Source organism: Hyperolius riggenbachi, chromosome 1 (genome assembly GCF_040937935.1).
Source record: "Hyperolius riggenbachi isolate aHypRig1 chromosome 1, aHypRig1.pri, whole genome shotgun sequence".
Classification (NCBI taxonomy): Eukaryota; Metazoa; Chordata; class Amphibia; order Anura; family Hyperoliidae; genus Hyperolius; species Hyperolius riggenbachi.
In genome coordinates, this window is record NC_090646.1 from 34,073,484 (window position 1) to 34,145,572 (window position 72,089).

Below are 72,089 nucleotides of genomic sequence, written 5' to 3' on the forward strand. Positions count from 1 at the left end.
CGCGCCGGCCGGAACAGGTAATGTACATTATACCCGCTGTATTGCGTCGGTTGTCGGGCATTCGAACGACGCACTCCTGACCCGCCGGCGACCGAGGAAAATCTTCCGCATGGATGGGTTGACGGGAATGATCGATTTCGGACAGAAATCGATCGGTCTGTTAGCGGTGTGCGCGGCGATTTCACAGCCGTTTCGATCACTGTATATCGGCTGTATATCGGCGGGAAAATCGTTAGGTGTATGGGCCCCTTAACAGGCATCAGGGATGCTCATCCAATATCCGGGTACCCAAAGTACCCAGATAATCCGAACTACTTTGATTCGGAGAGAGAAAGAGAGAGAGAGAGAGAGAGAGAGAGAGAGAGTGCGGAAGTGGCCTTTAAATTGCTTTAAAAGCTTTTTTTTAGGGTAAATAAGGCATGTAGCATCATTATTTTTTAAAGGGGAACACTAATTGATGATGTGGGGAGTTAAAATCCCCCCCCCCAAAAAAAATGGCTGTCAATTAACATTAGGCCTAGGTTCCAGACAGCGGTCGTGCAGCCCACATTGGGCTTGATTCACAAAAGAGTGCTAACTGGTAGCATGGCCGTTTTCGCACAAATTTTTGTGTTGTGCGCGATCGCGAATTTTCACGCAAAACAATAACGTTTTGCGTGCAAACGCAGATTTTTGCGTGCAAAATGATATCGATTTCGTGCACAAATTTGCGTTTGCACGCAAAAACATTATAGTTTCACGCAACAATTCGCGAAAATTCACATGAAAACGGCCGTGCTATCAGTTAGCCCTTTGTGTCCAAAGTCCAACCGCACAACTGAGACATGACAGTTTTCAGCCAAGACACCTCCCAAAAAGTATGCATCAATTGTGTTTTGGGTTAAATATAGGTGGTATCAGTGGCCTGTGGCACCCTGGTGGTGGGAGCTGCACAGGCAGCAGGAGCAGGGCAATGCAGCAGCAGCAGGTGTAACGTGTGCCAGAAGCATGCCAGACATGGCACGTGGCAATTGGCACTTAGCATGTGTCACATAGCACTTGGCACATGTCACTTGGCACATGTCACATGTCACTTGGCACATGGCACTTGCCAAGTGTCACGTGGCACTTGCCAAGTGTCACGTGGCAAGTGCCACATGTCACATGGCAAGTGCCACATGGCAAGTGACACGTGCCAAGAGCCACGTGCCATGTGCCATGTGACACGTGACACGTGCCGAGTGAAAGTCAGACAGCAGAGGAGAAGACACTAGTGCACACTAACTGTCACACTGGCACTGCTCACAGCACAGCAGTTCTGTAGAAAGCTAACACAGTAGTACTACTACTCTAACAACTACTAGCACACTGACTGCAGTACTACAGTACTAACTACACAATAACACAGTAATCCTATCCACTAATCCCTAACCTATACCTAAGGCTAATAGCTGGCGAGCAGACAAAAGCTGGCCTGGTCTGTGCACAGCACACACACAGACACATAGCAGCTGCCTGCAGCACACACTCTGACTGTCATACAATGACATCAATCAAGCTAATTAACAATTTACCAATAGTGTAGTGATAGTGAAGGGGTTAAACACTGAACTGCTTATCACTGTGTGCAGCCATTTCTACTAGGCCCAGCAGCACTGAAGCACACACTTTGACTGTCACACTATGACATCAATCAAGCTAATTAACGATTTAACAATAGTGTAGTGATAGTACTGAGGAGTTAATCACTGAACAGCTTTAAGTTTATAACTGTGTACAGCCCCCCTTGCTGGGCCACCAGCACTAGAGCATTCAGCAAGCTAAGACGATATGTCTCATCATGGCAGCCATCCGGATGAGCACCACTGGTTCGGATATCCAATTCTATTTGGATTCTGGAACGTTCGGATTCGGATATCCGATACAGATCCGGATATCTGGGTATCCGGATCCAAATCAATTCGGATTTTAAAAAGGGGTATCTGAGCATCCCTAATAGGGGTGCAGAGGATGCAATATCACTGTGGTCCATGGATTAGGGGGGGGGGGGGCACTAGGGACCCTCCTTCATCCATCGTATTCGTTTTTCATTGGTGCTATGCTGGTAATGAACACCTCTATATGTGCATTGAATAGTGGTAATCCTTAAAAGACAACCGAGGTGTCATGTGACATGATGAGATAGACATGTGTACGTACAGTGCCTAGCACACAAATAACTAGGCTGTGTTCCTTTTTTCTTTATCTGCCTGAAAGAGTTAAACATCAGGTATGCAAGTAACAGTTTCTATCCAGTCGGGGGATAAGTAATTACAGCCATAAAACACTTTCCTGTCAGTAAATGGATTTTGAGAGCAGGAAAGAGATAAAAAGGGTCAATAATTCATAACTTGAGCTCTGGCATACTTCAATGAAGGTGTCATTGAGCAGAGTTGCGTGTGGTCCGGTATTAGTCATGTAGAGAATCCGGAGACATAACAACAAAGTTGTTTAGGTGATACCTTTAATAACTAACTGTACAAGATTTCTTTGCAAGCTTTCAAAACTTTAAGTTTCTTCTTCAGGCATGTTTCAGAATTGGATCAGAACCATACCATATGCTGTTGATCCAGTTCTCAATCTACTAACTGTAATATTAAATACTTAACGCAGGAAGAAGTGAAGGCAAGACTAAATAAATTAAAAATAGACAAGGCACCTGGCCCGGATGGCATGCATCCTCGGGTCCTAAGGGAATTAAGTTCAGTTATAGATAAACCCCTTTATCTTATCTTTTGTGACTCTCTTGCAACTGGCAGAGTCCCAGTGGATTGGCGTACAGCCCACGTTTTCCCATTATTTAAGAAGGGCAAAAAATCAGATCCAGAAAATTATAGACCTGTAAGCTTAACATCAGTTGTATGCAAACTATTTGAGGGGTTACTAAGACTTCATAGTAGAAAATAATCTTATTTCTCAGCATCAAGGTGGGTTTACTAAAGACAGGTCCTGTTTGACTAACATGCTCAGCTTTTATGAGGTAGTGAATGCTAATATGGATATTGGGAATGCTGTAGATGTGATATACTTGGACTTTGCAAAGGCCTTCGACACTGTTCCCCACAAAAGTCTAGTGCAAAAGTTGAGGATGCAAGGACTGGGGAAGAGTCTGTGTTCATGGATAGGGAACTGGCTAATAGACAGAAAACAAAGAGTTGTGGTCAATGGATCATACTCAAAATGGGAGACTGTTAGCAGTGGGATCCCACAGGGGTCTGTTTTGGGTCCAGTGCTCTTCAATTTATTTATTAATGACCTAGTAGATGCAGTAGTGAGCAATGTTGCTATTTTTGCAGATGATACAAAATTGTGCAGAATCATCAACTCTCAGGAAGATAGTGTCATATTGCAACAGGATCTGGATAGGATGGCTATATGGGCACATACATGGCAGATGAAATTCAATGTTGACAAATGTAAAGTCATGCATTTTGGACGTACTAATGGTCTAGCACCATACAAAATAAATGGGATACAGTTGGGGACATCAAACTTGGAGAAGGGCTTAGGAGTACTCATTGACAACAAGTTAAATAATCGTAATCAATGCCAAGCAGCTGCAGCTAAAGCTAACAAAATTTTGGGATGCATTAAAAAGGAAATAAAAACTCGAGATGCTAGCATAATATTGCCCCTGTTTAACTCACTAGTAAGGCCACATCTGGAATATGGAATTCAGTTCTGGGCACCACATTACAAAAAAAGATATTGCAGTTTTAGAGCAGGTGCAGAGACGAGCAACAAAATTGATACGTGGGATGGAAGGTCTCACTTATCAAGAAAGGTTAGATAAACTGGGTTTATTTAGTCTAGAGAAAAGACGCCTGAGGGCCCGCTTCCACTCTCGCGGAAACGGCCGCGAATCCGCAGAGTTTCCCCGCAGGCAAATCGCGCGGGGAAACTCTGCCATAGGGGATAATGGCGCCGCCGGCCGAATCGCTTACAGTAGCGATTCGGCCGGAAACCCCCACAGAATTCGCGGCGGAGGCTGCGATTCCCATAGCAGTGCATGGCACGGCTGATGGGAATCACCTGCGATCCCGCCCACCCGCTCAGTGCCGGCGTGCGTCTACGAGACGCACGCCGCACTAGTGGAAACGAGCCCTCAGAGGGGATCTAATTAACATGTATAAATACATCAGAGGGCAATATAATAGCTTGGCAGATGAGCTTTTTGTCCCTAGGCCTTCTCAAAGGACTAGAGGACATGATCTGCGCATGGAGGAAAAACGTTTTAGCCATTTATTTAGGAAAGGGTTCTTTACAGTAAGAGTGATTAAGATGTGGAATGCATTGCCACAGGAAGTCGTTATGGCAAACTCTATACCTGCATTTAAAGGGGGCTTAGATGCTTTCCTTGCTTTGAAAGACATCCATGGCTACAATTACTAGGTAATGCCTAATGATGTTGATCCAGGGATTTTATCTGATTGCCATCTGGAGTCGGGAAGGAATTTTTCCCTTTAGGGGCTAATTGGACCATGCCTTGTAAGGGTTTTTTCGCCTTCCTCTGGATCAGCAGGGATCTGTGAGGGAGCAGGCTGGTGTTGTACTTTATACTGGTTGAACTCGATGGACATATGTCTTTTTTCAACCAAAATAACTATGTAACTATATAACTGAAACATGACTAAAGAAGAAACTTAATGTTCTGAAAGCTTGCAAAGAAATCATGTACAGTTAGTCATTTAAAGGTATCGCCTAAACAACTTTTGTTGTTATGTTTTCGGATTAATTGAGCAGAGACAATGAAGCAGTAAAAACATAAAAAACTAGATTTAACTATAAAATAAAACTGTGGGATATCAAAAAAAGTCATTTTTAGGAGAAGGAGGATTGATACGATTGATTTTCTCATTCGTTTATTTTCACCTCGGATGCCCTAAAGGACAACTATCGAAAATAATGTTTTTTTTTTTTTTAAAATTAAATACTCGGTATTATGGCTAACATTACCACTAGTGCTAAGGGCATTTACTTTATTTCCACAGTTCTCTCTGGCTGCTTTAAAATCATCCTTCACTCTTAAGGTGCGTACACAGGTACTACCAGTGGCAACGACGGGTCCGCCGGACCCTCCCACTGGGCGGTCTTTTAGCCAACAGTAGGGCGTGTGTAGGCGCTGTCGGCGGACTGATAAGGTTGCAAAATGATTGGCAAGAATACAAAAACAAAAGCGCATATAAAGGGCAAGTAGAACAAGCAAAAAGAAAAAAAACAAAGGGAAGGGGAAAATACACAAGAACAATAATCCATCCAAAATATGAAGGTTAATAAGATTGCAGGTATTAACAACAATGGTAACATCAATGGGAACACTAACATACAAAGGGAGGATGACCGGGGATACAGTGGAGGACCCCGTTGGAACCCTCAACCATTTCAATCCCAGAGAGGGAGAGGGATGGGACCACCCCGAAGGGCACAACAAAACTTTAGGTACGACCCCAGGTATGGGAGAGGTAGGAACCCCCCTCAACAATATAATGGTGAAGGACGCAGGCCCTATCGTCAAGAATATCATGAACCCAAACGGCAACATAAAGAATATGAGGGGACTTATGTACATGAAAATCTGCCAACCTTTAACAGGTTTGAGCCTTTGGAAAGACATACAGCAGAAACCATACATCACCTTTTTTTTTTTTTGGGGGGGGGGGGGGGGGGGTCACCCAGAGGAAACTGGGGAGAGTTGGAGTACAGGCAACGTCATGTAAGAAAAAGGGGAAAAGACGAGGTAGAAGGGGAGGGAGAGACACCAAAAAGAAGGAAGTGAGTATAGGAAAAGGAGTTTTTAACATTAGTGGGGTTCCACTCTCCGATGATGAACTCAACATTCTTGATAAGGGCCTTAAATATGCCCCCCAACAGGGGCTTAACAAACTCAATACATACATTGATGTCAACAAGTTCATTAGAACGTTAAACATCAAAAAGTACTTTTTATCCAAAGAAGGCCCGACTTTCAAAGCTAATAATGGAGAAAAGATGGGTGAACATATCCATACTTCTTTAAGCAATAAATCTACGTTCAACCCCCCGGACAATTCCCGGGATGGCACTATTCAAGTCTTCAAGAACATGGTACTGAAAGATATAGAGAAAATTCAAGTTAAAAATAACACAGTAGAACTAAAATCTATTAGAGAACTAAGCAAGAAAAAAAGATGTGCTTATTAGACCAGCGGACAAGGGAGACTGTGTAGTTGTCAGGCATGCAGACCAATATAGAGGTGAGATGGAGAAAATTTTAAGTGACACTAAAATGTATAAAAAGCTGAAGGGGGATCCAACGAGTGCATATATACAAGAACTGAGGGCACTATTGAGAGAAGGACTTGACAAGGAGATCTTAAATGAAATGGAGTTCTAATGATTGATGCACCCCGAATCCCGGTCATGTACCAAAACCCCAAAATCCATAAGGACCCCGAAAATCCACCAGGGAGGCCCATTGTGAGTGGAATCGGGTCGTTAAATCAACGAATAGGTGAATATATAGACACTTTTCTACAACCAATAGTAAGTAAACTCCCACTACTTCTAAGGGATACAAAGCAACTTTTACAATGTCTAAAAAACATTGAAGTAGCAGACACTGATATATTAGTGACTGCAGATGTGTCTGCACTATATACAATGATCCCACATGGGGAAGCAATGAGGACTGTGGGTCAAGCCCTCAGGGTATATACAGAGGTGAATGAAGAATAAACACAATTTATTTTGAAGCTACTTCAATTCTACCTCACCCATAACTATTTCTGGTATGGGGGGCTCCTTCTTTTTGCAAACACTAGGATGTGCCATGGGTGCGAAATATGCACCTAGTGTAGTGAATATCTTCATGGACGATTGGGAACTGAAGGTTTTAGCCCATCCATAAAGTGAGAAAGTAAATGTATGGAAAAGATACATCGATGATTTGGTGTGGATTTGGAGGGGTACAAATACTGAACTAGACACGTATATTACATGGTTAAACACCAATGATAAGGGGATCAAATTAACAGCAAAATGGGGATACCAGGAAATTGACTTCTTGGATGTTGTCATATACAAAGAGGAAAATACGCTTGAAACGAAAACCTACTTTAAGCAAACCGATAGGAATGCATACATTCCCATTAGAAGCTGCCATCACAAGAGCTGGCTGAAAAGTGTGCCCTGCAGTCAGTTCACTAGGATGAGGAGGAATTGTACGAAGATAAACAACTATGAGCAACAGTCACAGATGCTCATGGAGCGGTTTATAGAAAAGGGCTACCAGGAGGAGCCCTTGAGGCAAGAAATTGAAAGAATTAAACATATCAACCGAGATTTTCTTGTCAGGGACAACCAGAGAACCCAAGGGAACAGACAATATGAGTTTGCAGTCTGTTTAGACTATAATACACAACATAAGGATGTAGACAATATCATCAGAAGATACTGGGGACTTCTATGCAATGACCCTGTTAAGACCAAGATTCCCCTTCACCCCAAATTTATTTACAAAAAAGCTAATAACTTGCAAATGAGTTTGGTCAAGAAATGCATCAGCGAAGCCCCTGTAAGAAACAAGGCAGACATATGTGGCCAGAAAGGCTTTTTTTCCTTGTAAACAATGCAATTCCTGCCAGGTCACAAGAGCTGGAAAAAAACAAAGAAATGTCTCCACCACCACGGGGGAAAGTTACCCCATAAAATAATTTATCACGTGCAATAGCACACACATAGTTTATCTTATCTGGTGTACCTGCAGAATGCAATACATTGGGCGCACCAAACGAAAATTAAAAGAAAGAGTTAACGAGCACCTAAAAAACATTGAGTAAGGGGTGCTCTCCCTCACTACTTCCCTTGCCCTCTCCCAACACACCAATTCCCCCACCCACCGCGCTGGCCACACTCTCGACCTGATTCTCTCAAAATCCGCCACCCTCCCCAACCTGGACATCACACCCTTCCCCCTCTCCGACCATCACCTTCTCACTTTCTCCATCTCCCCATCATCCTCCCCCAACCCTCCTCCACCCTCAGGTCGTTGGCAGAGAGATTTGCATAACCTAGACCCAACTGCACTAGCCAACCCCCTCCACTCCCTCACATCCACCCTCCCAAACGTTACCTGCCCAAACCAAGCCGTGGCCAAATACAACCAGGCCCTTTCAGCAGCCCTAGACATTGCTGCACCCCCCACATTCCGCCCCAGCCGTCCCATCAACCCCCAGCCCTGGCACAATGCACACACTCGCAACCTCCAAAAACAGACACGCACCTACGAACGCAAATGGAGGAAATCCCGCAGCAACTCCGACTTCTTGGCGTACAAGGCCAACCTGCAGCTGTTCTATACCGCATTAACTGATGCTAAACAAAAATACTTTGCTGCCTTGATCGGATCCCAAGCCTCCAACCCTCAGCGCCTCTTCGCCACCTTCAACTCCCTCCTTAACCCCACCTCCGCCCTCTCAGCCACTGATCTGTCCACCCACTTTACCGACAAAATAGCCAGCATCCGACGGGAAATCTCATGCCTCCACTCCACCACCTCTTCCTCCCCCACCAATACCTATTCCCCACCCGTCCCCACCCTCCACTCACTGCCTTTACTCCTATCACAGAGGACCAAGTCAGCCGTCTCCTAGCCACTTCTCCTGCCACCTCCAGCCCCCTAGACCCTGTGCCATCCAAATGCCTCCGTCCTCACTTCCCTGTTCTGGCTCCTGTCCTCACCACTCTGTTTAACCTCTCCCTCTCCACGGGTACCTTCCCCTCTGACTTCAAACAGGCCACTGTACTTCCCCTACTAAAAAAAACCTCACTAGACCCCTCACTTCCATCCAGCTACCGTCCTATCTCCTTACTCCCTTTTGCATCTAAACTCCTAGAGCGTTTAGTCCACCAACGCATGACCCATTACCTTGACTCCAACTCCCTATTTGATCCCCTACAATCAGGATTTCGGCCAGGCCACTCCACCGAGACTGCCCTCACCAAGGTCGTCAATGACCTCACGCTTGCCAAGGCCGAAGGAAAATACACTATCCTTCTCCTCCTAGACCTCTCATCAGCATTCGACACTGTTGATCACTCCCTGCTACTCCAGTCCCTGCAATCTGTGGGTATCCAAGACCGTGCCCTAGCATGGTTTTCCTCCTACCTCTCAAATCGCTCCTTCAAGACCTCCTTCAATGGTTCCTCCTCAACCTCCTTCCCACTTTCAGTTGGGGTCCCCCAAGGCTCTGTTCTTGGTCCCCTGCTGTTCTCCATTTACACCGCCTCCATCGGAAAACTCATCTCCTCTCTGGGTTTCAACTATCACCTATATGCAGATGACACCCAGATTTACCTCCATACCACTGACCTCTCCACCACCACCATGCAGAAGGTATCCTCTGGTCTCTCAGCTATTTCATCGTGGATGTCTGCCAGGTTCCTAAAATTAAACCTGGATAAGACTGAGCTCCTAATCTTCCCGCCCCGTGCTGCTTCACCCCCCACTGACCTCTATGTCACTGTCAATGGCACAATCATTCATCCAACCACACAAGCCCGCTGCCTGGGTGTCACCCTAGACTCGGCCCTCTCCTTCACCTCCCACATCCAAACCGTAGCTAGAGCCTGCTATTTCCACTTACGCAACATCTCCAAGATCCGGCCTTTCCTAACCCTAGACACTACCAAACTCCTTGTCCATGCTCTCATCATCTCCCGCCTGGATTACTGCAACTCCCTCTTGTCAGGCCTTCCTCAAAACCGCATCGCCCCCCTAAAATCCATCATGAACGCAGCAGCCAGACTCATCTACTCCTCCCACCGCTCTGTCTCCACAACTCCCCTACGCAAATCCATTCATTGGCTTCCAATTCACTTCAGAATCAGCTTCAAGATCCTATGTTTGGCATACAAATCCTTACACAAGTCCTGCCCAACCTACATCTCTGACCTGGTCAGCAGATATACACCTGGCCGCCCACTTCGCTCCTCCAACGACCTCCTCTTAACCACCCCACGCATCTCGCACTCCCATGCCAGACTGCAGGACTTCACTAGAGCTGCCCCTATCCTGTGGAACTCTCTCCCGCTGCCCATCAGGCTCGCTCCCACCTTCAACACCTTCAAAAAAGCACTCAAAACTCACTTCTTCAAGGAGGCCTACATCAACTCAACACTACCCTAATCCTTTCTGCCAATAACTTCTTGATGCACCCCCTCCTTTTGTGTCACCAGCCCCTCCCTCTAGATTGTAAGCCTTTGGCAGGGCCCTCTTTCCTTGTGTATCATACTTGACTGTGTGCACTTTACCCAGAATTTGGAACTGGTAATTTTTTTACCACTACCATTCCAGTTTATGATCTGGCATTGTACTATTATCTGCATTGTGTTGTGTATCTTATTGCTATTACCTGTATTGTTGTATCTATGGTCTGTTACCTGTATTGTTCTGTCAACCCTGTTATCATTGTCTGTAATCCTATTTATTGTACAGCGCTGCGTAATATGTTGGCGCTATATAAATCTAATAAATAATAATAATAAAGGGTTTAAGCATCACAGCCCATCAAGGCATTTTGCAGAGAAACATGCACAGGGGCGTATCTGGGTAATATAGCACCTATGGCAAACACTGAAATTGTGCCCCCTAACCCCCACCCCTTCCCCATCAGACCACTTTGCCCCATAATAACAGCTTCTTTTCTTGCAATGTTAGCCCCCAAGTAAAAGTAACCAGAGGCAGCACCCTAGTATAGGTAGCCAGAGGTAGTTCACCCAGTATAAGTAGGCACCATTTTACAATTCCCTCCCAGTGTATGTAGTTTGAGATGTCTCCACAGTATAAGTAGTCCACCAGTATAGGTAATGAGATGTTCCCCTCAGTATAAGTAACCCCACAGTAAAGGTTTGGCAGGTGTCCCCCAGTATAAATAGACCTCCCAGTATGGGTGGTGAGAGATGTACTCCAGTATAAGAGCAGGTACAAATGCCTGAGAGGCATCCCTCTGTATGGTGGTGGAGCATGAGGGAGGAGGAGGCAGCCATGGCGCCCATGGTGCTGTGGCGCCCATGACACATGCCATGCCTGCACCCCTCTAGATACGCCTCTGAACATGCATGCAACCCAGCTGAAATGAAATTCAGTGCTCTACAAAAACTCACTACTAGATGGAGGGGTTGTCATAAAGTAAAGGAGATTTCACGTATGGAAACCAAGTAGATCTATACAATGAAGACCATGGTGCCCGACGGTTTGAATGTAGAACTGGATTTAAACTGTTTCATCGCAAATTATTCAAAGAGTGAAGGGTTCCTACTGTCACAAGGGAAGGATTTTACAATGGGGGGGAGGTTAGCCATGATAGAAATGTGTAGGTTGTCACACACATAGGAAGATTTTTTGAACATATACACACAAGGATGAGGAAATAGATTAGGCCCATTATGAACATTTAGGATCACAATATATAAAAATAGGGGGTTGTAGAGTGGGAGAAAAGTTTGTATATAGCGATGGTACGTCACATCCCCTATATACAGCACCTGGGATAGAAAGATGTGGGTACGAGATAACGGGCATTGGTAGGTTAGGCCCATAAAACAAACAAAAAAACATAATGTACACTGACCAGACATCCCGTTTTACCTGGGACACGTCCCAGGTTCAGGGTCCCCTCTCCCAGGCTGCAATGTGTCCTAGGTTATGTCCCACTTTTGGTCGCCGGATGTTCCAGCCTTGAAACTCTGTGGCCACATGACACAATTATTGGCTTATTCACCGTTTGCGGAATCAGAGTAACCGTTTCCTGCTGCATTTCATGTGTCAGAGGTAACAGTAGTTGCATATCATTTGTCATCTCCTCACTAGTCTCCAGATACCAACCCAACCGCATTCTCAGATCTGCACATGAGTTTATTTTATCCTCTTCTACAATTACCTCCTCACATTCACGTATACAAGACTTGTCACGTGCCTCACCCCTCCTCTGGAATGCCCTTCCACAGCACATCCGCCACTCTCCCACCTTTGAAATCTTTAAACACTCCCTCAAAACCCACCTTTTCCGACAAGCATATTCTGTAGCTTAGGCCATGCACCCACTAAATAACCTAATTACGCACTGCCTGTACATATACTGTATAGTTCCCCACCTCTTGTTTCCACCCCATTCCTTTAGATTGTAAGCTCGCAAGGGCAGGGCTCTCACCCTTTTGTGTCATGGAATGTTATTAATTTAATTGCTTGCACTCTGTTAGACATTTATACATTTTAGTCATCACGTTAATTCAAATTGTAATCAGCAGTGCTGTATTGTGTATCATGCGTTCATATTTGATGTACATATATCATTGTCTGTATCATTATGTATCTCTTGTCTGTTTTCTTACATTGTACAGCTCCATGGAATATGTTGGCGCTTTATAAATAAATAAATAATAATAATAATAATGCAGTCAGGCTCATAGCGTCTCAGCCTGCCGCCAGCCAAGCAGCCCCTGATGAGTCATTTGATGAAGCCGGTAGGGAGTGGCCTCAAGCGGCAGGCAAGCAGACGCTAGTACAACTGCGGGGAGGACGTCCTATGGAATTATATGCGCATATCTGATTTTAATATTGTGAGTGCGATTTTAACTTTTTACCGAGAATAAACGCAGAATTATGCTATGGAAGCTATGTGTTAGTCTTTCTAGATACTGCTAAATGAGGAAATTGAGACTTATTTGGCGACACCAAAGCGCTTATTGCTGTTCCTGAAAGGTCAGCAAAACAATCTGGTGAGCCTGCAGCTTTACTATTTTGGTTTGGTGGAGGTGTCAGTCAAATGTATAAGTGTGAGCACGATTTGCACAGAATTGGGTGCAGGGGTGCACTCACTTTTGCACATATGAAAGTAAGAAGGAATTTGTAACTAAATCAGCCACTGAACGCTGGTGAGAGTGGATAGGATTGCTGGAATATTTGAAGCACATTGTTGAAACAATAGAAATGTTACAAATGATCTATTATTGCTGACTGTGGGGTGTGAGCGCAGTACGGACAACTTTGAACATTTTACAGGGGAGATACCCCCATTCTGTATAGCAATCTATCCGACAGAATTGTTGAACATTTTGTAGAGGACTGGAATACCGATAGTAACCTGTATATATAAGCTGTGTGTAACAGTAGAGGAGCACCCATACCACTTTCTCTATAAAGTAGATTTTAATTAGCTCGACCCTTAAATAGTTAACCACTTGAGGACCGCAGTGTTAACCCCCCCCCCCCCCCCCCTAAAGACCAGGCCATTTTTCTGTAAATGGACCACTGCAGCTTTAGGCCTCGCTGCAGGGCCGCTCAACTCAGCACACAAGTGACCCCTCCCATTTTCTCCCCACAGAGCTCTCTGTTGGTGGGGTCTGATCGCTCCCCCAATGTTTATTTATTTTTTTGTAAATATTTTTTGTATTATTTTTGTAATAAATGTGTGTTTTTTTTTTCCTCCAGCTCCCTCACTTCCTTCCCCCCGCTAGCCAATCACTGTGATTGGCTGTCATAGGCTTCAGTGTAGGGCAGCGGATCGCCCCCGAGCTAATAAAGGGGACAGCCGTGTCACACGACTGTTCCCAGCACAGGGCTGCCTTAGATCACAGCACTGTACAGGCATAAAATATGGAGGTTTTACCTTCTAGCAGTCTCCTAGAGGCGATCGCTGCTGGGAGACAGAAGGCAGAGTGGAGCTCCGTCATCAGAGCGGGGATGGGTGTGCATCGGCGCGCGCGCGATCCCCTGCAAAATACTCCCCCAGGACTTTACGCTGATCGGCGCTAGGCTGTCCTGGGGAGCCACCGCGTTCACGCCCATCGGCGTGATGCGGTCTTAAAGTGGTTGAAAATAAAAAGCGCTATTGAAGATTAAAAAAACACAAATTTTGTTTGGCTATTTATACTGTTTATCACAAAACTTAATTTATGTTCTAGTGTTGAGCCACAATTTGCGTCATTTCCTGTTTCCATAACTATATACGCAAATTTTGCCACTACGTCATGAATTCCTAATTTTGTAATTGCCATACAAATAGTAATTCTGAATTCTGTAAGCAAAATTTCCTTCACGTAATTTCGCGTTTCGTTGCAAATTTGTGTTTAACGCAAAATTTAGTAATTTAGTGTTCTCCATTGAAACAGTTATTTTAATTATGAAAATGGACATAATTTCATTTTTAATAATTATGCAAATGTAAGTAATTACTAAACTCAGGAAAGACACTCATTGATTGCAATTACTGATTCCGATAACTGACAATGCACTTTAAATGTATCTACTGTATCTGCAGCCATTTCTAAGACAGATGTTCTTTGCCAAGGTGCATTTAGCGGTCATGCGTGCTGAGACACTTTATTTTGGGCCTTGCAATATCTGATAATGCAAAGATCAGTGCACATGCTGTATCTTTAAATGTATCAGGAGGCTTTACCTCCAGCCACTTCTAAGACAGATGTTCTTTGTCAAGGTGCACTTAGCGGTCATGCATGCTGAGACACTTGGTTTGAGGCCTTGCAATAATGATAATGCAAAGGTCCCTGCATGTGCTTTCACTTTAAATGTATCAGGAGGCTCTGGACTGGAACAAAATTTCGAGAACGGCTGAATTTCCATGTTAAACACGGAATTCTGATTCGTTTCAGTTACACAAAATATCGTAAACGATCATAATTATGAAAAACAATCATAATTACAAAATTCCGCATAAAAGTAAAATTTCCCCAAAAATTAAGAATTTTCGATTACGGCCATAATCGTATGTGAAATTTCACGTAATCATAATTAGGTTATTAGACTCATCAGTAACGTTCCTGAACATATTTGATTCTGAAATAATGCTACAGTGTGTATTTTTCACTATAAACTGAGAAAATAAAAGTATTTTAATGGTAGAAATCAACCTTGTTGGCTCAGGTAACATATATTCCCTTTCACCAATTAGTGCTGCAGCAGATAGTGCCAGAGGTTTTGCACAGGAGCAAGCCCAATCATGCACAGCTGTGCTTCAGCTACAAGATGTATATCTACGTCCTTGTGGCTTAGATTAAGTTATAGAGGAGGTAGATATACTGTAGTGGTGGAAAAAGTGGTTAATACAAATTAATTTTCTTTCCCACAGCATTGGCCCTCAAATAACCTTAAATTTGTTAGTTTTTGATTTTGCTGTACGCAAAATGAATGAGAATTCTGCTATTTTACCGAATAAGACACTTGGATATCACTTGACTGATTCATGTCTAGATGCTAATGTGGCCACAAGGCAAGTGTTACGCATATTATCCGGACCACAGAAGACAATCCCTAATTATTCTTGTTCTGCAGAAGACAAACTCGTGGGCTTTATTGGAGATCATTTTTCGGCGACAACAATACCAATGGCCCAAATACTTGGGATTTATGGCTTTTCACAAGTAGGTACTAACGAAGTTAAGTAAATTATCTGCACTGACAGGTATTGAAAGATCAGTTAACTGAATGTAAAAGTTTATGCATTGCAGCTCCACACTAAAACATACCTTACAACTTTTTGAGATAAGAAAGGAGGACACTTTAAGACACGCCCCTTGTCACACCTCTAACCCCACCCCACCACACCCCTTGCCATGCATATCACAAAATATTTGGCACAAAAAAAATGTTGTTTTAGCATTCAAACCACACCGGTCCTTTCTATCATCATTAGTTTTTCTTCATTCTAACATTTGAAAATAAGAAATATATCAATTTAATTGATGGAAATAAAGTTAGAGTCATCTAAACACACATTTCTGTAGAAAAATACATATATTTACATAGATCTCTACATCAGTCCTGAAGGAGGGAGAAAGAGGGACAGAGGGAATGGCTTCCCGAAGAGGGAATGGCCTTCCAAAAGAGGGACAGTTGAGAACTATGCTAAACTACTGTACATTAACCACTTGAGGACCGTAGGCTTACACCCCCCTAGTGACCAGGGTATTTTTTTACAATTTAGGCCACTGCAGCTTTAAGGCCTCACTGCAGGGCCGTACAACTCAGCAGCACACAAGTGATTCCCCACCCCCTTTTCTGCCCACCAACAGAGCTTTCTGTTGGTGGGCTCTTTTCCCTGCTGGCATGTTTATTAATTTTTTATTTCTTTGTGGGGTTTTTTTTTATATAAATATTATTATTTTTTTTAATTTATTCCTGGCCCTCCCCCCTGCCAGCCAATTACCGTCATCAGATGTCATAGGCATCAGCCCATGACAGGCAATCGCTCAAGTGCCTCTCCAGGGGACAGCCGAGTGACACGGCCCCCTTAACCACTTGAGGACTTAGCCTTCCCCCCCCCCCTTAAGGACCAGCGTGGTTTTTTATGATCTGTGCTGGGTGGGCTCTGCAGCCCCCAGCACAGATCAGGTTGCAGGCAGAGCGATCAGATCGCCCCCCTTTTTTCCCCCCTATGGGGATGATGTGCAGGGGGGGTCTGATCGCTCCTGCCTGCCTGGGTGTTGCGGGGGGGGGGGCACCTCAAAGCCCCCCTCCGCTGCGAAATTCCCCCCCTCCCTCTCCTCCCTCTCACCCCTGGTGATCAGGGCTGCACAGGACGCTATCCGTCCTGTGCAGCCTGTGACAGGCTGTCCTCTGTCACATGGTGGCGATCCCCGGCCGCTGATTGGCCGGGGATCGCCGATCTGCCTTACGGCGCTGCTGTAGCAGCAGCGCCGTTCAATGTAAACAAAGGAGACAAACGTCAGCGGCTCGCGGGCTATTCACGGAGACCCGCTCCGTGATCTAACAGGAAACTGCTGCTCGCGCGAGCGGCCTTTCCTGATTAATTAGGGAGGCACGTGGCGACGCAGATGTGCGACGCTGGTCCTCCAGCTACCACTTTGCCGCCGCACGGTATGAGTGTGCGGTCGGCAAGTGGTTAAATGCCAGAATCACCAAATTTGCAGGTTATGTTAAAGCAGAACTGCAAATAGTTTTTAAACACAGTGTTTAACTTACATGGGGCTTCTGCAAGCCCCCAGCAGCCATCCTGTCCCGCGCCGGTCCTGCCTGAGCCTCTGTTCTCCCGCCGCTAGCTGCTTTCGGTTTTGGCGCCGGGCCACTGCGCCTGCGCAGCTCTGGCCACGCGTATCCCTTTTTCGTGTCCCCTGCTATTGCAGAAGGGGGAACGCGAACAAAACATATGCTTGGCCAGAGCCACGCTGGCATCAACTTAGAAGTCGAGGTACGGAGGCGGCGAGAGAACTGAGGCTCGGGCAGGACCGGCGCGGGACAGGATGGCTGCTGGGGGCTTGCAGAAGCCCCAGGTAAGTGATACACTGTGTCTAAAAACTATTTTCAGTTCCGCTTTAAGAAGAAAAATGGGAGCGAGGATATGGGCGTGGGAACATTTTTTTTAAAGGTACAGGTAAGTATTTCTGGTTAATTAAGATTTTTAAAGGACTTTTTTCGTGGTTGTGTTTTTATTTCATTTAACCCTTTGTGGAAATGGGTAAGGGGTACTTTGTACCCCTATACTCATTTCTCCTGGAAGGGGGGTGGGCATCTGGGATCCCCTTCTTAAAGGGGACTCCCAGATGCCACCATGAGCCCCCTGGGGAGTCGTCGCCCCCACCTCCTCCTGGTGCACCAGAGGTGGGGAAGAGCCCCTTGTCCATGGATTGGACAAGGGCTCCGGGGGGGAGGGGGAGGCTTGGCTGCCCCTCCCCCCGGGGGCCACCCATACCATGGACCATGTGGGCTAGTATAGCTCAGGGTGCAAAGCCCCAGATGGCCAGGGCTCCACATTCTGGCTATCCCGGCCTGCATGAGGGACAAGGGGTTACAGAGGCTCGGGGGGGGGGATCCCCCTAGCCATTTTTTTTTCACATTTCCCACACTCACAACATTCCCCAAATATATATATATATATATATATTTTTAAATATTGTTTCCCACTATCTTTTTAACAATTCCTGCAAATTTGGTGTTGCTAGGATATAAGGGGCCTTTGCTATTAACTGCTGGGAAATATTTCCCACGATCTGTCATTTATCGGCATTTAAATGTATCGTTTTTTTTCTTTGAACTTTTAAAATCGATTTTCTCAAAAAGTATAAGGTCTTTTTTGAAAAAAAAAATTTCCCCTTGCTCCCACTTTTCTTCTTAACATAACCTGCACATTTGGTGATTCTGGCATTTAAGGGGGCTTTGCAATTAACCCTTAAATTTGGCGGGTTATGAATCACGAATTCGTGATCACGGCCGAATTTTCCCCTTCCCGGATCCGAATGAGTGCACCCGAATCAAATTTGAGTCCATTCGAACCGGCGAATCTGAATTTGACCCAGACCCGAATTCGAATGTACTCGAATTGAATTTGGGTACATTCAAGCATCCCTGTATAAGACTAGAAGTGTATATGTAGTGGGAAAAAAAGTGGCTCTATGGCCCCTTTTACACTTAATCAGTTGGTATGCGTTAGTGTGCGTTAGTATGCGTTGGTACGCGTTTTTTCCATAGCAGTGCATTGGGAAGAAGATTTCAGTTAAAACGCGTTAAGTGTAAAAGAGGCCATAGGAAAACATGGGCATTACTTTGAAAATCAGTTTTCTTTCAGTTCACTGATTAAGTGTAAAAGAGCCCTATGGGGTACTTACCTCGGAAGTAAGAAGCCTCTGGATCTAAAGAGGCTTCCCTTGTCCTCTTCCATCCCTCCGTTCCAGCACTGGGACTTCGGAAATGTTGCTTGTCGTTGTCTTGCACAGGCACAGTAGTAGCTCCATCCCGTTTGGCTTTCTTCGGGAACACCTGGGCTGGATCCAGTCTGCACCACTACAGCGGTGTGAGACATCTGCGCCTGTGCAGTAGAACAGACCCTATCAGGCTTAGTTATTTTTACTAGAGCCGAATGGGATGAAGCTAGCACACATGCGCATGGGCAATTTTAATTTATTTTTTTTATTTTTTACAGGTTAACTTAAAGGCTATCATATGCTATTCGATCTACAGCCATCCTTCTAAATGATTAGCACTTCTTGGGTTGAAAATTGTTTAGGTAATAGTGTTTGTTTCTCCAACTTGCATACATTTCAGTGAACATCAGGTTGCACACCACCACTGATAGCTTTGCACCTATTAAAAAAATATAAAGCTAGGTAACAATTCATTCTGCATGGCCCCCACCTTTGACACCACCACCACCACCACCACCACTGACATTACACTTAGAGTCAGAGAATAAATACATGGCTTTTACTGATTGAGTTTCATGCGATATTTCAATGGTAATTTGATTGGTAACACCCCAATTTTTAAATGGGCTCATTGGACTTCAGATGTCATCGAAATGAACCAAGAAGAAAACCTAAATACATGTCAAATAAAGCCCATGGTCTACATCTGTTTTCTAGATGATATTTTCATAATTTTGAGAACTTTGAGAACTTTTTTTTTTTTTTCTCACATTAAAGCGGATCCGAGATGAAAAACGAACTATAACAAGTGACTTGTCTATATATCTTATCTAAAGTTTAGATGGTTTGCACAGCAAATCTAGCTGCAAACAGTTTTAATAGAATATGATTATTTATTCCTGTGATACAATGACAACGGCCATGTTGTTTGTAAACATTACACAGAGACAAGCTTATCTGCATCTTCAGCCATCAGCCTAAGCCCCTCTCCTCCTCCCTCCTCCCCTTTGCCTCTGAAATCAATGGCTAGTAACACCTCCCCCTCCTTCTGGCCAGACTGAGCTCTCTGAAAACCCGTGGGCGTGGCTTTTTTAGTTTATAGGGAATTAGAGTATTAAAACAAAAACAAAAAAGTATTTGGCTTGAGGAATGCCCTATAAACAATAGGAAAGGAACACAATTATGCAATGTGTAAAAGTTCACCTTAGATCCACTTTAACTTCAGTGACTTCTGTCACACAATCAAACTGAACCTAAGCTACTGTCACACTGAGATTATCTTTTTGGAAACAACCATATACCACAGGGAAACCCACGTATAAACCTCTATGTACCACACGCCTACAGTTCCTCAAGCAAGACAGTTTCCATTCCGAATACATACAGACCACCACCATTTACAGCCAAGTTATAAGGTGCAACCAAAGCTGCTTTGTAATAATGGACAGAGACAACCACCTGGAGTAGAATAAGAAGCACTTTACTAAACAAGGACTCAACTATTGAAATGTAAGCAAAACCAAAAGGAGGGCCGTGTCCCACTGGTTGACACTTACAACCTACCCCTGGAAAATGTAAAAAAGATTGCAAGAGATATGAAAGAGATATGAAACCTAAGGCCCCATAGCCTCCATAGAAAAACACACAGCACCAAGCGGCCATAAGGCTCCTGTGCTCGGCGCACCCACCCATTCTTTTAGATTGCTGCCTTGTCCGTAACCCCTCTTCCCTTGTATGGAACTTCACCCAGTTTCAGTAAAGCTCAGTAACAGAAGTGTAGACCTCTTTTCTTTTGTACTTCATTAGATAACTTACATTTTGGTTTGAACTCAGAACACACTCAGAGCTTTGCCAGGACACAGCCAGCTGCTGTTCCTCTCTCCTTATCGTATTATTTGCCAGGACATAGCCAGCTGCTGTTCCTCTCTCCTTATCATATTATTTGCCAGGACATAGCCAGCTGCTGTTCCTCTCTCCTTATCGTATTATTTGCCAGGACATAGCCAGCTGCTGTTCCTCTCTCCTTATCATATTATTTGCCAGGACATAGCCAGCTGCTGTTCCTCTCTCCTTATCGTATTAATTGCCAGGACATAGCCAGCTGCTGTTCCTCTCTCCTTATCATATTATTTGCCAGGACATAGCCAGCTGCTGTTCCTCTCTCCTTATCGTATTATTTGCCAGGACATAGCCAACTGCTGTTCCTGTCTCCTTATCGTATTATTTGCCAGGACATAGCCAGCTGCTGTTCCTCTCTCCTTATCATATTATTTGCCAGGACATAGCCAGCTGCTGTTCCTCTCTCCTTATCATATTATTTGCCAGGACATAGCCAGCTGCTGTTCCTCTCTCCTTATCGTATTATTTGCCAGGACATAGCCAGCTGCTGTTCCTCTCTCCTTATCGTATTATTTGCCAGGACATAGCCAGCTGCTGTTCCTCTCTCCTTATCGTATTATTTGCCAGGACATAGCCAACTGCTGTTCCTCTCTCCTTATCGTATTATTTGCCAGGACATAGCCAGCTGCTGTTCCTCTCTCCTTATCGTATTATTTGCCAGGACATAGCCAGCTGCTGTTCCTCTCTCCTTATCGTATTATTTGCCAGGACATAGCCAGCTGCTGTTGCTCTCTCCTTACCGTATTATTTGCCAGGACATAGCCAACTGCTGTTCCTCTCTCCTTATCGTATTATTTGCCAGGACATAGCCAGCTGCTGTTCCTCTCTCCTTATCGTATTATTTGCCAGGACATAGCCAGCTGCTGTTCCTCTCTCCTTATAGTATTATTTGCCAGGACATAGCCAGCTGCGGTTCCTCTCTCCTTATCGTATTATTTGCCAGGACATAGCCAGCTGCTGTTCCTCTCTCCTTATCGTATTATTTGCCAGGACATAGCCAGCTGCTGTTCCTCTCTCCTTATCATATTACACTGTAGTGCCAACCACCTCTCTTCTTACTTATTCAGCAACTCTTTTCTGTAAATCACCTTATCTGGTTCACATCACAGGTTGTCTGAGATTGCTAAGATTCGGTCTAAGGAGGCCCACCTCAACCTTCATTTCCTCCAGCTTAGATGATAGGCAAAATCTTAGATTTAACAATCGCTAACATGAGGTTCTCATAAATCTTTGCAAGCCTGGACTCAGAATCCTCAGAATCAACTGTGGTGGGAGTCAGGGTAGGCAGCTCAGAGCCACTGCCTATGTTCTCCTCAGTGACCATCTCCCAGTCTCAATAAGCACCGGTGCCATCTTGGGGAAACAGACCAATTTATGTGCTGCTGTGAGAGCTTTCTCTGGCTTGTGTGGCATCGTCAGGTGCAGGAGAGTGTCAGCGACCTGTATAACAAGTTTCATGTCAGGAATAATGCTAGATTTCATGTTTGCTTGCATGAGCTCAGTGGCTCCAGCCTGCCGATCACATGACCTCTAACTGCTAAACAGTAACCAGCACAACTGCCATCTATGTGTTTACTATTTACCTGCATCAGTGTTTTACTACAGCTAACATCTGGAAATATGCCTGAGGAAGGGGACTAGATCCCAGAAAGCTTGCATTATTTAATTTTATCAGTTAGCCATTAAAAGGTATTACTTTTACAAGACTTTGTTTTTTTCTACCTACATATATTGTTTGGCTAACACGGTACAGAAACATTTTTACTACTACGTCAGGAATAAGGCACACAAAGCAACCTCGGATGCAGTGGCTGTAATGGAGTTCAGCTAAGGCATTGAGTGCTGGCTCTGCCCCTTCTATCAGCATTCTTGCTGTCATAGTGATGTCCAGCCAAGCTTCTTTCCATCTAAACTCTAACAATTCTCCTGGACACACACCTGTTTCATATGAGAGCGTGATGGCAGTTTTCTTGCAGGAAAATCATGTTCAAATATTTCTCCTGAGATGGGACTTTTTTATGGTTCTGATCTGCATTAAAGAGAATCTGTATTGTTAAAATCGCACAAAAGTAAACATGCCAGTGCGTTAGGGGACATCTCCTATTCCCCTCTGTCACAATTTCGCCGCTCCCCGCCGCATTAAAAGTAGTCAAAAACAGTTTTACAAAGTTTGTTTATAAACAAACAAAATGGCCACCAAAACAGGAAGTAGGTTGATGTACAGCATGTCCACACATAGAAAATACATCCATACACAAGCAGGCTGTATACAGCCTTCCTTTTGAATCTCAAAAGATCATTTGTGTGTTTACCTTCTGGCCCCTGCAGCTCTCATGCACTGAAGAGTGACAGGCTGTGAGGCTGATTGTTTCTTCATGCAGACAGCTCTGCCCGTGTCTGTAATTCCTCAGCATGTGTCAGCCAGCTCCTGTCACAGCCTAACAGAGATCTCTCGCTGATATCAGAGAGCAGAGACGCTGCTGGCTTATGTAAATAACACACACTGGAGTGTGCATAGAGGGGCCTGGAGGGGGGAGTGCATAACAGATCAGCATGGAAGAGTTGGCAGCCTTCCAGACACAGGGCGACAAGTCCGACAGGGGAAAGATACATTGATTTATTACAGAGACGGTGATAGTAGAAAGTGCTGCAGTAAGCCAGAGCACATTAGAATAGGTTTAGGAACTTGTAGTATGGTAGAAAACAGGATGAAATTTTTGTGACAGAGTCTCTTTAAAGATGGTGGTACGATGGGACATAGTAGTGTGGAGTGGAGAGTGACTCTGCATTGCCATGGAGGAAGTGGGATGAAGATCAGAGAGGGATTCCAGAAGGAAATGGGTGGCTGCATATGGAACAGAATGCTACAATGGAGTAGAAGAGCTCTACACATACAGAATGTACATAAAACAAACAGCTGCACATGAAGGACTCTTGTACATTTCTGCTAATGTATTTGGAAGAGGGAATGCATTGAAAATAAACAGTATATGACTTCAAGTGTTGCTAGCAAACTTTTGCCAAAATTATTTTTGCATTGAAAATGGCCTTATCGTTTTTGAGAAAATGTATGCAAAATGTTTTTATTATTTTTGCAATATGACCAAAATTAGCTAAAATGAGAAAAAAAAACATATTTTTTACAGCAAAACCATGATAAATCGTTATGTTTACCACAAATTGAGAAAAATTGTTTATTTTTAGCGTGAAAAATTACAAATTTATTACAAAATGATTTTCAATGGAATTTTCGCTCGAAGGTAGAATTCAATTTAACATTATTTTTGTAAAAATTGATGCAAAATGAATTTTTGGCATTTTCGCTCATCACTGATGGCTTCTCTGTTTTTTTTTTTTTTTCACATCTTATACATTATAAATCATTTAACAGCAGATATGGTAGCAGGAAAAAAGGGCGCAGGACGAGGGTGGATGAAAATGGCGCTGCCATAGACTTTAATGCAATTATTGTTAATGCGGTGAAAAAAGAAGAAAAAAAGGGCGCTGCGAAAAATATCATTAACAACATTAGAACATTATAGTTTTTGAAGTAGTTATCATTTTAGAAGCTTGCATCGTTATAGTTTTTGTCATATTATTTTGGCTATATGTACAGATTTTACGTTTTCATAGGTTCTATCGTTTTTATGTGTAAAAGGGTGTTTCTCCAGAGGGAGAGGTTAGAGTTAGGTGCCACCAGGGGGGTGGTTAGGGTTAGCCACCACCCGGGCGGTGGTTAGTTTTAGGCAACACCGGGGGGTGGTTAGGGTTAGGCACCACCGGTGGGTGGTTAGGGTTAGGCACCACCAGGGGGGGGGGGTTAGGGTTAGGCACCACCGGGGGGTGGTTAGGGTTAGGCACCCCCAGGGGGGGGTTAAGGTTAGGCACCACCGGGGGGTGGTTAGGGTTAGGCACCACCGGGGGGTGGTTAGGGTTAGGCACCCCCAGGGGGGGGTTAAGGTTAGGCACCCCCAGGGGGTGGTTAGGGTTAGGCACCACCGGGGGGTGGTTAGGGTTAGGCACCACCGGGGGGGGTAATAGGGTTAGGCACCACCAGGGGAGTGGTTAGTTTTAGACACCACCAGGGGAGGGTTCTGTGTGAGGATAGGATTGGGTTAAGCTGTATTGTTGAATTATGTAACGATATTTAACGTTAATATATTTTCGTTATTATTTCTTGTCTGTTTTTACAACTGTATTTATCGTTAACCAAGCTTGACAACAATGTTCGTCGTTATCAGATTTCGGTATCAACCAGCACCATTTCATACCTTTTTTCATGCATGCGCAGAAATACTTTATTACATTTTCTCCCCTGCAGATTAGTTATGGCAGTACAGACCACTCACTGAGGGACAGACGTCTTTATCCTCGTGTCTTCCGTACTGTCCAGCATGACTATGTTTACCATTTGGCCATTGTTAAGCTGCTGAAACATTTCGGCTGGACGTGGGTCGGCATCTTTTATTCAGAGGATGAAACTGGAGAAAATGAACTGAAAATATTATCAAAGCTGATGAGTGAAAACGGAATCTGTGCAGAGTTTGCAGTATCATTGCAATTTATCACAGATTATGATGGTCATTCCAAGGAAGGGACAGCTATGGTTTCTTCTTTGAAGGATGCAGCGTGTAAAGTTGTAGTTATATGTGGTTCTTATTTAACTGAGCGTTTATTTTTCACTCGACTTGGCTTTATTTTATCTGGTAAAACGCTAATCCTTCCTCCCGTTTTGGCCTCCACCATTTCAGCAAACCACCCTGCAAAGTTTAGATTTCATGGTGGCCTCACTGTGGAATTTTACCCATTACCCTTTCCATATGAAGAACATTTATTTTACAACGATATGTACCAAAACACAAGCAACTTATCATCCTTTTACCAAGTGATAATACATACGAAGGAAACTTATGAAAGTTATAAGTATTTGTCTAGAGGTCTCGCTTCTCGAATTTATTATGCGGTGGAAGCCATGGCTGAAGCCCTTCACAATATGCATGTTCTTCATAAGGGACGAGAGAAGCACCATCACTTCTATAAATACCAGGTAGGATTTCTGGTAATCTATAAAGTGTAGTTTTTAAAGATTACTGGCTTATTTCTAAATTTGACTTTTTGCTTAACCACTTGAGGACCACAGTGATTAACCCCCTAAAGACCAGGCCTTTTATTGTGAAAATGGCCACTGCAGCTTTAAGGCCAAGCTGCAGGGCCGCACAACACAGCACACAAGTGATTCCCCCCCCCCCCCCCCCTTTTCCCACCACCAACAGAGCTCTCTGTTGGTGGGGTTTGATCACCCCCAGGTTTGTTTGTTTGTTTATAAACAAATATTTGCTGTGTCTATTTAATAATTTTTTTTTTTAATATGAAATTTACCGTTCCTCCGTCTGCCTATCACAGCGATCGGCTGTGATAGGCTTCAGCCTATCACAGCGGATTGCTTCTGAGTCCCGCTGATCGCAGCGCTGTACACTATGTAAAGACGGTGGTCTCACCATCTAATAGTCACAGCTCGGAGACTGAAGTCGGGGTGGAGCTCCGCCCCTCAAGCAGGAGATGCGCGATCTCCTGCAAATCCCAGCCCCAGGACTTGATGCCAATTGGTGTTAGATGGTCCTGGGGCTGCCGCCGCGACCACTCCCATTGGTAGAGATGTCGCGAACGGTTCCAGGCGAACTTTGGGTGTTCGCGTTCGCCTGCATCAGGCGAACTTTTGCGGAAGTTCGATTCGCCCCATAATGCTCTATTGAGCAAAACTTTGACCCTCCATATCACTGTCAGCAGACACATTAATGCCAAACACAGTGCTCTCACTGCTAGAGGCCCACCCAACCTCCCTCCTCCAAGCAAGGTCCTTATACCATTTGACTCAGTTGTCTGCCTACACTAATTAGTTATGGGACAGCTGCTACACACTCTGCTAGGGGGATTTTAATTAGCCTCTTGTGGGCTCTCTCTACCCTTCTACATATTCCCTCCTCCCTCTTACCGGAGGGAGGAGGGTCTCATCTGCCAGGGAATTATGCTATTTCAAAAACCAGTTTACCTCATACCATGGCTGGGAATCGAACCCAGATCTCACTGTGTAGTGGGCAAGTCACCCTAACCACTGTACCACCACAACAGTATTAGCTGAAGCTGGCCTAAAATTTACCATTTATGCTAAATGCAATAGAAACATTAGGTTGCTTAAAGGGAACCTTAACTGAGAGTGATATGGATGTTTCCTGTAAACAATACCAGTTGCCTGGCAGTCCAGCTGATCTTTGTGACTGCAATAGTGGCTGAATCACACCCTGAAACAAGCATGCAGCTAATCCAGTCTGACTTCTGTCAGAGCACCTGATCTGCATGCTTGTTCAGGAGCTGTGGCTAAAAGTATTAGAGACACAGGATCCATATCCTTCTCCGTTTAGGTTCCCTTTAAGGATTTGTAGCATAAAAGCAAACTCACATTGGCTGGGATTTGAACCTGGGTCTCACTGTCTGGTGGGCAAGCACTCTAACCACTGTAACACAACAGTAGTAACTGAAGCTGGCCTAAAATTTACCATTTATGCTCAATACAAGAGAAAAAGTAGACAAGACAAATAACATGTATATCACACTTTTCTCCTGGCGGACTCAAAGCACCAGAGCTGCAGCCACTATGGCATGCTCTATAAGCAGTAGCAGTGTTAGGAAGACTTGCCTAAGGTCTCCTACTGAATAGGCGCTGGCTTACTGAACTGATAGAGCTGAGATTTGAACTCTGGTCTCCAGTGTCAGAAGCAGAGCCCTTAACCATTACACCATGCAGCCACTGCTTATGGATATGTAGCCAGACATGGCCTTGTCTTTTGTGTTCAACAGTAGTCCAAAGAGAACCCCAGATAGCCAGGTAGATTCATATCTCTCTCTCTCTGAAATAGTATAATTCCCTGGCAGATGAGACCCTCCTCCCTCCGGTAGGAGGGAATAGGTAGAAGGATAGAAGGGTAGAGGGAGCCCACAAGAGGCTAATTAAAATCTCCCTAGCAGAGTGTGTAGCAGTTGTCCCATAACTAATTAGTGTAGGCAGACAACTGAGTCAAATGGTATAAGGACCTTGCTTGAAGGAGGGAGGGCGGGTCCTCCAGCAGTGATGTGTATTTCACTCAATCAGGTGTGCCTCCAGGTATTAGAGCTCTTGAAACATGTTTTATATCATTTTTCCAGCTGGTAGAATTTTTTAACATTTTCAAAGTCCGCCTCCCCATTGAAGTCTATAGCGGTTCGCGAACTTTTTTGCGAACCGGACCTTTCGCGGAGGTTCGCGAACAGGGTTCGCAAACCTAAAATCGGAGGTTCGCGACATCTCTACCCATTGGCGTGGGGTGGTCTTTAAGTAGTTAAAGTTAATGGTAACCAAAAAAAAAAAAACAGATACTAACCTAAGTAGAGGGAAGGCTCTGGCTTCTATAGACGCTCACGGTCCCCTTGACGCATCGATGTCACCCCCATTTGAATCCCCCATCATGGGAGGCTTCAGAAGTATGGGCAGCTCTGTACTGCACCTGTGTGAGTGCAAGAGACAGCACCAGAGCAAGGGCAATATGGAGCCGCCTGTCTTTGGGAGCACTCAGACTCCCGAAGACTTCTGAAGGCACATGCAATGGCAGAGGACCAGTATTCGATCAATCGGTTAGATACTGATACGGAGGGTGACAGCGCTGGAACGAGGGGACCATGGGAGGAGAAGAAAGACTATATAGGACTCAGTGACATCCCCCTCTATAGGTATTTTTTTTGTTTGTTTGTTTGTTTTGGTTCACTTTAGCTTTAAGACAGGAAGAGACATGCTTGCTGCTATGTACCCTACTTTCACCCTTCCATTTTATATATTTAAAGTGTACCTAAAGTGACACGTGACATTATGAGATAAAAAGGTGTATGTACCAGGGCCAGGCCGAAGCAGAGGTGAGAGAGGCTCCAGCCTCAGGGCGCAGTGTAAGAGGGGGTGCGCAACTCAGCTATCTTCCCCCTATTGTGTTTGAGCAAAGTTTGAGAACCCTACCATTAACAGTGTAAGAATGGCTGCAGTTTACATTTTCCAGTGAAATTTGTATTTGTCTCAGCCCCCTTTTTGGTTATGGGAATAAAAAGTATCCTATACTCTATTCCAGGTAATGTACTATGTGTGTGCCAAATTTCATTCAAATCCGTTCAGCCATTTTTGCGTGATCGAGTAACAAACATCCAAACATCCAAACATCCAAAAATTCAAACTTTCCCATTTATTATACTAGCTGGACGCCCGGCGTTGCCCGGGTATGTATTTGGCCGGTGTTTGCCCCGCCCCCTTTTCCTAACCCTAACACACAATTGCTTAATTACTTAATGACCAAGTTTGTGATCTTTGCGGTCTTTGGCATCAATAATTTACATTGAAATAAAATAAATCTGATTGGCTGTGGCTCCACCCCTTTTCTGAATTTGAACCCAAATCACCCAATGGCCAAGTGTACCAGGTACAGGTGATTAACAGTGCAAGAGGATTGTGCCATTAACAGTGCAAGCATGGCAGCAATTAAATATTCCCCTTAAAAATCAATAGGTAGAGTTTGATTGGCTTTTGTACGCTCCACCCACCTTTCTGAATATTAATCTCAGTCACCCAGTGACCAACTGTGCAAAGTTTGAGAACCCTACCATTAACAGTGTAAGAATGGCTGCAGTTTACATTTTCCCAATGAAATTTGTATTTTTCTCTACCCACTGATTTCCTGGCATTGTTCGGGTATGTATTAGGCTGGTGTTGGCTCTGCCTACTTTTTCTAACCCTAACACACAATTACTCAATGACCAAGTTTGTGTGCTTTGCGGTCTTTGGCATCAATAATTTGCATTGAGATTAAACAAATCTGATTGGCTGTTTGTGGCTCCACCCCTTTGTCTAAATTTGAACCCCAGTCACCCAATGACCAACTGTACCAGGTTTAAGGCTTGTGCCATTAACAGTGCAAGTTCGGCAGCAATTACATATTCCCCTTGAAAATCAATAGGTGAATTTTGATTTTCTTTTCTAGGCTCCACCCACTTTTCTGAATATTAATCCCAGTCACCCAGCGACCAATTGTGCAAAGTTTGAGAACCCTACCATTAACAGTGTAGGAATGGCTGCAGTTTACATTTTCTCAGTGAAATGTGTATTTGTCTCCGCCCACTGATGACCCGGTATTGCCCGATTATGTATTTGGCTGGTGTTGGCTGTGCCCACTTTTCCTAACCTTAACACACAATTACTCAATTACTCATTGACCAAGTTTGTGAGCTTTGCAGTTTTTGGCATCCATAACCTGCATTAAAATGAAACAAATAAGATTGTCTGTTTGTGGCTCCACCCCCTTTTATCAATTTAAACCCCAGTGACCAACTGTGCCAGGTTTGAGGCTTGTGCCACTAACAGTGCAAAAATGGCAGCAATGAAATATTCCCCTGAAAAATCAATAGGTAATTTTTGATTGGCTTTTGTAGGCTCCACCCACTTTTCTAAATATTAATCCCAGTCTCCCAGTAATTAACTGTGCAAAGTTTGAGAACCATACAATTAATAGTTTAAGAATGGCTGCAGTTTACATTTTCCCAGTAAAATTTGTATTTGTCTCCGCTCACGTATGACCCCGTGTTGCTTGCTTATGTATTTGGCTGGTGTTGGCTGTGCCCACTTTTCTAACCCTTACACACAATTAATCAATTACTCAATTGCCAAGTTTGTGAGCTTTGCGGTGTTTGGCATCAATAATTTGCATTGGAATGAAACAAATCTAATTGGCTCTTTGTGGCTCCACCCCCCTTCCTCAAATTGAACCCCAGTCACCCAATGATCAACTGTACCAGGTTTGAGGCTTGTGCCATTAACAGTGCAAGAATGGCAGCAATGTAAATATTTCCCTTGAAAATCAATAGGTGAATTATGATTGGCTTTTGTAGGCTCCTCCCACCTTTCTGAATATTAATTCCAGTCACCCAGTGACCAACTGTGCAAAGTTTGAGAACCCTACCATTAACAGTGTAAGAATGGCTGCAGTTTACATTTTCTCAGTGAAATTTGTATTTGTCTCCACCCCCTTTTTGGTTATGGGAATAAAAAGTTTCCTATACTTTATTCCAGGTAGTGTACTATGAGTGTGCCAAATTTCATTTAAATCCGTTCAGCCATTTTTGCGTGATCGAGTAACAAACATCCGAACATCCAAACATCCAAACATCCGAACTTTCCCATTTATTATATTAGTAGGATTAGTGGTATTATGCAGTGTCAGTCTTACCGATTTTTTGACTGATTTGGTCCTTTCTGCCTTGGTGCTCCTCCAACTTTGCTGTTTGTTCTTTTTCCTTGTAATTGCTTAACAATAAGCAGTTTCTTTTTTACTTTTACCATCAAGATGCATCATTATTTGCGAAAGATAACATTTTCCTTTGATTCTAATGAGCCAGTGCCATTCTTTAATGAACACGGAGAATTTGCTTCTCCTTCCAAAGTAACAAATTGGGTACTCCATGAGGACCAATCCTTGACATTCCGGGATGTGGGGACATTCACTGCCTGGGCTTCTGAGGACCAGCAGCTTCAGATAAACACATCGCTTATAACGTGGAAACGCGGTGATAAGGTAAGAGAACAATGCAAACTTTCACTAATTATAGAGTTGAAACTGTCTGTGATTAAAGTCAGGAAATAAAGTACGAGATCTCTGCCGGCTCTGCCTGAAGTTACCCCCGCTGTAGTGATATCTGTTCTTACAAATAAGTCTTCTGGTTATTGTTAGATTGTGGTTCTGTGTTTCCAGGGCACTTAAAGAGAACCTGAACTGAAAATTAAAAGTCAAAATAAACAAAAGTAGGAAGGAGAAAAGAAGCGCTGGCACTGCTGCCATTCACTTTTATTCATAACTAGCTGGACGCCCAGCGTTGCCCGGGTATGTATTTGGCTTGTGTTGGCCCCGCCCCCTTTTCCTAACCCTAACACACAATTACTTAATTACTTAATGACCAAGTTTGTGAGCTTTGCGGTCTTTGGCATCAATAATTTGCATTGAAATAAAATAAATCTGATTGGATGTGGCTCCACCCCTTTTCTGATTATAAACCCAAATCACCCAATGACCAAGTGTACCAGGTACAGGTGATTAACAGTGCAAAAGGCTTGTGCTATTAACAGTGCAAGAATGGCAGCAATTAAATATTCCCCTTAAAAATCAACAGGTGGATTTTGATTGGCTTTTGTACGCTCCACCCACTTTTCTGAATATTAATCCCAGTTACCCAGTGACCAAGTGTGCAAAGTTTGAGAACCCTACCATTAACAGTGTAAGAATGGCTGCAGTTTACATTTTCCCAATGAAATTTGTATTTTTCTCCACCCACTGATTTTCTGACATTGTTCGGGTATGTATTTGGCTTGTGTTGGCTCCGCCTACTTTTTCTAACCCTAACACACAATTACTCAATGACCAAGTTTGTGCGCTTTGCGGTCTTTGGCATCAAAAATTTGCATTGAGATTAAACCAATCTGATTGGCTGTTTGTGGCTCCACCCCTTTGTCTAAATTTGAACCCCAGTCACCCAATGACCAACTGTACCAGGTTTAAGGCTTGTGCCATTAACAGTGCAAGAATGGCAGCAATTACATATTCCCCTTGAAAATCAATAGGTGAATTTTGATTGTCTTTTGTAGGCTCCACCCACTTTTCTGAATATTAGTCCCAGTCACCCAGTGACCAATTGTGCAAAGTTTGAGAACCCTACCATTAACAGTGTAGGAATGGCTGGAGTTTACATTTTCTCAGTGAAATGTGTATTTGTCTCCACCCACTGATCACCCGGTATTGCCCGGGTATGTATTTGGCTGGTGTTGGCTGCGCCCACTTTTCCTAACCTTAAAATACAATTACTCAATTACTCAATGACCAAGTTTGTGAGCTTTGCGGTTTTTGGCATCCATAACCTGCATTAAAATGAAACAAATAAGATTGTCTGTTTATGGCTCCACCCCGTTTTATCAATTTAAACCCCAGTCACCCAGTGATCAACTGTACCAGGTTTTAGGCTTGTGCCATTAACAGTGCAAGAATGGCAGCAATGAAATATTCCCCTGAAAAATCAATAGGTAATTTTTGATTGCCTTTCGTAGGCTCTACCCACTTTTCTGAATATTAACCGCAATTACCCAGTAACCAACTGTGCAAAGTTTGAGAACCCTACCATTAACAATAGTAATGGCTGTAAGAATGGCTGCTGTTTACATTCTCCCAGTAAAAATTGTATTTGTCTCCACCAACTTATGACCCGGCGTAGCCCGCTTATGTATTTGGCTGGTGTTGGCTGTGCCCACTTTTCTAACCCTAACGCACAATGAATCAATTACTCAATTACCAAGTTTGTGAGCTTTGCGGTGTTTAGCATCAATAATTTGCATTGGAATGAAACAAATCTAATTGGCTGTTTTTGGCTCCACCCCCTTTCTGAAATTGAACCCCAGTCACCCAATGATCAACTGTACCAGGTTTGAGGCTTGTGCCATTAACAGTGCAAGAATGGCAGAAATGTAAATATTCCCCTTGAAAATCAATAGGTTAATTTTGATTGACTTTTATAGACTCCACCCACTTTTCTGAATATTAATCCCAGTCACCCAGTAACCAACTGTGCAAAGTTTGAGAACCCTACCATTAACAGTGTAAGAATGGCTGCTGTTTACATTTTCCAGTGAAATTTGTATTTGTCTCCGCCCCCTTTTTGGTTATGAGAATAAAAAGTATCCTATACTTTATTCCAGGTAATGTACTATGTGTGTACCAAATTTCATTCAAATCCGTTCAGCCATTTTTGCGTGATCGAGTAACAAACATCCAAACATCCAAACATCCGAACTTTCCCATTTATTATATTAGTAACTAGCTGGTCGCCCGGCGTTGCCCGGGTATGTAATTGGCTAGTGTTAGCTCTGTCCATTTTTTCTGATCCTAACACCAGTGGTGCTCAGCAGAGCTCGAATATTCGAGTAGCTCGAATATTCGAGCTCTTTTCCAGCTATTCGAGCTCGGTATTCGAGCTCCGAATAGCTGTAGCTATTCGAATGGGCTATTCGCGTACACTCGAATAGCCCATTCACTATTCGAGCTATTCGAGCAAACGGCGCTATTCGAGCTCGGTACCGAGCTCGAATAGCGTCATAGCCCAGATTGATGTCCTTAGAGCCAATCAGAGGGCTCCCAGGCCCTCTGACGGCAGCCAATCACAGAGGGGGACCCTGGCCAGCCCCTACCCTATAAATAGCGGCCGCCATGTTACGTTTCTCCGTCCTTGCCTGAGACTTGCATAGAGAGAGTTGCTCCTTTGTGCTTTGGCTTAGCAAGAGCTTTATTGTGGTCATTTACCTAGCGTTTTTGCTCACATACACCTCCTATACACACCTATATTGTTGTTAGTTAGTTAGACATTGTATTTTAGTTAGTAGCTTTTGTGTTACATAGAGACAGGCCAGCTGCTGCAGGCTTACAGCTTTAGGCCTCAGGGCCTTGCCTGTGTGGGCAGCTGTCCTCCTGTCCTCTGTTTATTTCTCTCTATTCTATACCAGTATTTCTGCTGTCCTTTACTACTGATTGTATTAGTATTGTAGTTATATACTGTAACTGTACTAGGACACTCACTGTCACTGTTCATAGGCTACTAGCTGCTCCTGCGTGTGTGCACTCACTGTCTGTGTACACACTACACACACTCTATTTCCAAGTTCTGATAACTGATTGATTATTGTAATTGAATATTGTAATTAGTTAGTTGTACTCACTGTTACTACTTACTGTACTAGGAGTCTAGGACACTCAGTCACTGTTCATAGGCTACTAGCTCCTGCGTGTGTGCACTCACTGTCTGTGTACACACTACACACACTATATTTCCTTCTGATAACTGATTGATTATTGTAATTAGTTAGTTGTACTTACTGTTACTACTTACTGTACTAGGAGTCTAGGACACTCAGTCACTGTTCATAGGCTACTAGCTCCTGCGTGTGTGCACTCACTGTCTGTGTACACACTACACACACTCTATTTCCTTCTGATAACTGATTGATTATTGTAATTAGTTAGTTGTACTTACTGTTACTACTTACTGTACTAGGAGTCTAGGACACTCAGTCACTGTTCATAGGCTACTAGCTCCTGCGTGTGTGCACTCACTGTCTGTGTACACACTACACACACTCTATTTCCTTCTGATAACTGATTGATTATTGTAATTAGTTAGTTGTACTTACTGACTGTTACTACTTACTTACTTACTGTACTAGGGACACTCACTCAGTCACAGTTCATAGGCTAGCTCCTGCGCGTGTTTGCGTGTGCGTGCACTCACTGTCTGTAGTGTACACACACTAAATTTACTTGTGATTACTACTGATTATTGTAACTGCTAGTTGTACTTCCTGACTGTTACTACTTACTTACTGTACTAGGGACACTCACTCAGTCACCTCACCCACCAACCCACTCCATTAAAGTACCCCACTTTTCACCCGCCCTTTTAAAAAACTTTTGTCTATACGCCCAAAACATCGAAGATGTCTGGAAGTGGCAGCCAGCGCGGTTTGGGCAAGGGGAAGGGCAGCAAGGGAATCAGGAGGAGAGGGAGCAGCATTGTGGCAAGCCGCGGGCGCGGGCGCGCCACCATGCACAGTTCCGCAGCAGCAGCGTCAGTGGCTAACATTCCTCCCATAGCCACTGGCCGTGGACGCCTTGGGCGCCGCCCAGCAGGAGCATCTGCAACTCACGCTGCAGAGACACAGCAGCAGCAGCGTGTAGCACCTGCTCCGATTTTCCTCCAGCCGGGTCGGAAACGTCCCATTGAGGAAAAACATGCAGACACTGTGGTGCAACTCATGACGGAGGATGAGCAGCCCGCCATCAGCTCTGCATCTGAGGCCTCCACCCTCACCACCACCACCACCACCCCTGTTCGCAGCAGCCGCCCAGCAGGGTCTGGGGAGGAGGCCAGTTCACCGTCACTCGCCGACCTGTCATTCAGCAGTCTTTTGACCCCAGGCATCATGAGTAAATTGTCTGCTGTTGTTGGCGATCTTGAGGAGGAGATGCTGATGGGCACTTTGGGGGATGAGGGATTGGACAGCAAGACTGTGGCGACAGTCAAGCAGCCCATCCATGCATCAGGAGAGGAGTTTGGGGGGTCCTCATCCCAGCAGGACATGTTTCAGGAGGGGGAGGATGTTGATGACCCGGTGACAGACAGAGACTGGGTGCCACCACCTCCAGGGGATGTCGTCCTCAGCAGCTCTGAGGAGGAGGAGGAGGATGCTCTTGTGGGCCTTGCAAGGAGGCGCATCATTGCAAGCATTGGCAGCAGCAGTAGGCAGGTCCCACAGCCTGCTGGTGTCTCAGGCTCAGCAGCAGCAGCAGCATCTGCCAGTACCACCACCAGCCACACCCAAGCCCCCCAAGCCCCACCCCCAACCACCACAGGGAGACAGGCAGCAGCGCTTCCATGCCGTAGGGGGATGTTTCTGTCACCAATCTGGCGCTTTTTCACCATGCCCACAGTGTACAGCAAGTACGCCACTTGCAACCACTGTCAGCGGAAGTTGAGCAGAGGTGCAGACCCCTTAAAGTTCTGCACCAGCTCGCTCATCAACCACCTTGCTGCGAAACATTTCCACCAGCATCAGGAGTTCCAGAGGCTGAAGGCATCTGGTGCTGGCAGTGGCACCACACCCATCACTGCACAGCCTTCAGCAGCAGCAGCAACAGCAGCCACCCGCCCTCCTGCTCCTCCAGCAGCACCAGCAGGAGTGCGGAAACGCACTGCTCCTCCCCCCTCTGCAACTCCTGCCGCCGACACTGAGGCCTGTTCTGGCAGCCAGTCCTCAGTGGCCTCCTCCGCTGTGTCTGCTGATTCCCGTGCCAGCAAAAGGCCACGCCAGAGCCTTTTGAGCGAGTCCTTCCAGGGGGTGGTTAGGGCTCTGCCTCCCAGCAGCCGTCGCATGCGGCAGCTGAACGGCTTGCTGGCATGGGCCATGTGCTCCCAACTCCTGCCGTACACGCTCGTGCAGGAGGGGAGCGACATTCGTGCGCTGCTTGCTTGCGCAGCCCCAGACTGGCAGCTCCCCAGCAGACACTTTTTCTCCCGCAAGGCCATTCCTGCACTGCACCGCTTTGTGATGGCCAATGTGGAGCGAGGGCTGGAGCACGCGGTTGGTGAAAGGGTCCACGTCACCATGGACTCCTGGAGCAGCCGCTTCGGGACAGGCCGCTACCTGTCCTTCACTGTCCACTGGGTCAGCTTGGTGGAAGGGGGTGAGGATGGGAGAGCAGCAGCGGGCACAGCAGCAGCAACACAGTGGGTGGTGCCACCCCATAGGGTCAGGGGAACTGCAGCAGGTTCCTCCGATCCTCTGCCATCCTCCGGCACACCTGGCCAAACCCCCCGCCTCAGCAGCAGCGTGAAGGCCCGCCACTGCCAAGCGCTGCTGCACTTGGTCAGCCTTGGGAAGACCAAGCTGACGGCAACCCATGTGTTGGCCAAACTCCAGGAGCAGGAGAGGATTTGGCTGACCCCCAGAGGCCTCAGAGTCGGAGAGGTGGTGGCCGACAATGGGGCCAATCTGGTTGCCGCAATAGACAGGGGAAACCTGACCCACATCCCTTGTCTTGCCCACGTGCTGAACCTGGTAGTGCAGAAGTTCTTGCGCACCTACCAGGGGATGGGCGAACTGCTGGAAACGGCAAGGAACGTTGTGTGTCACTTCCGGCGCTCGGCTGCAGCCTGTGCGAGCCTGGAAGACGTGCAAAAGGAGCTGGATCTGCCACGCCATCGGCTGATCCTTGACGTTCCGACTCGCTGGAACTCCACCGTGGCGATGTTGGAGCGTCTGGTTGAACAGAAGCGCGCTGTCAAACAGTACCTTGCCCTGGCCACTGTTTCCGCCGCTCAGAGAAGGGACAAGACCAGCAACATCCCGTCCATCGTCCCCGATGATGACTGGAGGCACATGCAGCAGGTGTGCTTAGTGCTGGCTCCCTTTCTGCAGGCCACTAACATGGTGAGCAGGGACCATGCTATGGTCTGCGAGTGGGTGCCCCTGGTTTGTCTGCTGAACAGGGCCCTCGATGCTTTGCTGGAACAGGGAGCGGCAGCCTTGGACCAGCAGGAGCGGCAAGCAGCTGCACAGTCCACCTCTGAGGGGGAGGAGGAGGAGGACTTGGTGGAGGTCCCTGACCTTGCTGCTGATGAGGGGGAGCAGCACAGTGCAGCTGAGTTGGTGCGGGGGTGGAGAGAGGATGAGGCTGACGAGGCAGAGGAGGAGGATGAGGACAGCAGCACTGCCGTCGATGTGCCAGCAGACGTGGCCCGCCTCTTCCCAATGGCAGCGCACATGCTGACGTGCCTGCGCAGAGACCCCAGGGTGATCCAGATGAAGCAGAGGGAGGACATCTGGATCAGCATGATGTTGGACCCACGCCTCAAGGGGAAGTTGAGCCAGTTCCTGCCGCCTGCAGGAGGAGACCCAGCGCAACAAATAAGGAGCTTGCAGCAGGCCCTTGTTGAGCGCTTGGAGGAAGCCTTCCCCCAGCCTTCCACCCCCACTGTCCAGCAGCCAGCACAGAGGCAGCAGCAGGTGCCTGCATCCAGCAGCAAGCGCCCCACAGACCTGCTGTCTCTCAGCCACGAGCTCTACAGGACTGTAGAGGCTCCGGCAGCAGTGACTAGAGAGGAGGTGCATGCAGCAGCATCCTCCACCGGTCACAGCCAGCGCCTGACCCGCATGGTGGCTGACTACATGGGGTCCTACAGCGGGCTTGACAGCGATGCCCCTGTTGATCCCATGGAGTATTGGGTCAAGCGCCTGGAGATCTGGAGCGAGCTGGCGCAGTACGCACTGGAAGTGCTGTCCTGCCCCCCTTCCAGCGTGCTGTCCGAGCGCTGCTTCAGTGCAGCTGGTGGCGTGGTCACCGAGAAACGCTCACGTCTGTCTCACAAGTCTGTGGACAGACTGACGTTTCTCAAGATGAACCAGGCGTGGGTGGAAGGCGAGTTCCTGGCCCCTGTTGTCGGCGAGAGGGGGACATGAACTGGCTAAGAACCATCGTTAATGTGCCTTACCACCCTTTACCACCTCCTGGCTCCTGCTCACTAAGCCAGCCTGGTTCACTTTCACTATTAAGTCGCCTGCAGCCACACATTTTACACCTACAGTGGGCTGCGTACTGCCCTTCTGCTGTCTGTCTGTGTTTCCCACTGCCAGGGTACACAGATTTACCTTCTGCTGCCACTCTGCCACCAGCTATTACGTCAAACAATAGCTATATATCTGTGTAATTTGTTTTACAAACAAAACCAAAAAACCATAAAAAAAAAAAAAAAGGTTTGATTTTTCTGAGGTGCCCGGGTTGAAAACTGTGTTGTCCCAGTTGTGTATTGGACACAATGTGGGCTACACGACCGCTGTCTGGGACCTCCTGCCTGCTGTGTTTATTTACAGCCCTGGTATCACCGCTAGGTACCAGGGCTATTATGTCACGCTGCCTGCCTGCTGCCACACTCACACTACTCCTCCATTCCTCCTGCTGATGCTGCTGTCTGTCTGTCTGTGTTTCCCAACGCCAGGGTACACAGATTTACCTTCTGCTGCCACTCTGCCACCAGCTATTACGTCAAAAAATAGCTATATCTGTGTAATTGGTTGTAAAACCAAAACTACAAAACCATAAAAAAAAAAAAAGGTTTAATTTTTCTGAGGTGCCCGGGTTGAAAACTGTGTTGTCCCAGTTGTGTATTGGACACAATGTGGGCTACACGACCGCTGTCTGGGACCTCCTGCCTGCTGTGTTTATTTACAGCCCTGGTATCACCGCTAGGTACCAGGGCTATTATGTCACGCTGCCTGCCTGCTGCCACACTCACACTACTCCTCCATTCCTCCTGCTGATGCTGCTGTCTGTCTGTCTGTGTTTCCCAACGCCAGGGTACACAGATTTACCTTCTGCTGCCACTCTGCCACCAGCTATTACGTCAAAAAATAGCTATATCTGTGTAATTGGTTGTAAAACCAAAACTACAAAACCATAAAAAAAAAAAAAGGTTTAATTTTTCTGAGGTGCCCGGGTTGAAAACTGTGTTGTCCCAGTTGTGTATTGGACACAATGTGGGCTACACGACCGCTGTCTGGGACCTCCTGCCTGCTGTGTTTATTTACAGCCCTGGTATCACCGCTAGGTACCAGGGCTATTATGTCACGCTGCCTGCCTGCTGCCACACTCACACTACTCCTCCATTCCTCCTGCTGATGCTGCTGTCTGTCTGTGTTTCCCAACGCCAGGGTACACAGATTTACCTTCTGCTGCCACTCTGCCACCAGCTATTACGTCAAACAATAGCTGCTCACATTACTCCTCCATTCCTCCTGCTGCTGCTGCTGCTGTCTGTCTGTCTGTGTTTCCCAACGCCAGGGTACACAGATTTACCTTCTGCTGCCACTCTGCCACCAGCTATTACTTCAAAAAATAGCTATATCTGTCTGTGTAATTTGTTGTAAAAACAAAACTACAAAACCATAAAAAAAAAAAAAAGGTTTAATTTTTCTGAGGTGCCCGGGTTGAAAACTGTGTTGTCCCAGTTGTGTATTGGACACAATGTGGGCTGCACGACCGCTGTCTGGGACCTCCTGCCTGCTGTGTTTATTTACAGCCCTGGTATCACCGCTAGGTACCAGGGCTATTATGTCACGCTGCCTGCCTCATTGACTGCCTGCTGCCACACACTCATCCTCCTCCTCCTGCTGCTGAATTTACCTCCTGCTGTCTGTGTGTTTCCACTGCCAGGGAGCACATACAATGGCGCTTCCAACATGCGTGCGCCACCAGCTATTTGTTATGCTCAAAAATAGCTGCATTTCTTTAAAAAAAAAAATTTGAAAAGAGAAATAAGTGAAGAAGAAGACGATATAGAAGAAGATGAAGAAGAAGAAGATGAAGAAGAAGAAGAAGAAGATGAAGAAGAAGAAGAAGAAGAAGGAGAAGAAGATGAAGATGAAGAAGATGAAGAAGAAGAAGATGAAGAAGATGAAGAAGATGAAGATGAAGAAGATGAAGAAGAAGAAGATGAAGAAGAAGAAGATGAAGAAGAAGAAGATGAAGATGATGAAGAAGAAGAAGATGAAGAAGAAGATGAAGATGATGAAGAAGAAGAAGATGAAGAAGATGAAGAAGAAGAAGATGATGAAGAAGAAGAAGAAGATGAAGAAGAAGATGAAGAAGATGAAGAAGAAGAAGATGAAGAAGAAGAAGATGATGAAGAAGAAGAAGATGAAGAAGTTGAAGATGAAGAAGATGAAGAAGAAGAAGAAGAAGAAGATGAAGAAGATGAAGAAGAAGATGAAGAAGAAGATGAAGAAGAAGATGAAGAAGATGAAGAAAAAGAAGATGAAGAAGAAGAAGATGATGATGAAGAAGATGAAGAAGAAGAAGAAGAAGAAGACAATATAAAAGAAAAAGAAGAACATATAGAAGAAGATATAGAAGAAGAAGATATAGAAGAAGAAGATATAGAAGAAGAAGAAGAAGAAGAAGAAGATATAGAAGATAAAGAAGAAGAAGTATATACAGTACTGAACAAATTTCTGGACACAACTTCTCTTTTCAACTTTTTTTTTTTAAAGGAACATCCCCACATAATCACTTGCTGTTGTTACTTGGAAAAAAAGAGGTTTCTTGCATCATTCACCCTCAAAACAAGTGTTGGAAGCTATTTAAGGCCATTTCGAATAGTCAGCTCGAAAAATGAGCTCGAATACCGACTCGAATAGTGAGCTCGAAGTCCGAGGTCGAATCGAATAGTAAAAATTATTCGACTCGAATATTCGACTGATCTCGAATAATTTACTATTCGAATTCGACCTAACTCGAATTTTGAAAAGGGGTATTTGAGCACCACTACCTAACACACAATTACCTAGTTTGTGAGCTTTGCGGTCTTTGGCATCAATAATTGGCTGTGGCTCCACTACTTTGAAAATCAATAGATGAATTTTGATTAGCTTTTGTAGGCTCCACCTACTTTTCTGAATATTAATCCCAGTCACCCACTATGCAAAGTTTAAGAACCCTGCCATTGACAGACAGTGTAAGAATGGCTGCAGTTTACATTCTGGCAGTTAAATTTTTATTTTTCTCCACCCACTGATGCCCTGATGTTTCCCAGGTATGTATTTGGCTACTGTTGGCTGTGGCCACTTTTTCTAACCCTAACACACAATTGTCAATAGTCAATGACCAAGTTTGTGAGATTTGTGGTCTTTGGCATGAATAATTTTCATTGAAATGAAACACATCTGATTCGCTGTTTGTAGCCCCACCCCTTTTCTAAATATTTAACCCCAGTCACCCAATGATCAACTGTACCAGGTTTGAGGCTTGTGCCATTAACAGTGCAAAAATGGCAGCAATTAAATATTTGCCTTGAAAATCAATAGGTGAATTGTGATTGGTTTTTGTAGGCTCCAGCCACTTTTCTGAATATTAATCCCAGTCACCCAGTGACCAACTGTGCAAAGTTTTAGAACCCCACAATTAATAGTGTAAGAATGGCTGCAGTTTACATTTTCCCAGTGAAATTTGTGTTTGTCTCCGCCCACTGAAGACTCGGCATTGCCCAGGTATGTATTTGGCTGGTGCTAGCTCCGCCCACTTTTTCTAACCCAAACACAAAATTACCTAATGACCAAGTTTGTGAGCATTGAGGTCTTTGGCATCAATAATTTGCATTGAAATAAAATAAATCTGATTGGCTGTGGCTCCACCCCTTTTCTGAATTTGAACCCCAATCACCCTATGGCCATCTGTCCCTACCATTAACAGTGTAAGAATGGCTGCTGTTTACATTTTCCCAGTAAAATTTGTATTTGTCTCCGCCCACTTATGACCCGGCGTTGCCCGCTTATGTATTTGGCTGGTATTGGCTGTGCCCACGTTCCTAACCCTAACACACAATTAATCAATTACTTAATGATCAAGTTTGTGAGCTTTGCGGTGTTTGGCAACAATAATTTGCATTGGAATGAAACAAATCTGATTGGCTATTTGTGGCTCCACCCCCTTTCTGAAATTGAACCCCAGTCACCCAATGATCAACTATACCAGGTTTGAGGCTTGTGCCATTAACAGTGCAAGAATGGCAGAAATGTAAATATTCCCCTTGAAAATCATTAGGTGAATTTTGATTGGCTTTTGTAGGCTCCTCCCACTTTCCTGAATAATAACCCTAGTCACCCAACGACCAACTGTGCAAAGTTTGAGAACCCTACAATTAACAGTGTAAGAAAAACAAAAGTTTGCTTTCTTAAAACAGAAAGAATTTGCAATAATCCAGGTTGGAGTGAGCTTGAGATGTCTCCCAGTGCATCACTGCTGAAAATATGCTAATTAACCATTGTTACTCTTAGAAGCTAAACACACCGCCAGAACCGCTGGAATGCAACGATGTGTCAGCTTGTTAAATTGTACAGAGCCATAATAATCCAACACACATACAGACTGTTTTGGATTGTTTGATCCTTATCAGTGCATGGCATAGACTAATTTGGCTCTATGCAGTAGGGCTTGTAACACCGAGAGGGACATGCTACCCAGCAAGCTCATGGTGACCCAGAACTCATTGGAGTGTGTAAGGGACTACAATGGTCCTAAAAGCCCCCTTACTAAGATGTTAAGAAAAACAAACGTTTGCTTTCTTAAAACAGAAAGAATTTGCGATAATTCAGGTTGGAGTGAGCTTGAGATGTCTCCCAGAGCATCACTGCTGAATATATGCAAATTAACCATACTACCCTTAGCAGCTAAACACACCTCCAGTGTAACAGTGTATGGCTGCAATTTACATTTTCCAGTGAAATTTGTATTTGTCTCTTTTTAGTAATGGGAATAAAAAGTATCCTATACTTTATTCCAGGTTATGTACTATGTGTGTGCCAAATTTCATTCAAATCCGTTCAGCCGTTTTTGCGTGATCGAGTAACAAACATCCAAACATCCAAACATCCGAACTTTCCCATTTATTATATTAGTAGGATAAAGTAAACATTAGGAGGAAGACCCCGCCCTTGCGGGCTTACTATCTAATGGGTAGTGGGGGACACACCAGGTAAGGGGGTGGAGGATGGATGAGGCAGTGATTCTTTGCCTCTGATTACATTGTGACAGAGAAGAAAATAAGGGCTATAGAATGTTATAAGCTTGTCTGAAAAGGTGTGTTTTAAGAGTGCGTTTGAAGATGTCCAGGTTTGGAGCATGACATACAGGCTGTGGAAGAGAGTTCCAGATAAGGGATGATGCTCGTGTAAAGTCCTGGATGCGAGCATGAGAGGAGGTGATCAGCTTAGAGGCCAGGAGAATTTCTTGGGAGGAGCGAAGGTTGCGGGAGGGAGGTTAATAGCAAAGCCCCCATAGGTGCTAGAAACACCAAACTTTCAGGGTATGTTAAGCAGAAGAGTGGGAACAAGAGGAAAAAAAATCAAAAAGACCTTGTAGTTTTTGAGAAAATCAGTGTTAAAGTTGGTGGAAATTCGAACGAAAATCTGCATCGGAATGGGAAAATCGGAAGTGGAAAGCGGAATTGGTAGTGGTAATATGCAGGAAATGGTGGAAAGTGGATTTTCCGTGGAAGCAGAAATTGGTAATTCTGACCGACCCTACCACACACACCCTACCACACACGCCGCCCCCGCCGCACTGCTCTCAGCTATATATTTTTTTACATAAAACAAGTTTTTGAAAATAGGAAAAGCGTTAGGTTGATGCAATTATCTGTCATTTACTGCATTTAAATGTATACTTTTTTCCTTTGAAGCTTTAAAATTGATTTTCTCAAAAACTATACGGTCTTTTTGAACAATCTTTTTTTTCTTCTTCTACCCAACTTTCACCTTAACTTACCCTGCAAATTTGGTGATTCTAGCCAGTAAGGGGCCTGTGCTATTAACTGCAAAAGTCGGCAGCCATTCGGCGAAAATGTTAGTAAATTTACATAAAAATCTCAGAAGCAAAAACGCAAAAATCTAAGCGAATTTTCGCAGAAAATACTCAAAAACGAAAATAGCATTTTCAATGCGAAAATGCCTTTTGCGAAAATTTGAAAGCAAAATTAGTATGGACCCCCTGGAAACCCGGTCATGAAATTCATTGCTCTTTCTTTTGATATATGTAAATTTATACTACCGTTAGGTTTGCTACAATACTGAATATTGAAAGACATCCATGGCTACAATTACTAGGTAATGCCTAATGATGTTGATCCAGGGATTTTATCTGATTGCCATCTGGAGTCGGGAAGGAATTTTTCCCTTTAGGGGCTAATTGGACCATGCCTTGTAAGGGTTTTTTCGCCTTCCTCTGGATCAACAGGGATATGTGAGAGAGCAGGCTAGTGTTGTACTTTATACTGGTTGAACTCGATGGACGTATGTCTTTTTTCAACCAAAATAACTATGTAACTATGTAACTATGTAACTGGCATTTAACGCATTTACATGTATACTTTTTTCCTTTGAAACTTTAAAGTCGATTTTCTCAAAAACTATACGGTTTTTCAATCATTTTTCCTCTGGTGGCCACTGTTCTTCTTAAGATATGCAATGTGGTGTTTCTAGCATGTAAGGGGGCTTTTCTATTAACCCTAAAGTTGGCGGGTTTTTAATCCTACTAATATTATAAATGGTAAAGTTCGGATGTTTGGATGTTTGTTACTCGATCACGCAAAAACGGCTGAACGGATTTGAATGAAATTTGGCACAGCCAATCAAAATTCATCTATTGATTTTCAAGGGGAAAATGTCAATGCTGCCATTCTTGCACTGTTAATGGTACAAGCCCCAAACCAGGTACAGTTAGTCATTGGGTGACTGGGGCTCAAATTCAGAAAAGGGGGTGGAGCCACAAACAGCCAATCAGATTTGTTTCAATTCAATGTAAATTATTGATGCCAAAGCTCGCAAACTTGGTCATTGAGCAATTGAGTAATTGTGTGTTAGGGTTAGAAAAATTGGGCACAGCCAACACCAGCCAAATACATACCCGGGCAATGTCGGGTCATCAGTGGGCAAACAGCCAATCAGATTTGTTTTATTTCAATGCAAATTATTGATGCCAAAGACCGCAAAGCTCACAACCTTGGTGATTGAGTAATTAAGTAATTGTGTGTTAGGGTTAGGAAAAGTGGGTGCAGCCAACACCAGCCAAATACACAAGCGGGCTATGTCGGGTTATCAGTGGGGGGAGACAAATACAAATTTCACTGGGAAAATGTAAACAGCAGCCATTCTTACACTGTTAATGGTAGGGTTCTCAAACTTTGGACAGTTGGTCACTGGGTGACTGGGATTAATATTCATAAAATAGGGAGGAGCCTATAAAAGCCAATCCAAATCCATGTATTGCTTTTCAAGGGGAATATTCAATTGCCGTCTGCGCAGCCCGCTCCGGCCCACGTGGTGGTGATTGACAGCGCCGCTCGCGCAGCTTTGGAGGTCGGCCTGACGTTATCGCCGGGGACCGGGAGAGCTGCGGCGAGGGACATGCTGGGAGCTTGGGGCTGAAGGAAGCCCCCGGCAAGTAGCACTTATTTTATTCATTTTTCCCCTGATAACTCCATTAAGGACACAAGCTTCAAACCGGGTACAGTTGGTCATTGAATGACTGGGGTTTAAATTCAGAAAAGAGGGTGGAGTCACAGCCAATCAGATTTGTTTCATTTCAATGCAAACGATTGATGCCAAACACTGCAAAGCTCACAAACTTGGTCATTGAGTAATTGAGTAATTGTGTGTTAGGGTTAGAAAAGTGGGTGGGGCCAACACCAGCCAAATACATAAGTGGGCAATGCCGGGCCACCGGCTAGTCAGGAATACCGACTTGTAATCCCAAATGACTTGTGATCACGAGTCGGGTAACGATTGTGATCACTTGTGGAGTATAAAAAAGTGGTGACACACTAATATACCACCTGGGGGATTTTGTGGTGCAAGACTCCTGGACAGTAACACAGTCTATGCTATGAATTGTGTTTTCTTTTTGTCTCTGTTATTCTTGAAGGTATATTAAATTGGAGGACCTGATTGGAAGACTGTGGATGGTTGCAAGGTGTTCTCTTAGTTGACTGTAAGGCAGCGCATGGTTCTTTTTTAGGAAAAATAATATTCCTCAAAACTACTGTAAAGTACATTCCCTGTGAGCCAATGCTAAAATGTCACCTTCTCCTGGTTTGCATTGCATCTAAGAATCTCTTGTCATTGCAGGTCCCGGTATCCCGATGCTCAGTGCCCTGCTTGCCTGGAAGCAGGAAAATACCCGGATCTTCCATTCATAAATGTTGCTATGGCTGTACCCCATGTGCAGAGGGGGAGATCTCCAACACGACTGGTAAAGTTTCCATCTGCTGTTGCCCTATGAAGCCATAAGTGATGAGGGAACTTAGCCATTTTGTCTTTGCCAAAATATTAACCACTTTACCCCCACAGGTGTGGATATCTCTGCCCCTTTTTCCACCCTGTCAACACCAGGGACGGAGATATCCGCACCTCCCGCCGCTGTCCGCACTCCCGCTCGCTCGTGCGCGCGCTCCCACGCTCGTGCACACTGCCGGCCGCTCGTCCAGAGATCAATGAACGGTAAAAACCATTCCCGTTCATTAATCTAAGCCCCCGCAATGATCGGCTGCTTTTATGAGAAGTAGCGCGATGATTGTGGAATAAAAAAAGTTTCCCAGCCTCAATTACAATGTATGTGTGCACGCGCTCAACATATGACATATGTAAAATCCAGTCTATAAAGTCAAAAGTCAATTGTCATCAGAGAGAATTCAGCTTCAGACATTAATTTCACTAAATCCTTCACCGGATAGGGTGGCTGATTGTGTTACAGATCAGCATAACAAACAGCTCATCAACTTCCAATGGTCTTCTGGTTTTTTACAGTATCTAAAACTTAAGCAGATGGTGTGGACATAGCGTGATACAGTTTCAAATAGTAGACATATATGACTGATAACCCTCAGCCTCACACTTGTGCCAGGTGTCAAAAACACTTAGTGTCCCCACCACCGTCCGTGCCGAAGGTATAACTATACGCTTACCAGATGAAAAAGCTGATCCACCTTTTAGCGACCAGCAATGTGCGCTTGTTCAAACAAGACCTCCTTGGCTTCAAATTTCTTCAATATTCCTTTAAGCTCAAACAAAGCGCCAACATAGCGTAATACTGTATTTATTGTGAAAATTAAAAACATGCCATTTCATTTACAAATTTGAAGATCATATGTGCATATATAAAATCCTTGGATGCTCCAAACAACAGCCTGCAGGTTAGCCCTATCGCATCTCCCATTGCCGATTTCCGCCAGAGGCCATGCCTTACTAGTTTCGTCACACCGTGATGCATCAGGCTCTTTAATTCATTACGTTTTAAAGGGGAATATTGAATTGCTGCCATTCTTGCACTGTTAATGGCACAAGCCTTTTGCACTGTTAATCACCTGTACCTGGTACACTTGGCCATTGGGTGATTGGGGTTCAAATTCAGAAAAGGGGTGGAGCTACAGCTAATCAGATATATTTTATTTCATTGCAAATTATTGATGCCAAAGATCGCAAAGCTCACAATCTTGGTCATTGAGTAATTGTGTGTTAGGGTTAGGAAAAGTGGACGGAGCCAACACCGGCAAAATGCATACCCGGGCAACGCCGGGTGACCAGCTAGTACTTACATAATAATGGATCTAGCAGATACAGTATCTCCCATGATCTGCCAAAAAAACTTGGTTTTCCAAATTGCACTAAAATTACACTGACTGTTTGTAATGATTGGTGTCAGCAAGAACAGATTTTCTGATTATTGGTGATCTGCAGTATCACCAATAATACAGATGCTATACCTGATTATGTAGTGATCTGCAGAATCACCAATAATGCGAGTATAGCAAGACACAGGACAACCAGATGTAAAGATAGGTGTTTGGTGCAACAGTAACACAGCGTATAATGATCACCCGTGGAGCGGGTGATTCCAGCTGCACTGCAGCCGATGATCACCTTAGGAGCAGGAGACCTACACAGTACTGCAGCTCCTAATCACCTGAGGAGCAGGTGATTAAGACTGTACTGCAGCTACGGTCACCTGAGGAGCAGATGACTAAGACTATACTGCAGCTACTGGTCACCTGAGGAGCAGGTGATTCAGACTGTACTGCAGCTACTGATCACCTTGAGGAGCAGGTGATTCAGACTGTACTGCCGCTACTGATCACCTTGAAGAGCAGGTGATTCAGACTGTACTGCAGCTACTGATCACCTTGAGGAGCAGGTGATTCAGACTGTACAGAGAATCCCTCACCAGGGACTAGGCTCACTGGTGAGGGCAGGAAAGTCAGACAAGCAGATTCGGCAACAAACGGACAGATACGGTACAAAGACAGAAGGCTAAATCAGAGTAGTGTTCAGGCTGAGTCGGCAACAGGATCAGATAGGCAGAAGAACAGAATCAGTAGGTAGAAGAGTAGTCAAGGCTAGCAGAAGGTCATAACAAATAATACAATTCAATTAGTACTTTAGCTATCAACAGAATCTGACTAAGTGTGAATCCCCAGCTCCTGCTGGTTCTAACACACTTTGGGATCTGACTAAGGTCTGAGTGCTAACACGTAGCATTTGCAACAGCAGACGCGGAGCAACTGACAGGCAGGTCCTATATATACTGAGAAAGCTCCACAGCACCTCCCCAGTCACTCAGCCAATCAGGAGCACTACTGGAGTCAGCTGACCAGCCGATCAGCTGACTCCCCTTCTATTCGCATAAAGGTTCTGTCGCCTGGCGCTCGCGCGTAGCCCTCAGTCTATGTGCAACTGAAGGACCAGGCAAAACACCACCATGTAATTGCGCGGCGGATGCCGCCGGCTGAGACACGGAGAGAGCCGCCATGCCACTCACCGCTGCGGCGGCATCTCCGCTATCCATTACACTGTTCTGTATTTTAAGCTCCAGGTGCTTCAGCCCCAATGTAGTTTCAGCACGGATTTCAAATGACTGGTAGGGAGGACCCGTTCTAGATTTTTTGCTACCTAAGGCAAACTTCTGAGGATTCAATCTCTGTCCCCTATTTGAAAAGGTTGCACAGCACCCAACAATTTGCAACGCATGTTATAGCTGCGGTGTGACCAACAACAAAAAAGACAAACAAAAAACACCCTCAGTATAGGTCAGTAGGTGGCAAGGTATAGGTGCTCCCAGTATAGGTAGCCAGGTATAATTGCCTACAGTATAGGTTAGCCAGGTAGGTGCCCCAGTATAGGTAGCCAGGTATACTGTAGATGCCTCTAGTATAGCTAGCCCATATAGTTGCCCCTCCAGTTTTGGTTGCCAGTGTAGGTGCCCCCAGTATAGGCAGCCAGTACAGGCGCCCCCAGTGTAGGTAGCTAGTATAGGTGCCTCTAGTATAGGCAGCAAGTATAGTTGCCTCCAGTATAGGTTAGCCAGGCAAGTGCTCCGAGTAGGCATCCAGTATATTTGACCCCAGTGTAGGTAGCCAGTATATTTGGCCACAGTATAGGTAGCCAGTATAATTACCCACAGTATATGTTAACCAGGTAGGAGCTGCTGGTAGGTAGTCAGCCAGCTCAACACAATAACACACTTGTTGGCTGGCTGTGAATCTGTGACAAGCAAACTGCTCACCCTCAGCCAGTTGGCCATCCACCATTCCTCCTATGTTAGGACAGCAGTACCACCTCCTCCCTTCTGTTGTGCTGTGTTATGCTTTTCACACAGCACAACAAGCTGCTTTTCCCCAATGATGACCTCTTCATCTCACTCTCCTCTCTCTTCTCCTCCTACTCTGACTGCATGCAAACACACAGTACAAATATGTAATCTCTGCGCCTGATGAAAGTCTTCATCTTGCTTCATGAGAGAAACGGCTCTGCTGGTAGGGATGACAGAACATTGCAATGTCCTGTTTGCTAATGTTACCGTGAACAGTTTTGCGTGTTCTGTGTTCACCCAGTGACCAACTTTTCACAGTTGTTCGCTGGGTGACTGGGATTAATATTCAGAAAAGTGGGTGGAGACTACAAAAGTCAATCAAAATTCACCTATTGATTTTTCAGGGGAATAATACTTCATTGCTGCCATTCTTGCACTGTTAATGGCACAAGCCCCAAACCTGGTACAGTTCAGTCATTGGGTGACTGGGGTTCAAATTCAGAAAAAGAGGTGGGGCCATAAACAGCCAATCCGATTTGTTTCATTTCAATGCAAATTATTGATGCCAAAGACCACAAATTTAACAAACTTGGTCACATTGAGTTAATTGAGTAATTGTGTGTTAGGGTTAGAGAAAGTGGATGCAGCCAACACCAGCCAATTACATACCCGGGCAACGCCGCATCATTAGTGGGTGGAGACCAAGACAAATTTCACTGGGAAAATGTAAACTGCAGCCATTCTCACACTGTTAATGGTAGGGTTCTCAAACTTTGCACAGTTGGTCACTGGGTGACTGGGATTAATATTCATAAAAGTGGGTGGAGGCTACAAAAGCCAACCAAAATTCACCTATTGATTTTCAAGGGGAATATTTCATTGCTGTCATTCTGGCACAGCTGTTCATTGGGTGACTGGGGTTCAAATTCAGAATAGGGGTGGAGCCACACCCAATCAGATTTGTTTGATTTCAATGCATATTATTGATGCCAAAGACCGCAAAGCACACAAACTAGATCATGGCGTAATTGAATCATTGTGTGTTAGGGTTAGAAAAAGTGGATGGGACCAATGGCGTAGGTAAGGATCTGTGTGCCCCGATGCAAGTTTTACATGCCCCCCCCCCCCCCCCAATCACTCTATACATAGCAATTGATACGACGCACCAAAACCTGCCAATGGCAACTACAGTGTCAGAGGTGCAAGAAGGGGATGGGGAACAGTTTGTTAATGATTACCACTATTCAAAGTATCTATAGAAGTGATTATTATGAGCACAGGACCAACAGAGAGCTAATACTGCAGTTTGTGGGAGGGCCCTTCGGTGCCCCTCTGGCCCAAGGGCCGCGACGCGGTCGCAACCTCTGCAACCTTTATTGCTATGCCCCTGGACGGAACCAACACCAGCCAAATACATAACCGGGCAATGCCGGGCCATCAGCTAGTATATAATATCTACTCTTTATCGAGGCTATTTGGGTTTAGCAATTTATTAGGCTTCTCTACTGACCAGCAATGTTTTCCACTCTCTACCTCTATTATCTTAGAGTTACATACTACCCAGTAATCTCATGGTGAACCAGAACTCCGAGGAGTTTGCTGGGTAGTCTTTAACTCTGAGTACTTTAAGTCCTACTCCATAGAGCCACATTAATCCATGCCATGCATTGATGAGGATCAACCAGTCTGAAACAGTGTGCATGCATTTTGGATTAGTGTGGCTCTGTTCAATTAGCGAACTGAGATCATTGCATTCCAGCGGTTCTGGAGGTGTGGCTAGCTTACAGGGACAACAAATGATGATTTGCATATTCAGCAGTGATGCATCATGGGAGTCAACATACGCTCACTCCAACCTGAATTGTCGCAAATACCTTCTGTTTTATGAAGGCAAACTTTTGTATTAGCTCTATCTTATTTACAGTTTTGAGAAGAGGCAATCTTAATTGCCTCACCCCATGTCCCACCTCCACAAAGTATGTCTCTAGGGCATCGATTCACTAACCGGTGCTAGCTCACTTAGCACGTCTTAAAGAGGAGCTGTTAGGTATAAGGTCTCAGAGAAAATAAACACATATATCAGTAGCTAAATATTGGCTGTACTTACATTTAGAGATGAGCATAATGACTTAATTACGATTTCGTGAAATTTCGCGTAATTAGTGTAATTACGATTATGGCCGTAAGTACATAATCGTAATGAAGAAGGATTTCGCGAAATTCCGTGTAACCGTAATTTTCGCGTAATTTTCGCATTACAGTGGGTATCGCGAAATTACGTTTGCCTTGCATGCAACCGTTTGTAAGCGTAGTCACATAACGTAATTTCGCGATAGTTCATATTACTGTAAGCCTTAATTTTCGCATCGTTTTCGCGTTACGCATATAAAATTCGCCATGTAGTGATATTTCGCATTAAAATTCGCCATGCAGACGAAAACGCGAAAAAAATAAGCTAAATTTCCCGAAAATTAAGCGAACCCGAAATTACGTTATGGTTTAATGCGAAATTACGTTATGAACGAAACGCGAAATTACGCGTTGAAAATTACGCTTACGGTATTTTCAATTACAATTTCAATGGCAATTACGCTACCATAATTTTGCATCGTAATAGCAAATTTCGCATGCGTAATTATAATAATGCGAAATTTCGAAAATTTCAGCTCAACACTACTTACATTACATATGCATTTCACTATCCACGTTTGGACTTCACAGAATTTTTATATAGTATTTGCAGAGAATGATGCTCCTGACAGCTCATGGCAGGTTCCATGTTTGTCTGTCTCCTATGAAGCCAAATGTGTCGTCATGTCCTCCCTGCTTCCTCTCACAAAAAAGATCGTAATGAATAACACTACTGTGCAGTGAATATTAATTAGCCATGTGGCTAGGAACAATAGCGGACTCCTGCAGTGTACTCTGCCCTGAGATTTATCAGTGCTGTGGCTGGACTATGTTACATGCTTTTGTAACTTGAGACTGTAACTTCTCACTAGCAGCAGAGGGGAGGGCCCCAGAATGCTTTGCTGTATGGTATGCGGCCTCTCGTCCTTTTTTAAGGGCTTGGGAATACAGAGCCTTGCTGTCAGCACACATCAAAGTAAGAGAGATTTTTAACTTCAGTATTGCCTTTTTGGCTTCCTTCTAAACTGTTTAACACAGGAGAATAGAGGTTTAAATTAGCTTTTGCAGCCTGACAGTTACTCTTTAAAGCTTTGGACGTGCAAACTAAGGTGCTAAGTAGTTTGCACAGGCAAAGCTGTTACTGATTGTGCGCTATCCGGTATGCCCAAACGGTCGCACCAGTGCGTGCGAATGGCCACACCATTTGCGTGCAAAGTGGCTGTTCTGGCCATTTTTGCATGCGGACGTTGCGACTTTTCGTGTGCACTGGTGCAACGTTTCGGGCGCACCACGCAGCACTAAACTTTGCATGCGTAAATGCTTGCGTGCATATTAGCGCGTGAAGCGGACGTTTTCACGTCTTAAGTGCCTTTTCACTGGCGTGCTAACACTTAGCACCCTTCAGTGAATCGAGTCCTAGAGATATACCTGTGGATGGAGTTGTGTCCTTTGTAGATGGCTACTTGGCTAGGCACCTGAGGAAGGAGGAAGATCCCAGAATGTTGTGTCAGCCTAATCCCATGTGTTCTGCTATGAGCAAATAAAAATAAAGGTTCCTGAATGGTTCAGGTTGTGGACATTGTATTGAGAGGGAATGGTGGTACCGTGTTTTGTGACTTAGCTAACAGCTCAACAGTGGAAGATTGAAAGGTGACCTGCGGACGTCTTGTATATGTCAATAGTTGCTGTATGTTCTTGCTTTTACAAACACTACAATAAATAATCATATTGTGATTACTTGTCATTGCTTGCAGACAGTGAAAATTGTATGAAATGTCCTGATGAAGAATGGCCAAATGAGGAGAAGGATCGTTGTCTTCCAAAACTGGAGGAATTTCTCTCCTACACTAATGACTCAATTACTGCAGTATTTTCATCTCTCTCCATCCACGGTTTTGTCCTGACTGGTTTCATATTTGGAATCTTTATATATCACCGGGATACCCCCATTGTTAAAGCTAATAACAGGAACCTGAGCTATGTTCTCCTGGTCTCCATCATGCTGTGTTTCCTCTGTGTCTTCTTCTTCCTTGGACCTCCAGTAGATGTAACCTGCAGGCTACGTGTGACATCTTTTGGGATCATCTTCTCTGTTGCCGTGTCTTCTCTGCTTGCCAAGACTGTCATGGTTTTCATTGCTTTTAATGCCAGCAAACCTGGGAATTCCTGGAAGAAATGGATGGGATACAAACTCTCCAACTGTATAATGCTTGTGTGTTCATCTGTACAAGTCATAATCTGTGTCACCTGGGTGTCTATTTCTCCTCCCTTCCAGGAAAGAGACACTCGCTCCTATCAAGCAAAAATTATCCTTCAGTGTAATGAAGGGTCAGCTCTTGGGTTCTTCTCTGTCCTGGGGTATATGGGGATTCTGGCAGCTGTTAGCTTTATCACTGCTTTTCTAGCCAGGACATTACCGGACAGCTTTAATGAAGCCAAGTACATCACGTTCAGCATGCTGGTGTTCTGCAGTGTCTGGATTGCCATGATCCCGGCCTATCTCAGTACCAAAGGGAAATACATGGTGGCTGTGCAGGTTTTTGCTATTATGGCATCAAGCACTGGACTTATTGGCTGTATATTCTTTCAAAAATGTTATATAATACTATTGAAGCCTGACCATAACACAAAAACTCACTTGCTTGGAAGCAAAATAAAATTATAGTCTTAGCTATACAGTATGTGTACATCTATATATATATAGAGAGAGATAGTAATACGTTTTGGTATTTATACAAAATATATGTTATATATGTTTTGCTTATTATGTTTAAATATTATTTTTGTATGGCAATATTCACTGTTATTCAATGTCACATACCGCCTACCGCTAGGAGTGGAGTGATCGGCGGTGGTGGGTGCTGGGCACTGAAGCCTGACGGCCATTTCACGTAGAGCTGCAGCCTCTGTAGAAGGGCAGCGGTTGCGCAAAACGGCTGTTAGGCTTCAGTCCCTGCACCCATCACCACTGATCACACCACTCCTACCAGTATGTGACATTGAAAAACAGCATGTGAATATTGCCTGTTGAAACACATTTGTACTCACGTTTTGCATTAAAAAGCAAGTATCTTAGTACCTATGTTTTATATAATTCGCTACTGTGTTTGTCTTTTCTTATTTCAATAAAAAAAATGATTGCTAAAAAAGCAAGTATCAGCAATGCCAGCTTTCCCCTTGCTTTCCTTCACCATACAGGAGACTTGCATGCCAGAGCATGCTGTATCTGCCATCTAGGAAGGGGTGGTCACAAGCTACCACCATCTACCATACTGCCTCCACTGTAGAGCCAACTTGCCTCCAAATGTAAGCATTCTTTTTACTTGTGACTTACATTTTCACAACTATGGCTGTTAGATATACATAGATGTATGAATGTTAATGTACATTATCAACAGACGGAAGTTTTTCTGTCATATGGGTTATATTTACTACATTGTGGTAATTAGAATACTGTGAATAAAGTTTTACATGTGATAAGTATAGTGTAATGCACTACATTAATATTGCATACACATGTTAATACAGTTTGCCAGAACATGCAATTATAATAATGTATTTGTAAGACACCAAATTAATTAATCAGAGCTATTTCTACCTACAGACACCCAAGGCCCATGAGCACTATCCTACGTAAGGGGTTTGCTGATGCATGTTCCCATGCCGAGGCTTATCTCCTGCAGTGCTGCCCCTTTAAGCTGTGAGAGTGAGGCTCACTCAGTACACTGTATGACCCCCTGTGAGAGACAGGCTAAGAACACCACATGCCTCCCACCTCCTTTCGATGGGCTCTCCCTCCTTGCCATAGTTGTCGATTCACACAACATGGAGAAAGGGCTCGTTGGAGGGTTGCAGGATAAGGTGACTCCTCCCACCAAATACCACCCTGCTATTTGTTGGTGGAGATGGAGAGCGGTGGGCAGGAAGGTGATAAGGAGAAGACATCCTGCCTTCCTCCGCTCTCCTCTGTCACTAGGCAGCAGAGACTGTCATCCGCTAGCACCAGGGAAAGTATGCAGCACCAATTACCTCCCCTAGCCCCACCCATATGCTAAAGATATGGGTGGAAGAAGAAAAAAAAGACAATCAATGAATCAGTACTGCTTAGGGTATTAAAGCTCTTTTATTCCATAAAAAAGGCAGCAGTGACAGATGCTATTTTGGGAGTTCAATCCCTTCTTCAAACTGCAATAGCCATCACTTTGGTGGTCCCCATGAGGCACTGGGGTTTGGGCCTTGGCATGCACACTTTGGTTTTTGGCTTGTCAGTGTTCCCCTCCATTTGATTGCTTGCAGAGATATGGGTAGAACCAGTGGCATAGCTAAGGAGCTGTGGGCCCCTATGGAAGTTTTACAATGGGGCCTCCCTAAAGCACTCTATGCTAGTGCTGCTCAGATACCACTTTTCAAAATCTGGATCCGATTCGGATCTGGATACCCAGATATTCGATCCAGGTCGGATATCCGATTTTAAACATTTTTCCAATCCGGATCTGATATCTGACCTCAGTATCTGGGGAATCCGTCTGGATTTGGATATCTGGATAGAAAAAACAGAAATGGCCTTTAAATTGCTTTAAACACTTTTTTAGGGTAAATGAGGCATGTATCATCATTATTTTTTAAAGGGGAACACTAATTGATGATGTGGGGACTTAAAATCCCCCCCCCCCCCCAAAAAAAAAATGGCTGTCAATTAACATCAGGCCTAGGTTCCAGACAGTGGTCGTGCAGCCCACATTGGGCTTGATTCACAAAGCGGTGCTAACCTACTTAGCACGTCTAAAGTCTTTAGACGTGCTAACCAGGGTGCTAAGTAGGTTAGCACCAGATCTCTCAATCAGATTGCATGCTAACTTTGCGCGCATAAAACTTTACTCGCGCAAAGTCTTATGCGCGCTAAGTCCCATAGGCTTTAATGGGCACTTTGCGCGGAGCGCCCTGCGCTCTGTGCAGTGCGCGCGTAAAGTGTTACGCGCATAAAGTTTTACGCGCGTAAAGTTTTACGCGCGAAAAGCTCGTTTAGACGTGCTAAGGGGGTTTTCACAGGCGTGCTAACAGTTAGCACCGCTTTGTGAATCAAGTCCCTTGTGTCCAAAGTCCAACCGCACAACTGGGTCATGGCAGTTTTCAGCCAAGACACCTCCAAAAAATTATGCAGCAATTGTGTTTTGGGTTAAATATAGGTGGTATCAGTGGCCTGTGGCACCCTGGTGGTGGGAGCTGCACAGGCAGCAGGAGCAGGGCAATGCAGCAGCAGCAGCAAGTGTAACGTGTGCCAGGAGCATGACGGACGTGGCACGTGGCACTTGGCACGTGTCACGTAGCACCTGGCACGTGTCACCTGGCACTTGGCACGTGTCACCTGGCACTTGGCACGTGTCACGTGGCACTTGGCACGTGTCACGTGGCACTTGGCACGTGTCATGTGGCACTTGGCACGTGTCACGTGGCATGTGTCACATGGCACGTGCAACGTGACACATGACAAGTGTCACGTGACACGTGCCAAGTGCCACGTGACATGTGCCAAGTGCCACGTGACACATGCCAAGTGCCACGTGACAGTCAGACAGCAGAGGAGAAGACACTACGGTAGTGCACACTAACTGTCACACTGGCACTGCTCACAGCACAGCAGTTCAGTAGAAAGCTAACACAGTAGTACTACTACTCTAACAACTATACTAGCACTGACTGCAGTACTACAGTACTAACTACACAATAACACAGTAATCCTATCCCCTAATCCCTAACCTAACCTATACTGTAGCTAGCTAAGGCTAATAGCTGGCCAGCAGGCAGCAGCTGGCCTGGTCTGTGCACAGCACACACACAGACACATAGCAGCTGCCTGCAGCACACACTCTGACGGTCACACAATCACATCAAGCTAATTAATGATTTAACAATAGTGTAGTGATAGTTAAGGGGTTAATCACTGAACAGCTTTAGGTTTATCAATGTATACAGTTGCTAGGCCAGCAGCACTGGAGCATGTCTCTCAGTGAGCATTCCCAAGCTAGGACAGTATGTCTCAACATGGCAGCCCTCCTTATTATACAGGGGGGCTGGCCAGGGTTCCTTTCTGTGATTGGGTGCCAGGGATTAGGCTGGGGGGCCTCTGATTGGCTCAATGAGGTCAGGTGGGGCTGGCCAGGGTTCCCCTCTGTGATTGGTTACTAGGGTTTCTGCTGGGAGCCCTCTGATTGGCACCAGGACATCATCTCCTTAGTTACAGTATTCGGATCCGGATATCTGCCTAATATCTACGGATGTCCACGTTATTCACCCAAATATCAGCAGATAGCTATCCGGATTTGGGCCCAGGTATCCGGAATCCAAATCAGGTCGGATAGCTAAAAAAAGGTTGGATATCCGGGTTACCCGGATATCCGGAATCTGGATGAGCAGCACTGGTCTATACATAACAATTGATACGGCGCACCACAACTTGCCAATGGCAACTACAGTTTCAGAGGTGCAAGAAGAGGATGGGGAACAGTTTGTTAATTATTACCACTATTCAAAACATCTATAGAAGTGATTATTATGAGCACAGGACAAATAGAGAGCTAATACCATAGTTGAGGAAGGGCCCTTCAGGGCCCCTCTGGCCCGTCGGGCCCCAATGCGGTCGCTTCCTCTGCAACCCCTATTGCTATGCCCCTGGGTAGAATGGCATTCATGTAACTAAAAACAGAGTGTGCAGGAATCAGCCCCGTGTACCAGCAGGGTCCATGTCACTGTAGCAAGACAATCTTCAATCCACACCACCCAGGATTAATACACCATTTTTATTGAAAAAATATAAAATCGAAGTACTTGCTGGGCAGCTTGAAAAAGGGCTTGTCTGCCTGAAATAGGGAGAAGTAAATGCCTTATAGCATGTTATGATTTTAATTTTTTCAATAAATTTAGTGTTTTAATCCTGAGTACTGATGGGTCGCACGTCAAATTTAAGGTTCACAAATGGCAAATGCAAATGTCCACAGAAGTTTGCTAATCTGGAGAATCTGCACATTGCCATAGACTTCAATAGGCAAGCAAATTCTAAAACATACAGGGACTGTTTCTGGCCACAGGAGTGATGGAAAAGTTGTTTCAAGGGGCCTAACACCTGGACTGTAGCATGCCGGAAGGGAATCCACGGCAAAGGGAGGCTGGATGGTGTAATGGGCTCTGCCTCTGGCACAGGAGACCAGGGTTTGAATCTTGGCTCTGCCTGCTTAGTAAGCCAGCACCTATTCAGTAGGAGACCTAAGGCCAGTCTCCCTAACACTGCTACTGCCTATAGAGCGCGCCCTAGTGGCTGCAGCTCTGGCGCTTTGAGTCTGCCAGGAGAAAAAGCACAATATAAATGTTATTTGTCTTGTCTTTGTCAAAGTCCCAACAAAAATTACATAGTTGATGCAAAGTTGGGTTTTAATCTCTAAATGGCAGAAATCCCATTACATTCCTAAATTGGTAGAATAAAGTGCTTTAAAACGTCCGGCATGTGTACACGTTGATCAGGTAGTGTAAGGGCTTCACACTGACAGATGCCAGATTCGCCTGTTTGTGAACATCTGCAGAAGTTGGCGTTTCCTTTCCACCTATAGTCATATCCAGTAATTTTGTTATCTCGTAGATGGCACTGTTCTCTTATACATTCTGTTCTCATAGTTCCTGTGTGGACATTGTAGGCTGCTGTTTTATTGACTACACTGATGGGAAATCATATTTACTTTGGTCTTTAATCCGGCAGTGATGACAGGATTGGCCGGGGCTATAGGTAAGAATGACTATGAATATATTCCGGGCGCAATAACTGTCGTACTTGGTGAAAAAAGTTGATTCTGACTCCACAGGAGAGATGGCCCGAACAGGTTTGCATTCGAACGCGAACACGCAAACTTTGGTGGTTTGGGATCGAACGCGAACTATATGCAAGTTCGACCAGCCCCCTATACTACATCATTAGGGTCAACTTTGACCCTCTACATCAGTCAGCAGACACAGGGTAGCCAATCAGGCTACACTCCCTCCTGGACCCCCCCCCCTTATAAAACGCAGGCAGCATCAGCCTTTTCACTCACTTGTGTGGCTGCAGCAGGGCCGGTTTAAGCAACAATGGGGCCCCAGGGCAAAATAAACCTGGGGGGCCCCCCCCAACAGATACCCCGGAGCAAAAATTGGCATTAAGGGACCTTTTTTGCAGTTGGTAGAGTCAGGGTTTGAAGTCCCAATCGGTTGGAGCTCCACATTCTGGCTACCCCAGCCTGCATGGGGGACAAGGAGTTAAAAAGTTTCAGGAGGGGGGACACCACATAATTAAACAAAAAAAAATTCCCACACTCTAAACATAAAAAAAAAATTGGGAAAATAGGAAAAAAATGCCAGGGATCTTCATACAGCCATATTGCGGCTGTATAGCGATCCCTGGCCAAAGCGCTGTGGCTGCGTATGGACCCCTTGGAAACCCCGTCAGGAAATTTATTGCTCTTTCTTTTGATACATGTGAAATTACACTACCGTTAGGTGCTAAAAGTGACATTTACCGCATTTAAAAGTATACTTTTTTCCTTTGAAACTTTAAAATCGATTTTCTCAAAAACTATAAGGTCTTTTTGAAAAATTGTTTTTTCCTCTTATTCCCAATGATCTCCTTAACATATCCTGCAAATTTAGGGTTTCTAGAATTTAAGGTGGATTTGCTAATAACCATTAAAGTCGGCTGGTTTTTAAATGTGTATTTTTTTCCTTTGAAACGTTGAAATCGATTTTCTCAAAAACTATAGGGTCGATTTGAATTTTTTTTTCCTCTTGTAGCCACTGGGGGCCCCTACAAGCTCTGGGGCCCTCGGGCAGCTGCCTCCTTTGCCTCTATGGTAGCGCCGGCCCTGGGCTGCAGTAATTAAAGAAGGGAGAGAACCTGCTGACATAGGGAAAGCTTAGTTAGGCTCTTGTGTTAGGCTTGTTAGCTTGCTCCTTGCTGACACTTATTGCTAAAAAGCACTCCTCAACAGCTCTTTTGAGAGCTAATGTTGTTCTTGTGATCTTTTTTTTTTTTTTTGTGTGTGTGTCCCACATACACTTGTGTTGCATATACAGCCCAGTCAGTCAGTCGCAGCTGCTAGAGGGACCTTAGCCCCTTGGTAATTCCTACTGTGCCACTGCCAGGCCCAGCACATTCAGTGACTACCTGTGTGTGTGACAGCTGTACATTTGTAATGCCAATCCCTGCATACCTACCTGTTCAGTGCACCAACCCATGTGAGCGCACACCCAAAATAATAAGGTTGTTGCTTCATTGTGGACAGACCAAATTTGATCAGCTGGACAGTCACTGTTGTTCTGTCATTGAGCTACCTCAGCCCGGCGACCATATAGGCTTGAAAACCGCCATAGCCTGCATTCTCGCCATGGTGCGCACCAGTCCAGCACGGCCGTCACTACACAAACAGCTGTTTGCGGTGTGTTACACAGTGAGTTTGGTCTGTCAGTGTGAAGCAGTACTCAAATTACACTCCCCAATTTAGCATGCAATGTGATTTCTGCCCTTAAAACGCTGCTGTGCGTCAAATCCAGATTTTTCCCCGGGACTTTTGGCGTGTATCCCACTCCGCCATGCCCCCCTCCAGGTGTTAGACCCCTTGAAACATGTTTTCCATCACTTTTGTGGCCAGCACAAATGTTTCTAGTTTTCAAAGTTCGCATCCCCATTGAAGTCTATTGCGGTTCGCGAAAGTTCGTGCGAACCGAACCTTTTGCATTCGAGGTTCGCGAACCGAAAATCGGAGGTTCAAGCCATCTCTACTCCACAGAGTGCATTGAACAATTCATATCACTTTTCTTCTAGAAGACCCACAGTCTAAAAACTCAACTAAAGGGGAAGGGGTAGCAGGAAAAAAGGGAGCCGGCTGAGGGTGGACGAAAAGGGTGCCGCCATAAACTTTAAAGGAATACTGTAGGGGGGTTGGGGGAAAATTAATTAAACTAACCTGGGGTTTCTAATGGTCCCCTGCAGACATCCTGTGCCCGCGCAGCCACTCACTAGCCCTCGGGCCCCGCCTCCGGTTCACTTCTGGAATTTCAGAGTTTAAAGTCTGAAAACCGCTGCACCTGCGATGCCGTGTCCTCGCTCCAGCTTATGTCACCACGAGCGTACTGTGCAGGCACAGACCATACACGCAGGTGCAGTGGTTTTCAGACTTTAAAGTCGGAAATTCCAGAATTAAACTGGAGGCGGGGCTGGAGCATCAGTGAGTGGCTGCGCGGGCACAAGGTGTCTGCGGGGGACCATTAGAAGCCCCGGGTAAGTTCAGCTAATTTTCCCCCGACCCCCTACAGTATTTCTTTAAAGAGAAACTCCAACCAAGAATTGAACTTTATCCCAATCAGTAGCTGATACCCCCTTTTACATGAGAAATATAATGATTTTCACAAACAGACCATCAGGGGGCGCTGTGTGACTGATTTTGTGCTGAAACCCCTCCCACAAAAAGCTCTGAGTACCGCGGTACTTTTGGCAGTTTGTTACAATGTAACAAGGCTCACAGACAGGAACAGGGCTGGCCTTAGGTTTCACAGCGCCCTGAGCGAAACCTGATTTTTTTTGACCCCCCCCCTCCCCTTCATCCTCTTCCCACGTGCATATACACACACACACGCACGTATACACACAGAGGCCCATATGCAATTCACCTCTTCTCCTGAGATATCTCCTAGAACAATGGTTCCCAACCTTTTTGACGTTGTGACACATCATGCCAAATGCACAGATCTCCGTGACACGTCACTTATGTATAATAGAAAAAATACTATTAATAACCATGAATGGATGGAAAGAGTGCATTATCATGAATACACTTAAAAATGAAGGCTAGAACCTTTCAGGAATATGAATAAAAACAATCAGTGGGACAGTTAGCTGCCTCCCCCCATTTAGAATGATAGCACAGCACTGACAATTTGCACCACACATTATAGCTGCAGTGCGCCCCCATCCAAAATGCCCTCAGACTCAGTATAGATAGGTAGCCAGGTATAGGTGCCCCCAGTATAGGATCTCATGTATAGCTGCCCTTAATATAGGTTGCCAAGCATAGTTGCCCCCAGTATAGGAAGTCAGTTGAAGGTCTCCATCCCCCCCCATAGGTAGCCAAGCGTAGGTGCCTCCAGTATAGGTAGCCAGGAGTAGGTGCCCTCCCTCAGTATAGGTAGCCAGCTATAAGTGTCCCCAGTATAGGAAGTCAGGTGTTGGAGCCCTCAGTAAAGGTAGCCAGCTATAGGTGTCCCCAGTATAGGAAGTCAGGTGTTGGAGCCCTCAGTAAAGGTAGCCAGCTATAGGTGCCCTCAGTATAGGTAATCAGGTGTAGGTGCCCTCAGTATAGGCAACCAGCTATAGGCGCCCCCTTGGAAGCTGGCACCCTGAGCGACCGCTCCGGTCGCTCATATCAAAGGCCGGCTATGGACAGGAATTAGCTGTTTACAGCTGTCTCTAACAGCCAAAACAGCTAGCAGCAGCTACATAACCTGCCCACAGTAAAAATGTCACCATGTAATAAATGTCAGAATGTAAATCGGGGAGAGGAAAGATTTTACAATGGGCAAACACTGACTAGATCATTTATACATAATTATTGTAAAAATGAAGCACTTTTTTTATTACATTATTTTTACTGGAGTTCCTCTTTAATGCAATTATAGTTAATAGGGCGAAAAAAAAAAAAAAAGGTGCCGCAAAAAATAACATGAACAACATTAAAATATTATAGTTTTTGAAGTAGTTATTGTTTTAGAAGCTTGCAACGTTATACTTTTTGTCATATTATCGGGGAAGGGGGACATTTTGGGCAGGAGTTTTTAACCTACTAGTACAGTATTATTATTTTTATTGTTCAGGGGCGTTCCTACCATTGGCCGCAGGGGGGCTTGGTGCACCAGGTGATTGACAGTGAGGGGGGTGTGGCCATGACCCACCATGGCGGCAGAGCAGGAGGGGATCCAGCACTATAAGGAGGGGCAGTGGGGACAACGGCGGGGAGGGGGGACAGATCCCCCACCCCTCACCTGGGTCCCCTCCTTCTGCACTCTCGCCCTCCAAAATGCGGCAGCAAACAGTCAAGCAGGGCGAGCGGGAGGAGAATAACTGTGTCGCCGTCACGTGCCACCTCTGTGCCTTCAATTCCGCCCACTGTGCTTGAGCGGAAGCACAGTGGGTGGCATTGAAGGCGGAGACTTGGCACATGGCGGCGACGCAGCGTTCCATCGGCTGGAATGCGACAGTGAGGTGAGTTATTCTCCTCCTGCCCACCCTACTTGACTGTTTGCCACCCACATTTTGGAGGGGGAGAGTGCTGAAGGAGGGGACCCAGGTGAGGGTCACACCATACTAGCTATACAGGGGGCCTCTATACTAGCTATACTAGGGGCCACACTATACTAGCTATACTGGGAGCCACTATACTAGCTACACTGGGAGCCACACTATACTAGCTACACTAGAGGCCACACTATACTAGCTACACTGCGGGCCACTATACTACCTACACTGGGGGCCCCTATACTAGCTACACTGGGTGCCGCTATACTAGCTACACTGGGGGCCACTATACTAGCTGTACTGGGTTACATTATACTACCTACACCGGGGGCAACAATACTAGCTATACTGGGGCAGCTATACTATCTACACTGGGTGGGGGCAGCTATACTACCTACACTGGGGGCAGCTATACTACATACACTGGGGGCAGCTATACTACCTACATTGGGGGGCAGCAGCTATACTGCCTATACTTGGGGCAACTATACTACCTACACTGGGGGCAACTATACTACCTACATTGGGGGGCAGAAGCTATACTGCCTATACTTGGGGCAACTATACTACCTACACTGGTGGCAACTATACTGCCTACACTGGGGGCAACTATACTAGCTATACTGGGGGCAACTAGCTACCTATACTGGGGGCAACTATGCTAGCCAGCAATACTGGGGCAGCGTTATTACATATACTGGGCCAACTATTTTACCTATACAGGGGGCACCTGCACCTGGCATTACCCGCCGTGGCGTGCTTAGTATGCCACCCTCAATCCTTTCATTTGTTTTTGTGATGGGGGGGGGTCTTATAATACCCAGCACCGGGTGTCAGATGCCCTAGGTACACCACTGTTATTGTTTTAAGGAATTTGTACTGTACAATGATGATATTGCATAAAAAATCATGATGAAGATAAAAATAAAGGAAAAATAAATACGACTCATTATCCATGTTAATCAATATGGACAGTTTAACTTTGCCGCCACTTCATTTGCTTCCTGTTAGTCATGTACGACAGACCTACATCTGTGTTTATATTGTTAGTAAGCTGTAATGTGATCATTTCAGTGAAATCTGAGAGCCCTTATCCTCTGTATTGTACAACAAAAGCAAGAAATGGTTAAACACACTCGGGGCCTGAGGAGCAGATGGCTTTACACAGAGTTCCTCCTCAGGGACCCGCATAGACTTATCTGCTGCACAACACTACATATTAATAACAGTCACTATAGAGCTATGTCTATGCTGTAATTATGTGCATTGCTGGCAGCACCTGTATAAGGCACACATCTGCATACATTCCAGCAGTATATCCAGCTCTGTGTGCTCTATTATAGAGTAACCCACCCGGGAGACTAAGGGGAAGAATGGGAAACTCTTGCATCAAAAAAAAAAAAAAAAAACACATACAAATATTATTGTCCACAGTGGAAATGTTGGATTGTAATTATAATTCTTCAGGTAATGCACTTGAATCACACAAGCAATATTAAGACAGAAATTATTAGTACCGGTAGATGGAATCTGTATATATAAAATCGGATGTATGTGTTTGTGTGCGTATATGTGTGCGTATATGTGTGCGTGTGTGTGTGCGTGTGTGTGTGCGTGTGTGTGTGCGTGTGTGTGTGTGTGTGTGCGTATATGTGTGCGTATATGTGTGCGTGTGTGTGTGCGTGTGTGTGTGCGTGTGTGTGTGCGTGTGTGTGTGCGTGTGTGTGTGTGTGTGTGTGCGTATATGTGTGCGTATATGTGTGCGTGTGTGTGTGCGTGTGTGTGTGCGTGTGTGTGTGCGTGTGTGCGTGTGTGTGTGCGTGTGTGTGTGTGTGTGTGTGTGTGTGTGTGTGTGTGTGTGTGTGTGCCGCGATCACTCGAAAACGTCTTGACCGATTTGAACAAAACTCGGTATACAGATCCCTTACTACCTGGGATGATATGTTCTGGGGGTCTCGCGTCCCCCCTGCACACCTGGGTGGAGCTACAAACAAATTAAAAGCCTGCCATTCTCACAGTAATCAAGCTAGAGTCCCCACACTTGGCACAGTTGGTCATGTGCAGCCATTCTTACAGTGTTATTTGCAGGGTTTGCTGCTACACTTACACTGTTAATAGCAGATGCCTCAAACCTGCTACAGTTGGTCACTTGATGACTTGGGTTCAAATTCAGAAAGGGTAAGGAGTAGAGATGGCCCGAACCTCCGATTTTTGGTTCGCGAACCGGGTTTGCAAACTTGCAAAAGGTTTGGTTCGCGCGAACTTTCGCGAACCGCAATAGACTTCAATGGGGATGCAAACTTTGAAAACTAGAAACACTTATGCTGGCCACAAAAGTGATGGAAAAGATGTTTCAAGGGGTCTAACACCTGGAGGGGGCATAGATGAGTGGGATAGACGCCAAAAGTCCTGGGGAAAAATCTGGATTTGATGCAAAGCAGTGTTTTAAGCAGGCATGGTCGGAATAGCCCATTTCCGGCACAATTCCGCATTCCGTCATATAGAAATTCCGTTACCATTCCCTTCCGACGGTATACCGGTGCAGTTCCGCGGAATTCCGTATAAGTCGGAATTCCGTCGGAAAAATCTCTCTCTCTCTCTCTCTCTCTCTCTCTCTCTCTCTCTCTCTCTCTCTCTCTCTCTCTCCAATGCAGTAGGGAATTGCAGATTTTCAAAACAGCTTACATACCATAGCTGGGATTTGAACCCAGAACCTAGTGTGTAGTAGGTATGTGTCTTAACCTCTAGACCATGACCCACACTACATGCTAAAACTGGCGGTAGCATAAACCATACTTCCATTATGATCAATTCGATACAAAAAGTAGCATGATTAAGGATTTGTACTTTTTGAAAAGCATGCCTCTATACCATAGCTGGGATTTGAACCCAGGACCTAGTGTGTAGTAGGTATGTGTCTTAACCTCTAGACCATGACCCACACTACATGCTAAAGCTGGCGGTAGCATAATCCATACTTCCATTATGATCAATTCGATAGAAAAAGTAGCATGATTAAAGATTTGTACTTTTTGAAAAGCATGCCTCTATACCATAGCTGGGATTTGAACCCAGGACCTAGTGTGTAGTAGGTATGTGTCTTAACCTCTAGACCATGACCCACACTACATGCTAAAGCTGGCGGTAGCATAAACCATACTTCCATTATGATCAATTCGATAGAAAAAGTAGCATGATTAAGGATTTGTACTTTTTGAAAAGCATGCCTCTATACCATAGCTGGGATTTGAACCCAGGACCTAGTGTGTAGTAGGTATGTGTCTTAACCTCTAGACCATGACCCACACTACATGCTAAAGCTGGCGGTAGCATAAACCATACTTCCATTATGATCAATTCGATACAAAAAGTAGCATGATTAAGGATTTGTACTTTTTGAAAAGCATGCCTCTATACCATAGCTGGGATTTGAACCCAGGACCTAGTGTGTAGTAGGTATGTGTCTTAACCTCTAGACCATGACCCACACTACATGCTATAGCTGGCGGTAGCATAAACCATACTTCCATTATGATCAATTCGATACAAAAAGTAGCATGATTAAGGATTTGTACTTTTTGAAAAGCATGCCTCTATACCATAGCTGGGATTTGAACCCAGGACCTAGTGTGTAGTAGGTATGTGTCTTAAGCTCTAGACCATGACCCACACTACATGCTAAAGCTGGCGGTAGCATAAACCATACTTCCATTATGATCAATTCGATAGAAAAAGTAGCATGATTAAGGATTTGTACTTTTTGAAAAGCATGCCTCTATACCATAGCTGGGATTTGAACCCAGGACCTAGTGTGTAGTAGGTATCTGTCTTAACCTCTAGACCATGACCCACACTGCATAGTAGTAGGTACCTGTCTTACCCACTAGTAAGGGAGAGGCTGCAGCCTCAGGGCGCAGTGTAGGAGGGGGTGCACAATTAATTCAGCTGTCATTCCCAATTGTGTTTGAAGCAGAAAGAAATAAGAAAAGGTGATACATGGCAGCGACTGCAAGCCAGATAAGTAGAGATTAAGGTGTTGGGGGTGTTAGTGTAATAGCAATCAGTGTGTGACAGCTGGGGTGGGAGGGATGGGGGGGCGCACTTTGCTGTCTCAGCCTTGGGTGCTGAAGGATCTTGTCCCACCTCTGACCACACTACATGCTAAAGCCTGGCCCTGAGTGTGGTTGATGGTCTAGAGCAGTGGTCCTCAAACTAAGGCCCGCGGGCCGAATGTGGCCCCCTAAGGCTTTCTTACCGGCCCCCCACACAGAAAATGTATTGCTTATAAATGCAGTCAGCTACATCTTTAAATATTGGTGGTCCACATATGGAATAGCAGTGCAGCACCCCCCATCCACATGGAAGCCAGAAAGCAGAAATTTTGCTGGTTTCCAATCAAATTCCACATCAGGTGACACTGCTGTCCAATTGGCTTGCAGATTGTCACCTGGGTAGGCTTCACTGTCTGGTCCGCAAAGACTTCTACATCATGTTATGTTTACTCCGGCCCACCAGCGGTCTGAAGTATGTTGACCCGGCCCTCAACTCAAAATGTTTGGGGACCCCTGGTCTAGAGGGTAAGACAGATACCTACTACACACTAGGTCCTCGGTTCAAATCCCAGCTATGGTATATAAGCATGCTTTTCAAAAAGTACAAATTCTTAATCATGCTACTTTTTCTATCGAATTGATCATAATGGAAGTATGGTTTATTCTACCGCCAGCTTTAGCATGTAGTGTGGGTCATGGTCTAGAGGGTAAGACACATACCTACTACACACTAGGTCCTGGGTTCAAATCCCAGCTATGGTATAGAGGCATGCTTTTCAAAAAGTACAAATCCTTAATCATGCTACTTTTTCTATCGAATTGATCATAATGGAAGTATGGTTTATGCTACCGCCAGCTTTAGCATGTAGTGTGGGTCATGGTCTAGAGGTTAAGACACATACCTACTACACACTAGGTTCTGGGTTCAAATCCCAGCTATGGTATATAAGCTGTTCTGAAAATCTGCAATTCCCTACTGCATTGGATGGATGAGAGGGAGAGGGAGATTGGTTGATTTTTTTTGTGCTATTTCGGAAAATTCCGTCGGAATTATAAAATATCCGCGGAATTCCGTTTGAGAGGTATAGGAATTCCGATTTGACTATCGGAATTAACCTAATTCCGGCCGGAATCACGGAATTCATAATTCCGCGGAATTTTCCGAGCATCCCTAGTTTTAAGGGCAGAAATCACATTGAATGCTAAATTGCAGGCCCAAAGTGCTTTCAAACATCTTGCATGTGTATACATCAAACAGGTAGTGTAATTAGAGTACTGCTTCACACTGACACACCAAACTCACTGTGTAACGCACCGCAAACAACTGTTTGTGTTGTGATGGCCGTGCTGGACTGGTGCGCACCATGGCGAGAGTGCAGGCCATGGCGGTGTTCAAGCCCATATGGTCGCCGGGCTGTGGTAGCTCAATGATAGAACAACAGTGACTGTCCAGCTGATCAAATTTGGTCTGTCCACAATGAAGCAACAACCTTATTATCTTTGGTGTGCCACCCCCCGAGACACTCATATAGCCATCGGTCATTGCTTCATTGTAATACACAAGCCCCTTCACCGCGGCAAGGTAATGATCACGAAGGGGAATGGGCACATGTACATGACTTTTGTTTTGTTGTTGCAGCTGCACTGCAGCCAGAAAAATTAGGCAGGCATGTACACGCACCAGAAAAATTATTATAGCGGCCTAACTGGCATAGGAACTTATAGGATAGAAGAAATAAGGATGAAAGTTTTGTTACAGCGTTCAGAAATCCACCTGGAGTCCTGGACCCTGTTGGTGGTGGTGGAGAAGGCAAGCGGCCTGCAGGCAGAGATGCTGTGTGTGGGGACTGACTTAGTCTTCGGGCGGCCGGTAACCCTCTGGGATCCATGCCTCGTTCATTTTGATAAAGGTGAGGTACTGAACACTTTTGTGACTTAGGCGACTTCTCTTCTTAATGACAATGCCTTCAGCTGTGCTGAAGGTCCTTTCTGACAGGACGCTTGAGTCAGGGCAAGAAAGAAGTTGGATGGTAAATTGGGACAGCTCTGGCCACAGGTCAAACCTGCGCACCCAGTAGTCCAAGGGTTCATCGCTGCTCACAGTGTCTACATCCACACTTAAGGCCAGGTATTCGGCTACCTGCCGGTCCAGGCGTTGGTGGAGGGTGGATCCGGAAGGGCTAAGGTGAGGCATTTGACTAAAGAATGTCCGCATGTCCGACATCACCATGAGATCGCTGGAGCGTCCTGTCCTTGCCTGCGTGGACATGGGAGAAGGATTACTGGCAGTGGTTCCTTTATTGCATTGTGCTGTGACATCACCCTTATATGCATTGTAAAGCATACTTGCCAGCTTGTTCTGCATGTGCTGCATCCTTTCTGCCTTCAGGTGACTTGGTAACATGTCCGCCACTTTGTGCCTATACCGAGGGTCTAGTAGCGTGGCCACCCAGTATAGCTCATTCCCCATGAGTTTTTAAATACGGGGGTCCCTCAACAGGCTGGAAAGCATGAAAGATGCCACCTGCACAAAGTTTGATCCAGACGTTCTCTCTATCTCCTCTTGCTCTTCCTCAGTGATGTCAGGTAAGTCCTCCTCCTCCCCCAGCCACGAACAATACCAAAGGAACATTGAGCAACACAAGCCCCCTGTGACGCCTGCTGTGGTTGTTCTTCTGCCGCTGCCTCCTCCACCTCCACAGAAACACATTCCTCATAATCCGAGTCTGACTCCTCTTCCCCACATGACTCTTCCTCCTCCTCCCCCCTCTGTGCTTCCGCAGGTGTTGAGTAAACATCTGGTTCTGATGAAAATTTCTCCACAACTGTTCCTGCCATAACTGTTCCTCTTCACGCTCCTCCACAGCTTGATCCACCACTCTACGCACGGCACGCTCCAGGAAATAAGCGTAGGGGATCAAGTCGCTGATGGTGCCTTCACTGCGACTCACCAGGTTGGTCACCTCCTCAAACAGCCGCATGAGCCTGCATGCATTTCGCATCAGTGTCCAGTTGTTGGGCCACAACATCCCCATCTCCCAAGATTGTGTCCTTCTACTGAAACTGTAGAGGTACTGGATGATGGTTTTCTCCTGTTCTAGCAGGTGAGAGAACATGAGCAGGGTCGAATTCCAGCATCTCACCGGCAAGTTGTTTCTCCACTGAATGTCCGCAAAGTGTGCCATGGCCATGTAAGACCACCTGAAATGCCCACACAACTTCCAGGCCTGCTTCAGGACGTCCTCT

The 72,089-nt window shown here is 45.1% G+C and overlaps 1 protein-coding gene across 1 annotated transcript; it reads left to right on the top strand.

Moving 5' to 3' along the window:
- The first annotated feature begins 7,204 nt into the window (after positions 1-7,204).
- Positions 7,205-55,149, top strand: LOC137545766 (vomeronasal type-2 receptor 26-like). The gene is made up of 4 exons (XM_068267402.1): positions 7,205-7,570; positions 30,981-31,208; positions 46,898-47,021; positions 54,239-55,149. Exons 1-4 carry the CDS (start codon positions 7,205-7,207, stop codon positions 55,147-55,149), a joined length of 1,629 nt encoding a protein of 542 aa, XP_068123503.1.
- Positions 55,150-72,089: the final 16,940 nt, after the last annotated feature.

Excerpts from the sequence above, each read along its gene's own strand:
- LOC137545766 (XM_068267402.1), top strand. The coding sequence starts at position 7,205 with ATGAGGAGGAATTGTACGAAGATAAACAACTATGAGCAACAGTCACAG. Across the intron at positions 7,571-30,980 it reads AATGCATCAGCGAAGCCCCT|ATGCATCATTATTTGCGAAA; the intron begins GTAAGAAACAAG and ends TTTACCATCAAG. Across the intron at positions 47,022-54,238 it reads GGAGATCTCCAACACGACTG|ACAGTGAAAATTGTATGAAA; the intron begins GTAAAGTTTCCA and ends CATTGCTTGCAG.